The sequence below is a fragment of the Gymnoscopelus microlampas genome (genome assembly GCF_963454915.1).
Source record: "Gymnoscopelus microlampas genome assembly, chromosome: 5".
Classification (NCBI taxonomy): Eukaryota; Metazoa; Chordata; class Actinopteri; order Myctophiformes; family Myctophidae; genus Gymnoscopelus; species Gymnoscopelus microlampas.
Genome location: NC_139942.1, coordinates 7,579,452 through 7,651,540, shown reverse-complemented (window position 1 = coordinate 7,651,540; position 72,089 = coordinate 7,579,452). Strand labels below are relative to the sequence as shown.

General features: G+C 42.4%; 1 protein-coding gene across 1 annotated transcript; it reads right to left on the bottom strand.

The window, feature by feature from the left end:
- Positions 1-26,052: 26,052 nt before the first annotated feature.
- Positions 26,053-57,940, bottom strand: fastk (Fas-activated serine/threonine kinase). The gene is made up of 16 exons (XM_084057256.1): positions 57,849-57,940; positions 53,147-53,679; positions 51,723-52,044; positions 49,554-49,672; positions 47,836-48,074; positions 47,394-47,712; positions 45,201-45,388; positions 43,429-43,577; positions 42,132-42,348; positions 40,903-41,062; positions 37,278-37,369; positions 36,059-36,296; positions 32,203-32,381; positions 29,919-30,186; positions 27,114-27,228; positions 26,053-26,246 (listed from the first exon to the last, which is right to left on the bottom strand). Exons 2-16 carry the CDS (start codon positions 53,635-53,637, stop codon positions 26,160-26,162), a joined length of 3,183 nt encoding a protein of 1,060 aa, XP_083913382.1. The 5' UTR covers positions 53,638-53,679; positions 57,849-57,940; the 3' UTR covers positions 26,053-26,159.
- Between the last annotated feature and the right edge of the window lie 14,149 nt (positions 57,941-72,089).

Sequence of the window (72,089 nt, the reverse complement as noted above, 5' to 3'; positions counted from 1 at the left end):
CTCCTGAGAGCCATCATCTTTCTCTTCATCATCATGTCATAATCTTCTTATATTATGCTTGGACCCCGTTGTTTTTTTATTTATTCATGCATTTGTTTATTTGTTTATTTATTTATAGTGGGATCACCGTTTGTATCTTTTTTTGTTGGCAGTCATGACAGCCAGTTCCCACCTGATGTCATGTGTGAGTTCAGACTGCTCCACACCGTACTGAATAACTGCTAGCTTGCATAGTGTCTTCAGCGTTGGACTTAAATCTAAGACATACAGGTCATCAGGTGTGTCGTATCCTCCAAAGAGGATGATACGATCTCCCACCATGCAACAAGTCATCCAAGACGTCCCACACGGGGCTTTCCCTTTGGGCTCGATCTTCCTCCATGAGCAGGTCTGTGGATTGAATGTCCACACATCAATGAAGTTGTTGTATCCACCTAATATGTACAGCTCTCCATTGTAGGTAAAGGCTGAATGACCCCAGCGTCCTCCTGGAAAAAACTGTGCAGAAGGCGTGTTCAGCCAGCAGTTGGTCTCTGTGTCAAACACTCTGATGTTGTTGTCGTGGTCCGGATAGCCCCCAAATACAAACATCTTTGTCCCAATGATGGTGGCAGAGTGAATTGATGAAACAGGTGGTGGAGTGCCTGTGGTGTTAATTAAAGACCAGACCATTGTGGTGGTGTCCAACTTGTAGATGTCATTGCGTCCAGTCAGCTGGGTGTCTCCTCCATAGATATACATGACCTTCTTCAAAACACAGGCTGAGTGGTCGCTCCTCCCCTCTGGAACAGTACCAGAAATATTAGGTTTGGACCATCTGTGGTTGTCAACATCAAATGAATAAAGCATGTTGCAGTAAGGATATCCCCCCCAGATGTAGACAACATCTTCTACCAGAACAGCTGTGTGGCCCCAGTGTACGCAGGGAACGTCAAGGTCATGTTCTCCTCTTCCATTTGTCCATGGGGGCAACTTCCTCCATCGTAGAGACACTGTGTTGAAAATGTGGACTTCAATCTGATCACTGTAGTTCTCGTATCCTTCAAATGAGTACAGCTTGTGTCCGACTACCACAGCAGCTGGGTAGGAATGCCTATATCCTCCTTTCAGATGTACTGTCCAGTAAAACATTTCACACACCAGCACCACTTTGTGAATCAGTGCAACTAATTTACAGAAGAGGTTGTTAGAAGGCAGGGAAATTTGTTTCCAGAAGTTGCTGACTGGTGTTAAAAGGACAATTACATCTGATGTAACGTCACGTCAGCACTATGACATAATTTTGATGACAACTGGGATCTCCATGTATGGGCACAAAAGGGACACAGACAGAGATGCAAACATCATATTAATGACGTCAGGGATCTCGATGGAGCATAGGCTACTGTGCAGGGCATTCAAGGGACAGACAGACAGACAGACAGACAGACAGACAGACAGAATGACAGACAGACAGACAATAGCAATGCAGAGCATGCATGTGAAAAAAGGCTGAATTGTTATAGTTTTGTTCACACAGCACAGATACATATGCTAGTGCTACATATTGCACTGTAGTTTAATAAGATTGTTGTGATGCAATGCATTTACATTTGCATGTGACTTATGGTCCAAAGGTACAGTATGACAGGAGATATTGTCGGCCCTAAGCTATTTTCATATTTTCAAATATGATACTTTGAAAAAAATGTGGACACCCCTGCATGGCTTGGAAAAATAAGCACGCGTACACACATGAACACACACACACACACACACACACACACACACACACACACACACACGTACATCTTAAGTTATTATCCGGATCGACAACTTCTCAACCTTTCTGAGCTTGTGGAAATTCAAAGACTATACTGCGCCACAAAAGTGAAAGGGAACCTGGGGCCCTTGAAAAAGCTGTTAAAGAACCCTAGGTTTCACAAGGCATTCAGTCAGCTCTCAGTGACAGTGTCAAGCCTGAGGTGCAGAGGCAGTTGGAGCAATTCACCTGTTTGTATGGACAGAGTCACAAGTCTTCAGTGCATGTCGTCCTTGCCAATTAGCTGAGCAAAATGGCGAGGAAGGACGAGAATCTCACTTCCAAGTGTGAGGTGGACCTGGCTCGCCTTCCTCCATGCTCTGCTCTGAAGTCCCACATCCAACATACCACTGTGTTGCCTTGTACAAGAGATTGATTGATTGAATACTTTATTAACAGTTTGCAAATAGAGGTAAGACTGTACAATGACTATTAAAAGGATACCACAAATATTGTTTCCATTGTGGTCCTGTGTATTCAATTAAATATGATGAACCCGTTGTGGAAAAACCTGAAGCCGATGAGGGACAGGGATTGTTGAAGACTGATGGCGAATTGAAACCAGCGTGGTCCTGTGGTCGAGTCCAGCCTCGCTGGCTGATGTCCTGGAGAGAATAAATGAAGAAAAGGAGAGAGTCCAAAAAACGTACTAAAATGTATTATTTATGGCCCGCCAGTACAGTCAAAGTGTTTTGGAATTAACCTGGGAAAATACATTATTTATCTACAGACCTTTTCATACCTGCGGTTGCATTTGGCTACACTGCCAATTATACCATATATTGCACTGTAAATATAATAGAAATGAAGTGTATGTATGTGAAAGGCAGATTCTTTTTGTCGTTTTGTTCACAGCACTGATTAGTGGCTTACATGCGACTACACTGCCAACAAAAGGCCATTGATATGGCACTGTAGTTGAATATATGTTTTTTAAATGTGATGTATTTGTATGTGACTTTTTATGGTCCACAGGTACTCTACAATACGACAGGACATGCAGTCGGCCCTAAGGTATTTACATATTTTCAAATATGCCCCCCTTTAAAAAAGATTTACACCTCTGAGATATATAGAACCTTTTTTATTACCTAGTACCTAGTTTATTAGAAGGATAAACCCCTTTAGAGGCATCATCTCATTTTCGAGGGGGTCCTTAGCGCAAATGAACAAAGGCATACAATACACAAACAATACAACAAAACACATCCATGCAGACAGACAAGACAAGAGCTCTTCCACCCCACCAGTTCAACCCCAAAGTAGCAAAATTCATATGGAGACATACCCATGAACACAAGAAAACCATGATAAAGTACAAACCGGTACAGACATGCACATGCAGTAACATGCAGCAACATGCTCAAGCAGGGTACAAACATTAACATTGGGATACAACAGTATATACATGCACATGCGCCTTAGAAAATGAATATCGATACATGCGATACAGGTTTGTAATAACAATTGCGAAGAACAATTAGAAGCATGATTAGAAGCATGAACAGGGTGTCAGAAGGCAGAATGACAATAGATGATTTAAACACATTAAGGGAGGTGATAGATCTAATGATAGATAGAGGAAGGGGAGGTTTGTCAGAGTTTGACTCTGAGAAGTTCTTTGAGTGATTAATCTGATGATAGAGAACCATTCACTTGACTGTTTATCAGGAATGGGAAAGATCACACCAAGCAGAGTTCTATTATGGTTGACTCTTGTATTAGAAAATAAAGCTTGATTAAGAACTCATCACCATCTGTCTGGACACCTTATTTTTGCTCAGTTATCTATATATTGGTATCTCTTAATTGGTAATGTGATATTGTAATGGTGGCACTGATTTGCACACCAGCATGCCACACTCCACAGGCGCTTGAGCTCTTTAGGAATAGTTTCATCTTGTGTTCCTCAAAACGTAGGTCTAGAAGACACCTTGTTTGTTCAGTCAATAGCAATATTGGCTGAGATACAGTAGTGAAAATATAGTGTTCGATAATGGCGGCACTAATTTGCATTAAAATGGTACATGGGACATTTTGACAGTGCAAAGTACTCAAATGTTTTACTTAGGTAAAAGTATCAAAACTGCTATGTAGAAATACTCTGTTACAAGTAAAAGTCCGGAATTCAAAATTTACTTGAGTAAAAGTACAAAAGTATCTCAATGGGGAGTTTGTGGATTTAAAGATATTTTTGAAGAACTGATACAACGCCCGACACACTCGAGTCGAGTATAGCTGTTGCACCCGTTGTACCAGTTGTCAGAGTATAGGTTACTGTGCAGGGCATTCAAGGGACAGATAGACAGACGTCCCACTCGAAACATCATTTCCTCTGCGATAGCGTACACACACCAAGTTGATCGGTCAGACAGGTCAATTAACCTGGGAAGATAGGCAATTCTTCAGTAGAATTTGTAAGGATTCCTAACTGCTTGTTCCTTGTGTTGTTTTCATTCTCAATTTTATCACATTTCATTTAGATTCTTGTAGAGAGACACTTTTTTCACACATGGTTGCATTTGGCTACACTATACCATTTGAACAAAAGACAATTTATTGGTATAATATAATAGCAATGCAGAGCATGCGTGCGAAAAAAGTCTGAATTGTTATAGTTTTGTTCACACAGCACAGATACATTATGCTAGTGCTACATATTGCACTGTAGTTTAATAAGATTGTTGTGATGTGATGCATTTATATGTGACTTTGTTATGGTCCAAAGGTACAGTATGACAGGAGATACTGTCAGCCCTAAGCTATTTAAAAAAAAAGAGGGTATTCTGTCTGTCTGACTCTCTAGTCTTAATGTGGTGAATGCATCCATCCATCCATCCATCCATCCATCCATCCATCCATCCATCCATCCAGCCATCTTCATCCACTTATCCAGAGGGTCATGGAGGTAACTGTTCCAGCAGAGAAGTCTTCCCACATCAGCCACTTACCTCTGGGTATAATCTCTACTGGTCCTTGGTCTACACATGACACTGTGAACCACATTATGTTTTGTTTTGTTTTTACATTTTTATCCCACAATTTTTGTAACCCATTTCTTCACCCAGTGCCTAAGCTGTAATCCTGGGCGCTACTCTCCCTCTGCCAGCCCACCTTATGTTTTTATGTTTCTTTTTCATTTGCATTTTCTCCTGAGAGCCATCATCTTTCTCTTCATCATCTTTCTCTTAATCATCATGTCATAATCTTCTTATATTATGCTTGGACCCCGTTGTTTATTTATTTAATCATGCACTTGTTTATTTGTTTATTTATTTATAGTGGGATCACCGTTTGTATCTTTTTTTGTTGGCAGTCATGACTGCCAGTTCCCACCTGATGTCATGTGTGAGTTCAGACTGCTCCACACCGTACTGAATAACTGCTAGCTTGCATAGTGTCTTCAGCGTTGGACTTAAATCTAAGATATACAGGTCATCAGGTGTGAGGTATCCACCAAAGAGGATGATACGATCTCGCACCATGCAACAAGCCATCGAAGACATCCTACACGGGGCTTTCTTATTGGGCTCAACCTTCCTCCATGAGAATGTCTTTGGATTGAATTTCCACACATCACTGAAGAACTGGTTTGACATGTGTCCACCCAATATGTACAGCTCTTTTGTAGGTAAAGGCTGAATGACCCCAGCGTCCTTCTGGAAGAAGCTGTGCAGAAGGCGTGTTCAGCCAGCAGTTGGTCTCTGTGTCAAACACTCTGATGTTGTTGTCGTGGTCCGGATAGCCCCCAAATACAAACATCTTTGTCCCAATGATGGTGGCAGAGTGACGTGATGAAACAGGTGGTGGAGTGCCTGTGGTGTTAATTAAAACCAGACCATTGTGGTGGTGTCCAACTTGTACATGTCATTAGTGTATCCAGTCAGCTGGGTGTCTCCTCCATAGATATACATGACCTTCTTCAAGACACAGGCTGAGTGGTGGCGCCTCCCCTCTGGAACAGTACCAGAAATATTAGGTTTGGACCATCTGTGGTTGTCAACATCAAATGAATAAAGCACGTTGCAGTAAGGATATCCCCCCCAGATGTAGACAACATCTTCTACCAGAACAGCTTTGTGGCCCCAGTGTACGCAGGGAACCTCAAGGTCATGTTCTCCTCTTCCATTTGTCCATGGGGGCAACTTCCTCCATCGTAGAGACACTGTGTTGAAAATGTGGACTTCAATCTGACCACTGTTGTTCTCGTATCCTTCAAATGAGTACAGCTTGTGTCCGACTACCACCAGGAATGCCTAAGTCCTCCCTTCAGATGTACTGTCCAGTAAAACATTTCACACACACCAGCACCACTTTGTGAATCAGTGCAACTAATTCACAGAAGAGGTGGTTAGAAGGTAAGGCAATTTGTCTCCAGAAGTTGCTGAATGGTGTTGTGTTGGAAAATACAATAACAACATTTAAAAGGACAATTACATCTGATGTAACGTCACGTCAGCACTATGACATCATTTTGATGACATCTGGGATCTCCATATATGGGCACAAAAGGGACACAGACAGACATACAGATGTCATATTAATGACGTTAGGGCATTCAAGGGACGGACAGACAGACAGATAGACAGACAGACAGACAGACAGACAGACAGACACACAGACAGACAGACAGACAGACAGACAGACAGACAGACATATAATAGCAATGCAGAGCATGCATGTGAAAAAAAGTCTGAATTGTTGTCTCCGCCAGGCCGAAAGGCATGGCGAGAGAGTATGTTTTCCACCCTGTCCGTGTGTCCGTGTGTGTGTGTGTGTGTGTGTGTCCGTCCGTCTGTGACCAGCTAATCTCCGGCACCGTTGTCTTGATTGCAGCGAAACTGTGCACACACACTCCCTGGATGCCAATTCAGAACCTTTGCCCCATTTTTTTCCAATGGGCCTTTTATAGCGCCACCAGGAGGCCGATTTGTGTAAAACCTATTTTTTGACGGTACTCCTACATATTTTGTCCAAAAATCACGCAAATCGGTACACAGTATCTCTATAGTCATTAAACGAAACAGCTCTTTCAGATTTCTCATATTCCATCCTGATTGGCTAAAAATGTCTTCCAAAGTTTGCAGGAGTGCTCCGTTTTGAACAAAATGCCACAAATCATGAACACAGCATGCAATTTCCGTGAAATTTTGCACGCTCATACCCATTAGGCCGAGGAAGAACTACCATTTGAAAATTTTCAAATCAGCCTCATGGTGGTGCTATAACAGGCCGATTCGTGTTTTTACCTATAACTGCACCGATCTGTGTATAACTTTGTATGCTTACTCCCTAGAGGTCAAGGAAAAACCTTTGCCCTTCATTTTTCACATCTGCCTTCTATAGCGCCACCAGTTATGTAAAACACATTATTTTATACTTCTCCTTCCAATTTTATCCAAATTTCACGCAAATCGGTACACATGATCTCTATAGTCATGTGATCATGACAGATGTGTTTGATTTTTCATATTCCATACTGATTGGCTAAGATTGACATCTAAAGTTTGCATTATTGGCTTGTTTTGAACAAAATTCCGCAAATCATGAACACACCGTCCAATTGCGCTCAAACTTTGCACGCACATTCACACTATGTTGAGGAACAAATGCCACCCTTTTAACATTGGCCTGTTATAGCGCCACCAATAGGTCTAATTTAGTGAAACACATGTTTTTTAACAAAATGCCTCAAATCATGAATGCAGTCAGTGTCCGATTGTCGTGCAAGGCCTAAGAAGAAATGGCACCCTTTTCACGTTGGGCTATTATAGCGCCACCAGGAGGCCACAATAGCTTACCTGACCTGGCGGAGACCTGTGCTCCGAGGAGCACTTTTTCTAGTATTGAACATAATTTCTTAACTTTACTTTTTTCCAAATGTCTACCCTCCATTGCTCCTGATGTAACATTGATAATTTATGTTTGACCATATTTATGTTACAATGAAGGTTGTTCATAAAATATACATTTAAATCAGAAAGTGAAAATATTGAAGAGACCTCTCTTATCCATGGATGATTACATCTTCTATCACAATTAAATATACTTTTTGTGAGCCTATCTTCTGGCAGTTGGGTAAGGCGGTTCCAGTTATACTTGTGCACCCGAGAAAACACCTTAAAGCTCTACTCTGAATATTTTTACATTCGGTGGCCTCCTCATATGGTCCACAGGTACTCTACAATACGACAAGACAAGACATGCAGTCGGCCCTAAGGTATTTACATATTTTCAAATATGCCCCCCTTTGAAAAAGATTTACACCCCTGAGATATATAGAACCTTTTTTATTACCTAGTACCTAGTTTATTAGAAGGATAAACCCCTTTAGAGGCATCATCTCATTTTCGAGGGGGTCCTTAGCGCAAATGAACAAGGCATACAATACACAAAATATACAACAAAATATATCCATGCAGACAGATAAGACAAGAGCTCTTCCACCCGACCAGTTCAACCCCAAAGTAGCAAAATTCATACGGAGACATACTAATGAACACAAGGAAACCATGATAAAGTACAAACCGGTACAGACATGCACATGCAGTAACATGCAGCAACATGCTCAAGCAGGGTACAAACATTAACATTGGGATACAAGAGTATATACATGCAAATGCACCTTAGAAAATGAATATCGATACATACGATACAGGTTTGTAATAACAATTGCCCAGAACAATTAGAAGCATGATTAGAAGCATGAACAGGGTGTTAGAAGGTGAATGAAAATAGATTATCTAAACACATTAAGGGAGGTGATAGATCTAATGATAGATAGAGGAAGGGGAGGTTTGTCAGAGTTTGACTCTGAGAAGTTCTTTGAGTGATTAATCTGATGATAGAGAACCATTCACTTGACTGTTTATCAGGAATGGGAAAGATCACACAAAGCAGAGTTCTATTATGGTTGACTCTTGTATTAGAAAATAAAGCTTGATTAAGAACTCATCACCATCTGTCTGGACACCTTATTTTTGCTCAGTTATCTATATATTGGCATCTCTTAATTGGTAATGTGATATTGTAATGTGGCACTGATTGGCACACCAGCATGCCACACTCCACAGGTGCCTGAGCTCTTTAGGAATAGTTTCATCTTGTGTTCCTCAAAACGCAGGTCTAGAAGACACCTTGTTTGTTCAGTCAATAGCAATATTGGCTGAGATACAGTAGTGAAAATATAGTGTTCGATAATGGCGGCACTAATTTGCATTAAAATGGTACATGGGACATTTTGACAGTGCAAAGTACTCAAATGTTTTACTTAGGTAAAAGTATCAAAACTGCTATGTAGAAATACTATGTTACAAGTAAAAGTCCGGAATTCAAAATTTACTTGAGTAAAAGTACAAAAGTATCTCAATGGGGAGTTTGTGGATTTAAAGATATTTTTGAAGAACTGATACAACGCCCGACACACTCGAGTCGAGTATAGCTGTTGCACCCGTTGTACCAGTTGTCAGAGTATAGGTTACTGTGCAGGGCATTCAAGGGACAGATAGACAGACGTCCCACTCGAAACATCATTTCCTCTGCGATAGCGTACACACACCAAGTTGATCGGTCAGACAGGTCAATTAACCTGGGAAGATAGGCAATTCTTCAGTAGAATTTGTAAGGATTCCTAACTGCTTGTTCCTTGTGTTGTTTTCATTCTCAATTTTATCACATTTCATTTAGATTCTTGTAGAGAGACACTTTTTCCACACATGGTTGCATTTGGCTACACTATACCATTTGAACAAAAGACAATTTATTGGTATAATATAATAGCAATGCAGAGCATGCATGTGAAAAAAGTCTGAATTGTTATAGTTTTGTTCACACAGCACAGATACATTATGCTAGTGCTACATATTGCACTGTAGTTTAATAAGATTGTTGTGATGCGATGCATTTATATGTGACTTTGTTATGGTCCAAAGGTACAGTATGACAGGAGATACTGTCAGCCCTAAGCTATTTTCAAATATGATACTTTGGAAAAAAAAAGAGGGTATTTTGTCTGTCTGACTCTCTAGTCTTAATGTGGTGAATCCATCCATCCATCCATCCATCCAGCTTGCCATCTTGATGCACTTATCCAGAGGGTCATGGAGGTAACTGTTCCAGCAGAGAACCTGTCTTCCCACATCAGCCACTTACCTCTGGGTATAATCTCTACTGGTCCTTGGTCTACACATGACACTGTGAACCACATTATGTTTTGTTTTGTCTTTACATTTTTATCCCACAATTTTTTGTAACCCATTTCTTCACCCAGTGCCTAAGCTGTAATGCTGGCTGCTACTCTCCCTCTGCCTTATGTTTTTATGTTTCTTTTTCATCTGCATTTTCTCCTGAGAGCCATCATCTTTCTCTTTATCATCTTTCTCTTAATCATCATGTCATAATATTCTTATATTATGCTTGGACCCCGTTGTTTATTTATTTATTCATGCATTTGTTTATTTGTTTATGTATTCATGGTGGGATCACCGTTTGTATCTTTTTTTGTTGGCAGTCATGACAGCCAGTTCCCACCTGATGTCATGTGTGAGTTCAGACTGCTCCACACCGTACTGAATAACTGTTAGCTTGCATAGTGTCTTCAGCGTTGGACTTAAATCTAAGATATACAGGTAATCAGGTATGAGGTGTCCACCAAAGAGGATGATACGATCTCGCACCATGCAACAAGCCATCGAAGACATCCTACACGGGGCTTTCCTATTGGGCTCAACCTTCCTCCATGAGAATGTCTTTGGATTGAATTTCCACACATCATTGAAGAACTGGTTTGACATGTGTCCACCCAATATGTACAGCTCTCCATTGTAGGTAAAGGCTGAATGACCCCAGCGTCCTTCTGGAACATGCTGTGCAGAAGGCGTGTTCAGCCAGCAGTTGGTCTCTGTGTCAAACACTCTGATGTTGTTGTCGTGGACCGGACAGCCCCCAAATACAAACATCTTTGTCCCAATGATGGTGGCAGAGTGATGTGTTGAAACAGATGGTGGAGTGCCAGTGGTGTTAATTAAAGACCAGACCATTGTGGTGGTGTCCAACTTGTAGATGTCATTAGTGTATCCAGTCAGCTGGGTGTCTCCTCCATAGATATACATGACCTTCTTCAAAACACAGGCTGAATGGTTGTACCTCCCCTCTGGAACAGTACCAGAAATATTAGGTTGGGACCATCTGTGGTTGTCAACATCAAATGAATAAAGCACGTTGCAGTAAGGATATCCCCCCCAGATGTAGACAACATCTTCTACCAGAACAGCTGTGTGGCCCCAGCGTATGCAGGGAACGTCAAGGTCATGTTCTCCTCTTCCATCTGTCCATGGGGGCAACTTCCTCCATCGTAGAGACACTGTGTTGAAAACATGGACTTCAATCTGACCACTGTTGTTCTTGTTACTGCATCCTTCAAATGAGTACAGCTTGTGTCCGACTACCACAGCAGCTGGGTAGGAATGCCTATATCCTCCTTTCAGATGTACTGTCCAGTAAAACATTTCACACACCAGCACCACTTTGTGAATCAGTGCAACTAATTTACAGATGAGGTTGTTAGAAGGCAGGGAAATTTGTTTCCAGAAGTTGCTGACTGGTGTTAAAAGGACAATTACATCTGATGTAACGTCACGTCAGCACTATGACATAATTTTGATGACAACTGGGATCTCCATGTATGGGCACAAAAGGGACACAGACAGAGATGCAAACATCATATTAATGACGTCAGGGATCTCGATGGAGCATAGGCTACTGTGCAGGGCATTCAAGGGACAGACAGACAGACAGACAGACAGACAGAAAATAGCAATGCAGAGCATGCATGTGAAAAAAGGCTGAATTGTTATAGTTTTGTTCACACAGCACAGATACATATGCTAGTGCTACATATTGCACTGTAGTTTAATAAGATTGTTGTGATGCGATGCATTTACATTTGCATGTGACTTATGGTCCAAAGGTACAGTATGACAGGAGATATTGTCGGCCCTAAGCTATTTTCATATTTTCAAATATGATACTTTGAAAAAAATGTGGACACCCCTGCATGGCTTGGAAAATAAGCACGCATAATAATAAGCACGCGTACACACATGAACACACACACACACACACACACACACACACACACACACACACATGTACATCTTAAGTTATTATCCGGATCGACAACTTCTCAACCTTTCTGAGCTTGTGGAAATTCAAAGACTATACTGCGCCACAAAAGTGAAAGGGAACCTGGGGCCCTTGAAAAAGCTGTTAAAGAACCCTAGGTTTCACAAGGCATTCAGTCAGCTCTCAGTGACAGTGTCAAGCCTGAGGTGCAGAGGCAGTTGGAGCAATTCACCTGTTTGTATGGACAGAGTCACAAGTCTTCAGTGCATGTCGTCCTTGCCAATTAGCTGAGCAAAATGGCGAGGAAGGACGAGAATCTCACTTCCAAGTCTGAGGTGGACCTGGCTCGCCTTCCTCCATGCTCTGCTCTGAAGTCCCACATCCAACATACCACTGTGTTGCCTTGTACAAGAGATTGATTGATTGATTGATTGATTGAATACTTTATTAACAGTTTGCAAATAGAGGTAAGACTGTACAATGACTATTAAAAGGATACCACAAATATTGTTTCCATTGTGGTCCTGTGTATTCAATTAAATATGATGAACCCGTTGTGGAAAAACCTGAAGCCGATGAGGGACAGGGATGGTTGAAGACTGATGGCGAATTGAAACCAGCGTGGTCCTGTGGTCGAGTCCAGCCTCGCTGGCTGATGTCCTCGACACTGGAGAGAATAAATGAAGAAAAGGAGAGAGTCCAAAAAACGTACTAAAATGTATTATTTATGGCCGGCCAGTACAGTCAAAGTGTTTTGGAATTAACCTGGGAAAATACATTATTTATCTACAGACCTTTTCATACCTGCGGTTGCATTTGGCTACACTGCCAATTATACCATATATTGCACTGTAAATATAATAGAAATGAAGTGTATGTATGTGAAAGGCAGATTCTTTTTGTCGTTTTGTTCACAGCACTGATTAGTGGCTTACATGCGACTACACTGCCAACAAAAGGCCATTGATATGGCACTGTAGTTGAATATATGTTTTTTAAATGTGATGTATTTGTATGTGACTTTTTATGGTCCACAGGTACTCTACAATACGACAGGACATGCAGTCGGCCCTAAGGTATTTACATATTTTCAAATATGCCCCCCTTTAAAAAAGATTTACACCTCTGAGATATATAGAACCTTTTTTATTACCTAGTACCTAGTTTATTAGAAGGATAAACCCCTTTAGAGGCATCATCTCATTTTCGAGGGGGTCCTTAGCGCAAATGAACAAGGCATACAATACACAAACAATACAACAAAACACATCCATGCAGACAGACAAGACAAGAGCTCTTCCACCCCACCAGTTCAACCCCAAAGTAGCAAAATTCATATGGAGACATACCCATGAACACAAGGAAACCATGATAAAGTACAAACCGGTACAGACATGCACATGCAGTAACATGCAGCAACATGCTCAAGCAGGGTACAAACATTAACATTGGGATACAACAGTATATACATGCACATGCGCCTTAGAAAATGAATATCGATACATCCGATACAGGTTTGTAATAACAATTGCCAAGAACAATTAGAAGCATGATTAGAAGCATGAACAGGGTGTTAGAAGGCAGAATGACAATAGATGATTTAAACACATTAAGGGAGGTGATAGATCTAATGATAGATAGAGGAAGGGGAGGTTTGTCAGAGTTTGACTCTGAGAAGTTCTTTGAGTGATTAATCTGATGATAGAGAACCATTCACTTGACTGTTTATCAGGACTGGGAAAGATCACACCAAGCAGAGTTCTATTATGGTTGACTCTTGTATTAGAAAATAAAGCTTGGGAGACTGAGCATGCGCCAGAGGAGCTAGGACGCAGTTGAGAAGGCTCCCGGTCCTACTTATAAGAATTTGTGATTTAAGTGATTTAATAAGTGCCCTTACTCCTCTTTTCACTGAACTAAATTAGTATTCATCTGTGATACAGTAAATAAGGGCTCCTTTTTCTTCGAAAATGTCTGGAAAAGGCAACAAACAGCCGGCTACCACGCCGGCACCAACCACACGTGCTAGCGCCCTGGAGAAGCTGCAAATGTTTGCAGCAAACTCCCCAACAAAGGCGAGTGCAAAACCCGCAGAAGATACAACCACTGTGTCTATCTCTATGGAACAATTATCTGCAGAGCTGACAAAACAGAGGATCTTGTACAAGGAGGACATCTCCTGTCTGATTCAAGACGCCATAAAACCACTAAAAGCTTCACTGGAGGTACTCCAGACAACGGTGGGCTCATTTCAAACCCGTCTCACCGCAGTGGAGACTGCAGCTGGACTCAACACCGACCGTATAGTGGCAGTGGAGTCCATTGTCGAATCGCTCCAAGCCCAGAACCGAGCCCTTTTGGACCGAATTGACGAGCTCGAGAATAGGTCACGCCGCCCGAATTTACGTATTCTAAATATTCCTGAAGGTACCGAAGAAGGTAAAGATACGCTCAAGTTCATGTCAGAGATGCTGATGAAGATGATGGGTCCAGACGTGTTCCCTACCCCGCCCGAATTGGAGAGATGCCACCGAACCCCGACCCACAAAACAACTGAAAGAAAATATCCTCGCCCAATGCTGGCCTGCTTCTCCAGATTCCAGCAGAAGGAGGCCGCACTTCGTTGGGCCAGGACCCATGAGCTGAAGTTCGAAGGAGCCACCATAAGGATCTACCAAGATCTAAGCCCAGCACTGGCTAAGAAGCGGGCTGAATTTAAAAAAGTAAAAGAAGCCTTATACAATAATAATGTCCGGTTCCGAATGCTGTACCCATGCCGCCTGCGTGTGGAACATCTGGATGAAGTTCATATCTTCACCACACCTGCCGAAACCCAGGAGTTCTATGATAAGTACTTCTGAATTGTTTGCCTCAAGACCCTGACAACCCCCTGATTCCTCTCATCTCTCCGCTTTTTTTTCTAATCCTTTTTTCTTTCCCCCCCCCCTCTCTGGCCCATTGACCCAGCTGCTCTGAGATATAAAGCAGCCTGTTTAGCTGTATATATTTTTATTCATTTATCTTTTGGACCAGAGACACCGGCGTTTTGAAGCCCCCTCTCTTTCTTTTTTTTTTTATTACACATGAACTGACCCAACAGAGCGGACGCCCTGTCTGCTCGGACAGTGATTAATTAGATCCTGTACTGACCAAGTTTAGTCATTTTTTGTTATTTTCTGTGAACTAATGACACGGACGTAATAACCCCTTTACTTTATACCCATACCGAAACGAACTGTGCATACGTCCGCCTGTCCGAGCGGTGGGTTTTATTTATTTATATTTATTTATATTGCGGGGGAGCGGGGGGGACTACGGGCATTCATTCTTTTTTCTTTTCTTTTCTTTTTTTTTTTTTTGGTACACGCTGAAACATTATTTTTCCCTGTTCCCTTCTGACCCATGAACGATGAATATTGTTTTTTGTTTCTTGACATCAAAGTGTAAAAACACAGAATGCGGACTCTTCTTTTCCTCTCTCTCGTTCTCTTTCTTTCTTTCTCTCTCTCTTTCTCTCTCTCTTTTTCTCTCTCTTTCTCTCTCTCTATGAATTGCGGACAATATCTTTATTATAATACACAGTGTCATTCCGGTTTGATCTGTGAATATCCTGTTTCTGATTATTTTTTTACTAACATCAACCTTGCTATCTTTATTATTTTACTCATGTCTGATCTGTGGAAACTGTATCATTATTAGTAGCCTGCTAAATTACAACAATTATTATTTTATTTACCCTTTGATCTGAACCGAACTGCATACACAATGATATTCTGGTTTGACCCGTGAATACTCTCCCTCTGATTGCTTTTTTCACTAATACAATCATTGATATTTCTATTATTTCCACCATTGTTACTTTTATCACTTTTATTATCAGACATGTATTCACTACTTGCTATATAATTCGTTCTGAATCACAGCCGCATCCCCCTAAACTTGGATAGGTGCCAGATCCTTCGTTCTTCTATTTACTCTAATTATATATTTCGATCAAGCACCTCTCTCTGAATAGAAAGGATAAACGGACCCTGTGAATCGCGGATAATATCTTTATCATAATATATAGTGATACTCTGGTTTGATCTGTGGATATCTTCCCCTTGATTATTATTTTTGTATAAACATTGACTTTGCAATTTTTATTATTCAATCCTTGCCCGATCTGTGGAAACCGTATTTTTATTAGCCTACTAAATTACTACAGTTATTACTACTACTATTTTACTTACATCTTGCCTTGAACCGAACTGTATACACAATGATATTCTCACTTGATCTGTGGATATTTTCCCTCCGATTATTATTTTTTAATATCACTGTAATCTCTATTTTTTTTTGTCATTGTTATTCCTATCACTTTTATTATTTTATTACCAGACATTTAATTACTATTCTTTCCTGTTGTTCCGAACTGTATTTTTACACAGCGATACCTACGACTGATCTGTGGAAATCTTATCATCATCAGCCTGTTAAATTACTAAAGTTATAATTACCACAATTTAATTTACCTTTCTCCTCGAACCGAATAGTACTCAGTACCATCCCGGTTTGATTTGCAGATATCTTTCCTTTAATTATTATCTACATAATTATCGCATTGCTATCTCTAGTTTTTTTTAATTTTTTATTATGTTACTATTTTCTTTTGCTTTAGACGGTATTTTTCCACAGTTAATATCTCTGTCTGATCGGTGGAAACCTTCCCTTTGATTATTGACAGATGAACGAGCTTTGAACTAAGGGTCCGTTCCGTTCTTCTCTCTCTCTTTTTCCGTCTCTCACTCTGTCTTTCTCTCTCTCTGCGTCTCTCCCTTCCTCCCCCCTCCCTCTCTCTCGCTCTCTCTCTCTTTCTTTGGCTCGGTGTCTCTCGCCCTTTCTCTCTCTCTCTCTCTGTTTTGCTTTCTCTCTCCCTCTCTCTAATGGATTGACTAACGCTGAACTCTAGGTACTTATTTTTGCCTTAAGTTGTGCCCTGGACTACAGGACATGATGCTTTGAATTGTGGATGAGGTATATACACCATCACTGTGAACTGAACTCTGGAATGAGTCATATAGTTCTGTGTTTTGTTTTTGTTTTTGCCTGTGTTTTATTTATTCATGTAATGATTAATTTTGGACTGGGAGTGGGATGAGTAAACTCGAGGCACTTTCTTTTTATTTAATTATTCTCTTTCTTTCTATTTTCAACAGATATCTTAGGGTACTTTCTTTTGCCTTGTATAGCGGACTTTTTTCCTTCCTCTCCCATCTCTCCTCTCCTCAATTTTGCGATCAGCCGTAATATTACTATTACTTATATTTCTATTGCCCTGTACTGAAGACCTGGTTGCACTGAACTTTTGTCACTTATTATGTTCTTTCTTTTCTCTTTTATTTTTATTTTTTTTGATTCTTGAATTAAAGACACCAGGCCGAAATGATCTCCACTTCTCTTTTCTTTGCATCTCTAACTTAAGACACCAGGCTGTATTGAACTATGGTAGACGCCTTGACAAGCTGAAGGTTTATTACCTTTTACTTACCTCTGCATTTGAATCCAGGTCTCATCATCTATCTGTATTGTAGGTATTGTAAGTCCCGTTTTATTTTTCCACCAGTATCAGAACTCTATGCTCCAGTCCCTTTCCTATCATCTTATCACGCCCTTAATAGAAAAATATACACATTAGCCAATAGACATAAGGTAACTTTTTTTTTTTTTTTTTTTCTCTTTTTTTTTTTTTTTTTTTTTTTTTCTCCTTTTAAATAACGGTTGTTGCTATACATTTTTTTTTTTATTATTTTTTTTAAATCATATCTCCTTACCTTTTATTAAAATTCTAGTACTCTACTTCAGTAACTACTTATGTTATGCTCCCATAATCACATTTGGCTACTCAACAGGCATACAATTTATTTATTTTCCTTAACACAATCACAATCAAGTTCAACAATCAATCTACATCTCAACACCGGGGGCCTTTTCTCTGAGCCCTCTCTGTACTCGTTAGGCGTAAAGCTAGAAAGTCGCAAGTACCCCTCTTAGGAGGATGACTCCTTTTGGAGTCTGCATCGCTGTTCCCATTGCCCGGAGATGGGGACAACTTAGGTGCAACTGGGGTGGGAGGGCAGGGTGGGTTGCGGGCACCGGGCTATATCTCTGTAGTCAACAGTTGTTTACATGTTTTTTTATTTCGTTTTACTTTTTGTTCTTTTTGTCTCCCCTCCCCTCCCCCTCTTTCCTTTCCTCCCCTCCCCACCCCTCCCTTTATTGGGGCGATTCAGTCAGTCGCATAGACATCTTTTCCACCATCTCTCATTTGTATGACTGGCTAGATGGCTAACACAATAACACAAACCCCAGATAAGGGCCACGGAATCAGGTTTCTGAGTTGGAATGTTAAGGGCATGAATAGCCCAGTCAAACGCTCAAAGATTCTCTCTCACCTAAAACGCTTAAACGCTGATGTTATATTTCTACAGGAAACACACCTACGGGACAAAGATCAAGCTAAACTCAGGTGTCCATGGGTAGGCGATACTTTTCAATCGTCTTTCAATGTCAAGGCAAGGGGGGTAGCCATTTTATTTAATAAAAGAGTCCAATTCACCCCATCCAAGACCATAGCCGATAGAAACGGTAGATACCTGATTATTGCAGGCACTCTATGTCACAAACCGGTCCTATTGGTAAATGTCTATGCTCCAAACTTTGACAACCCAGACTTTACAAATAAGCTATTCAGCTCCCTCCCTCTCTTAGACACCCACCTCCTGATTCTAGGTGGCGATTTGAACTGTGCTATCCACCCGGCTTTGGACCGTTCGAACCCCCGCACTCTGTCTCAGTCCTGTATGTCCAGGTCAATCTCAGAATTCATGTTTAGGAACGGTTGCGTCGATCCCTGGAGATTCTGTCACCCCCAAGCCAAGGAGTTTTCTTTCTTTTCAAATGTCCATCAATCCTATTCCCGTATTGACTATTTTTTTGTTGACGGCTCCCTCATTCCTAAAGTTCTTTCTTCCCAGTACCACCCAATTGTTATTTCAGACCATGCCCCTCTAAGTCTGGACATCCAACTTTTAGACCAAATTCGTTCCCCATCACCATGGAGACTTAACCCTCTGTTGCTATCTGACGATGCCTTCAATACCTTTATCTCTTCATCAATTGACGACTTCCTGGTTACTAATCAAACCGATTCCACCTCCCCCTCATTGATATGGGAGACATTCAAAGCTTATATCCGTGGCCAAATAATATCTTACTCTGCCTTCCTAAACAAAAATCGCAAGGCCAAGTTGCAAGAACTAGCAAGAAAAATCCAGGATCTTGACCTTCAAAACGCAATAAAACCCACTTCAACTCTGCAGAAACAACGGATCGACTTGCAGGCAGAGTTCGATCGCACTGCTACGGCAGACGCGGAGCGGCTCTTATTAAAGTCACGCTCCAATTATTACGAACACGGCGACAAACCGACCAGACTACTAGCCCACCAATTGAAACAACAAGCTTCCTCCCGATCGATTCCGACCATCAAGGACTCCACAGGTAATCTTACCTCCGACCCAAATACCATTAACTCAATTTTCAAGACCTACTACACCTCACTTTACGAATCAGAATCACCGTCAGATACCACAGATATGTTTAACTTCCTTGGGACTCTAACGGTTCCGTCTATCGACCTTACTACGGCTGACCACCTTGACACCCCTTTAACTTTGGTAGAAATTATAGCCTCAATAAAAACGATGCAAAATAACAAATCTCCTGGTCCCGACGGATTTTCTGTTGAGTTCTTTAAAAAAATTGTCAACAAACTAGCCCCTTTACTTATTTCTGTCTTTAATGAGTCCCTACAATCTGGCATATTGCCACAAACCTTAACTCAGACATCCATAGCTCTTTTATTAAAAAAAGACAAAGATCCCACATCCTGTGCTTCCTACCGACCCCTGTCCTTGCTGAACGTAGACGTAAAAATCTTGGCCAAAGCCTTAGCAACCCGTCTGGAAACGATCCTTCCGACCATCATATCGGAGGAGCAGAACGGTTTTATTAAGGGACGTCAATTGTTCTTTAATGTCCGCACACTCTTTAATGTTATGTACTCTGAACATTCCTCCTCAACAGCAGAAGTAGTCATCTCTCTCGACGCAGAGAAGGCCTTCGACCGAGTCGAATGGGAATATCTTTTTGCAGTGCTCCACAAATTTGGACTCGGAGACAGATTTATATCCTGGATCAAGCTTCTGTATACCTCCCCCCAAGCTAGTGTTCACACCAATGACACCTACTCCGACTACTTCACACTATCTCGTGGTTGTAAACAGGGATGTCCTCTATCTCCCTTGCTTTTCGCCGTGGCCATTGAACCCCTGTCAATAGCATTAAGATCACTGCCGTCATTTTGCGGAGTCCGCCGTGCTGGCGTTGAGCTCAAATTATCTCTGTATGCGGACGATTTGCTTTTATACATATCAGACCCACTTATTAACATCCCGCCGATCCTGTCTCTCCTGGATACATACAGCTCCTTTTCAGGCTACAAAATAAACGTTCTTAAAAGTGAATGTTACCCCATAAACCCACCCGCTCTGTTACTCACACAACCCGAGATCCCCTTCAAACTCAGCCCATCAGGGTTTAGGTACTTGGGGGTCAACACAACCCGAACCTTAACCTCTCTCTACACTGCTAACTATGCCCCTTTACTCACCCAACTCAAAGCAGACTTACAAAGGTGGAAGTCACTGCCCTTATCACTAATAGGCAGAATCAACGTGGTCAAAATGAACGTCTTGCCCAGATTTCTTTTTTTGTTCCAGTGTATCCCTTTGTTTCTCCCCAAACATTTTTTTAAATCTGTGGATCAAATCATTACTAATTTTCTGTGGAATGGAAAGACACCCAGAGTGAGGAAATCCCTATTGCAACAATTCAAATTTAATGGCGGCCTTGTTTTACCCAATATTATGCTCTATTACTGGTCAGCTCAAATCCAAAAACTCTCCTACTGGCTTTACTCCCCAGAGACTCTATGGTGTAGGTTGGAGGCGCTGCCAAGCTCCTCACCTTCCCCTATGGCTCTCCTTTCCTCCACTTTACCAATACTCCTCTCCAAATTCACATCCAACCCTGTTACACGCTCCACACTTAAGATTTGGTTTCAATTCAGGCGCCATTTTAAATTTATTTCACCCTCCTCTTTGATGCCCTTAGCGAGGAACCACCTATTTCCCCCATCTCTCGAAGACGTCACTTATATTGCCTGGCAGAATAAGGGAATCAAATGTTTCAGAGATCTCTTTAAAGATGGTACATTTTACAGCTTCGCAGATTTATCCTCAGACTTCAATTTACCCACATCGCATCTGTTCCGCTACTTTCAAATTCGACATTGCGTCTCCTCCCTCTTTCCATCCTATCCTTCTTCCCCTCCCATTCAGAATTGGGAAGACCTGTTGATACTGAAACCCAACCAGATATCCCTCATATCTACTATATATGAGAAATTAATGTCCTTTGACCACCAACCGGCGGTCAAAGTTCGCGCAGCTTGGGAGCAGGAACTCGGTGTAGCCTTCACCAATCAGTGCTGGAACGACGCCTTGGAGAGGATAAGATCAAGCACTCCATGTGCAAGACTAGAACTCATACAGTTCAAAGTACTTCATAGAGTTCACTATTCCAGATCCCGTCTATCTGAGATATACCCATCTATTATAGACCAATGTGAAAGATGTCATGCTTCCCCATGCAACCTGAGCCACATGTTTTTTCTTTGTCCTATACTTAACAAATTCTGGAACGATTATTTTGCCACCTTGTCAAAGGTTCTTAGCTTTGAAATACAGATAAATCCTCTCATAGCAATATTTGGGATCTCAAGCGTCCCCCTCCAGGCAAACTCTACACAACTAGACATAATAGCCTTTACATCCCTCCTGGCAAGACGGCGCATATTATTGCAGTGGAAATCCCCCAAGGCCCCTTCCATCTCTATGTGGCTAAGGGACGTCATGTCTTTCCTTAAGCTGGAAAAGATTCGTTTCTCTGTTAAGGGCACCCCTGCTAAATTTACCCATAAGTGGAACCCCTTTATTAATTATTTCAATTCCTTACAGACACTACCTTCTGACTGAACCCCCCCCCCCTCCTCTCCCACCCCCTCACACCTTATCTTCTTTTTTTTTTTTTTTTTCTTTATTATCATTATTTTTTCTATTTTTTTTTTTCTTTATTTTTTTTTCTGTATAGCTGTATTACTCATACTTTATTATTAATATCAATATCATTTTATTTTTCCTATTACTGAATTATTTACCTGTTCTGTTTTACTGTACCTCAACAATGTTATTGACATTCTAAAATGTAAACCTTGCAAATGCTCTATTACTACTATTATTATTGTATTTTTTTTATTTTTATTTTTTATTTTTTTCCATATACACAGAGATAAACGGGGGAAAAAAAAAAAAGGGGAATACAACTGTATGTATGTACTTACAACCATGTACTGTAACCAATTTCCCGTAATAAAAATATTAAACAAAAAAAAAAGAAAATAAAGCTTGATTAAGAACTCATCACCATCTGTCTGGACACCTTATTTTTGCTCAGTTATCTATATATTGGTATCTCTTAATTGGTAATGTGATATTGTAATGGTGGCACTGATTTGCACACCAGCATGCCACACTCCACAGGCGCCTGAGCTCTTTAAGAATAGTTTCATCTTGTGTTCCTCAAAACTTAGGTCTAGAAGACACCTTGTTTGTTCAGTCAATAGCAATATTGGCTGAGATACAGAAGTGAAAATATAGTGTTCGATAATGGCGGCACTAATTTGCATTAAAATGGTACATGGGACATTTTGACAGTGGAAAAAGTACTCAAATGTTTTACTTCGGTAAAAGTATCAACACTTAAAAGTCCGGAATTCAAAATTTACTTTAGTAACAAAAGTATTGGTATCAAAATGTACTTAAAGTACCAAAAGTAAAAGTACTAAAATGCTTGAAAATAGCAGATCTACAAGCTCACAGCGCGTCGCGACTTCCCACTACTAGACTATGGCCATCACAATAACACCGCAGGAAATTCTATTACCACTGTACAACATTCAACCACAAACAAAACAACACATACATTATGTAGGCTTTGCTTTTTAATTGTTTTATTATATAGACATTTCCTTTCATATATCTTTTTTTTTATTATATAATATAAACAAGCTTTCCCACCCATCCTGACAGCCTCCAATTCCCAGTAACAATAAATAAACCTGTTTAATTCGTAATAAACCTGTTTAATTAATAATTAATAACAGCTGTTTGACACGCCCACAATTCCTTTGGCAAACAGGTTACCGTGGCAACAATCAACGTCTGACCGTACTACAACACCCAGCATCCACCCAACCTGTTTATTTCACACAGAACTACAATACCCAGGATCCACCCGACCAAACTACAATTCCTATAGCATCCACCCAACCTGTCTATTTCTCTGAATTATTTGTTGCACTTCTTATCCTGTTGATTTGATTTTTTAGATAAAATGTCTGTTTGTCTGTCTGTCCTACAGTGACATTAAAAGTTTTGTTGGTAGAGAAGCAGATTTATTTTATAATATCTTCATCATCCTCAACCTGTTTTATAAAACACACACACACACACACGAACGCACGCACGCACGCACACACAGACAGACACACACAGTGTGACATGGAGGTAAGTCCTCCGGGTACAAATGATTTAAGCGACTGGTTCCCTCTGTCCCTCCATAAACACATGCATTAAACCTCTGATACATAAACCATAGAAAAAAGGGATTCGATTAAGTGTTTTGCTTAGTTTCTATCTCGTGTCCAGCGGCATACGCATATCTCCACCCATACATGATTACACGGTCTGATTAGCATTAGCATTCAACTAGCTTACTGCAACGGTTAAGGGCGTGCTCACAAATATGCCTCAGAAGCGGTGCAGTCAATGCATGTCAAGGCATCAGACGTGTCCATTTCCCATGTTGCCTTGCGGGGTTGTGCAGTTCGTTTGACTTGCGTTTGAATGTTGGCTCAATGAAAGAAAACTACAAGCCAACTGGCTGGCAAGTGGGGTCAACGTACAATGCTTTTTTCCTATTGGTTAACTCCAAGTTTCAGACGCGTTTAAAATGTTGCATCAAAGTGCCGCAACGGTAAGCTCCGCCCCTTACGTGAAAGTGAACGCAACGCTGACAAACATGAGGCGTATGTGTGACCACACCCTAAAAATGCAGACCACTCCCTAAAGCTGCAGACCACGGCCTAAAAATACAGACCATGCCCTAAAGTTGCAGACCACAGTCCACCCCGCTTATTTTTTTTACCACTTAAGGGTAATTAAACCCTAGGCTGATTTTGTCGTTTTTGTAGTTTAAGGTTGAGGTTAAAAACTACAGCAGATTAAAAACATGGCGGGCTAGTAGTCAACACAGCTGCAGCTAATCAAATTAATAATGGGTGTGCCAATGTGCAAGCATTGACAGCAGCCAGTCACCCTATCTAATACCTAATCTACCACAGCCATTATTAATGTGATTGGCTGCAGCTGTGTTGCTTCCATCACTGTGTACTATAAGGTCAGCCTTATGCAGCCAGCGATGTTTTTACCCTGCTGTGGTTGTTTAACCTTAACTGGAAAACAAACTACAAACTCAACCTTGGTTTTCATCGCCCTTGAAGCCCTATTACACTCTTTCACACGATGAATAGTGAAAATAGCAGATCTAGAAGCTCAGGTGTCACTGCTATTTTCGCTTAAAAATAAAATAAAAAAATATGTAGAAAATCTTTGAACATCTTGGCCTATAAAGACATGGGATACAGGGATACCACCAGGTGTAAAGTGGTTCAGATGAGTTTAACTCGTTCAACCAGGTACAAATAATGCTTTATATTCAACCCAGGTTACAAAGACTACAGCTTAAAGGAGCACTTCACCCATTTTCAACCTTATCTTCTAATGAGCATTAGTGAGGATCAATTATTCTAAGAAAAGGTTGAAAAGTGCTCCTTTAAATGATTATGCTTTCATTATTTTAATGAATAAAGGGTTATTTTAGCCAATGTGTACATTAGAGAATGTTAATATAACTAGTACATCTGCAGTGGGTTGGAGGTCTTGCAACTTAAAACATAAAAAAAAGAATTAAATAAATTAAATAAAATTAAAACTTCTATTCTATTCCTAATACAATCTCTTCACTTACTGGAGGTGGTGTTACCACATAAACCAACATCACGGGTACAAAAATGAACCATTGTGTGAAGCTAGCATTAGCGCTAGTGCTGTTTAACCTGGGTTGATGCTCCTCTACTCTCCTATTGGATTATTTAAAGACGCAAACAGTACCTTTTTAAGTGAACAGAGTGTTGTTTTTTTCTTTTAGTTAAAACAAAAAGTGTAAAGCTCTATCTTGTGATAGTAATCATTGATATAGAATGTTTGTTCAGTCAGTAACAGAGGTCTAAGGTGTCTCCGTTTCCACAGCTCTTTAGTAAACAGAAAATGCATTTTCAGCCAATTTCAGCCAATCAGGAGACAGAACTCCACAAAGACAGCTTGTGTTCCAGTTCCAATTTTGCCTGCTCATTATGTCAAACCTTTCTATTTCACTTGTTTATCCTGCATATAGAATAAGTTATCTCTCCTGATTAGATATTTTCTCCTGAAAATGTATGTTCTGTTTACTCAAGAGCTGGAGAGACTATAACAATGAATGCTATCACGATATTGTCACTTAACACTTATTTTAACAAAATAATATCACTTACACCACCTTTAACCAAAGTGTATGGGAGAGTATGTTAATACAATATAACTAGTACACCTGTGGTGGTTGGATTTGGTCTTCTATTAAAACATATACAGTAGAACTGTTTAAAAGAGGTATTGCACGAAGGTCCTCAGCCTTAAACAGGCTTTCTCTTACAGCTCAATGGTAAAGGTTTTGGGTTCAAATCCCGGGTACGTGGGTAGGACATGAAAGACAGGGGTTGCAGCTTTAGGACCTATTCAAAAACTTTTCAAAAACAGCCGATCTACAAGCTCACAACTCAACGCACGTTTTTTCCCCCGAAAATCTCGCCCCCAAACAACGCCCCAAAATATGGACTCCAGACATCCAATCACTGCCCTCCTACACTACACACACACACACACACACACACACACACACACACAGTGTTCTGTTGTCATAACGGAACGTCCAGGAGTTTTTTGTGAAGATATTGTTTGACTTCCTCGATCCCGTTCAGCTTTTCCAGCTCGTGGTACGGCAACTGTAGAGACACAAAAACAATTCTGTTATTATCAATACAATAGGCTCTATGCACAGCAGCCATATTATCACTTCCTTCACAGGTGTTACCAATGATACTAATGAAGGCTCTGTTCCATTTAGTGTAGCACAGTGGTTTCCATGACCCCCATAACTCTGAGAGTGTACAAATGGAACCAAATGGACCCTTACGGGTCCATTTGGTTCCATTTGTACACTCTCAGAGTTACACACCCATAAGGGGCCATTTGGAAGCCCATGAGGGTCCCTGGACCCCAACTGTAGACCCACTGGTGTAACAGAGTGTTTCCAGTGAGCCAACATGCACAACAACAGCACCCTGACTCTGTTTGAGCAGAATGGAACAGAGCCTTCATTAGTATCATTGGTAACACCTGTGAATGTCTTCATAATATGGCTGCTGTGAATAGAGCCTATTGGTGGGCTGTGGACAGTTCAGAAACCCTCCTACCAATTACATCATCGGTAGGCAGGTTTGGTCATTTCAATTCAATTTTTTGTATAAATGCGAGAACAATGGCTTCTATTATAGCATGCTAACTATCCAGGAAGAGAAAGCCTGCAGTTTCTATTAGCTTGGAATCCTCACCAATGATGTCACTGGTAGGCGGGTTTTGTGTATTGTGTCGTACTGTATTGTGTTGTGTTCCTGCACAATGCTGTATCCTAGCAGCGTGAGGTGTGTTGTATTGTGTTGTGTAGTCGTGTTGCTGTATTATTGTGTATTAACTGCTCTACGATGTATCCTAGCCGTGTGAAGTGTGTTGTGAAGTTGTGCATTACCTGCACTATGCTGTATCCTAGCAGTGTGGAGGTGTGTTGCGTATAGTGTACTGTTGTGTGTTACCTGCACTATGCTGTATCCTAGCAGTGTGAGGTGTCGGTCTCTCATGGCTCTGGATCCCACCAACACATCCGAGTTGTGACAGTAATGCCACTTGTCATTAACAGACATTATCACCCTGAAAAACACACTTGAGATTTGAATGATAGGGAAACACTAGCTACTGTACATAGTGATTTGAGTGATTCTCAAAGTGCAGTCAAGGGGCCCTTGGGCAAAATATGTTAATTTAGCATCATTTTAACCCTATATCGGCTATTTGACATTAGCCAATCTAAAACGTCAAAATGCATCACGATGTGATGCATTTTGAGCTTGTAGATCAGCTACTAATCCATTAAGACCTGGAACCAGGGTTTCTGTTATAGCCGGTATATACCGGCCATTGACCGGTAAAATTTTTAATTGGCCGGTAAATATAAACACCACCGGCCACCGTGGCCGGTTGGGAAAATGCTGTTATTAGGCTACTTTATTATTTAAGCCTATTATTAATGTTATTATTTGCATAAAGTAGTTGGCTACAACCATTACAATCATAATCTTTAAAGTTTTTATCATGATCTGACTGTGTGGTTTAATTCCGACAACCTGCTCGGCTGCTGCTGTGCGCTGCAGTTATAGAATAGCCTATTCGTTGTACGATGGTGTCGCGCGTTGAAAATATCAGAGCTACAAGCTCACAGCACGTCGCAACGCGCCGCTTTGTGAACTTGTATGTCTGCTATTTTTGATACGACACAACACCGCTAAGTAGGGGTGTGCCGATATATCGTCCCGCGATATATCGCGATACGTTTTCGCGACGATATGTATCGTTTTGGAAAAAAAAAATATCGTTTTTGAAAAAAAAAACGTCCCCGAAGTGAAAAGAGTGACAACATGTTTTTTTTTCGGGTCAGGTGTCATACTATTTGGATTAAAAACGGCTATTGTAGCTGAAAAGCTACAAGTTTGCATGTCTGAATAATGCAAAAACAGAATTATTTGTTTGCATTTTCTTTTTTTCTCCTCCATATATTTTCATAATAAAAAAAGTGCGTATCGTATCGTATCGAAATCGTATCGAAGTTGTGAGCCAAATATCGTATCGTATCGTTTGGTGAAATTAGTGTATCGGCACACCCCTACCGCTAAGAGACACAGCTGTGTCTCCTCCTGATCAGTGCTGAGTGAGTAGGGTGGTTCGCTCGGGTGTTGATAAACAGAACCGGGATTTTCCGAGGTGATAGAATCTGAACCAAGCCGAACCCAATTGTCGATAAAGGGACCCGTCCCGTCCCGAACACGTGTGGGTCGTGGATATTATGCAAGCACAGTTACTGCAATGGATAAAGTGGTGAAAGTTGGTGAAAGCAACTAAAGGCAAGTAATCAACCTCGCGCAAGGCCACATATATCATGACATATATAATTAACGTTAACAAAACAAAACAAAACATACTTTTGCATATCAAGGTTGAATGAGAATCGATGTAAAGCCCAAAATATATATTAATTTGTTTATACTGTGCGACGGAGTTGCGCAGGGAAACCACAGCCTGCAGGGTTATTAGGACTCGCACCAAAACACCCTCGCCCCCATTTTTCAGGCGGACCAGCGGTTCTTGTATTCTTGTATTTGTTTTACTGAGGATAGAGGTAGAAATAGGTTTAGGATTAGGTATAGTTTTACTGAGGTTAAGATCAGGAATAAGGTTAGGGTTAGGCATAGTTTACTGATATGTTTAGGAATACCACATGCGAATACCACCGGATTTTCCCCGGGGCTACTGTGTTTTGGGGCGAGCGTTTTGGTATTCGTCTGCTGCGTGTTCAGCAGCGCAGCTCTAACGTAACGAGGTGTAATGAGCCCAATCAGTTGTTGGGTGCATGTATGCAGTGCAAACACGCATGTGACGTTAATTATAATATGGCCGGTAAATTTATTCTTTGGCCGGTAAAATATAATCCTGCCGGCCATGGTGGCCGGCCCCAAAAATGCCTAGCGGAAACCCTGCCTGGAATGCATCTGTGTCACTTTAGATTTCTTTGACTATTCAAAAATAACAGATATACAAGCTCATAGCGCGGCACCAAGTGCCGCGCTATGAGCTTGTAGATCTGCTATTTTTGAAAAATCGTAAAAAATATATATATATAATTTTTTTTTTTAAATCTGTTAGGATTTAGAAAACATTTTAAGAATCGGACTCAGGCCTTAACACACTGAGTGCCAATCACGTAGACCTACGCGAACCTATTTAAAGCCGCCACGTGCCAATCGCGTAGACCTACGCGAAGTGGTCTTTTTTTTTTTTTTTTTTTTAAAGTTCACATTGCATTGTAGGCCTCGTTCGACATGACACATTTCATTGTAGCACCACCGGAAACGGAATTATCCGGGATCCGGTTTTGCCGATCCCATCGGCCTCCGTTCTAAAGCGGACACAAAAAACGCCATTTTCTCTTTGTAGTTTTTCTCGTCGCTGATCGCTGTCTAACACAAACCGTTGTAACTACAAGATGGCGGCTCCGTTTTGCATGGGGTTTTCACTGGGTCGACGCAGTCGGATCTCCGCTGTGTTTACAAACAGTTTAGAGCTCAATCTTAAGGATTTTAACGAGGTCTATGGCGACGTGAAGAAAACAAAAAAACAACAATAAAACGCTGGCACTGGTGAGTACATTACGAGATTAAACGCTGGCATGGAATGTGTTAATGTGGGGGTCCTTGACATGAAAATGTTTTTGAGCCACTAAGCAAATTTACAGTCCTGGTGGGATGGAAAATCAAAAACATAACAAGCCGCAATATCGGCTCACTGACCTTTTGACCTGCCTGGGGTCGGCCGCGGTACCGTCGGACTCCCCCCGCTCGGCAGGGTGGGGTCCCGACGGCGAGGAGGGCGAGGGGCCCACGTCGGCCCCCTCGGGGTAGACCACGCCCTGGTCGTAGAACCCCGGCAGGTCCTGAGCCCCGATCATCCCCGACCCCGCCACCCCGTCGTCCTCCAGGATCTTGCCGATGGAGAACTGGAAGAGGGAGTCGCTGGGCGGATGTCCCGGGCCTCCCGCTGCTCCCGCGCCCCCAAGTCCTGTCACGATTATTACGCCATTAGCCCAATCGCGATTATTTGACGATCACCGTTATCGTTTTCCATTGTTAAAAAATGTTGGTGTATTTTCAAACATTTTCCAAAAATAGCAGATCTACAAGCTTGTAGATCAGCTATTTACGCTATTTTTTAAAGGTAGGGTAAGTGATATTTTTTGGTTAAAACAAAAGGTTTTGTATTAAAAAGGTTAAAGCTCTATATTCTGATAGTAACATTGCTATAGAGTGTTTGTTCAGTAACAGGGGTCTCCATGTCTCTCAAGCTCTTTAACAAACAGAAAATAAATGTTTAGGTAGGTGACAACATTTCAGCCAATCAGGGTATCAGTACCCATGTATCCCCCAATCAGTACCCATTTATCAGCTTTATTTTTTATAGCGTTCCAGTTCCAATATGTTCAGCTCATTTCTTTGTGTCATCACTTCCAATTTCACTTGTTTAATCTGTATCCTGACTGAGGATAAAATTGGTTTCCTGACCTAACACGCATTTTCTGTTTATTAAAGAGCTGGAGAGACATGGAGACTCCTGTTACTGAACAAACACTCTATAGCAATGAGTGTAATACTATCACAATATAGAGCTATTTATCACTTATTTTAACCAAAGAAAATCACTTACCCTACCTTTAAGTATTCTTTTTTTAGCGGTGCCAACCGCTCTAAGCTTGACTTTGTCCGTATGTCCGTGGAAGCACGGGATGAGCACGGGATTTCAAAAAGCTATAACTCCAGTTTGCAGCATGCCACCAAGTCCAAATATGGTATGTGGACTTAGACCACCAATAGAGACGAGCATGAATTGCTGAAGTTATCAAAGAGGGGTCCAGGGACCCCCAAGCACGGGATGAGCACGGGATTTTAAACAGCTATAACTCCAGTTTGCAGCATGCCACCAAGTCCAAATATGGTATGTGGACTTAGACCACCAATAGGGACGAGCATGAATTGCTGAAGTTAGCAAAGAGGGGTCCAGGGACCCCCAGCGTATGTTATGTTTGTCCGTCCGTGGAAGCACGGGATGAGCACGGGATTTCAAACAGCTATAACTCAAGTTTGCAGCATGCCACCAAGTCCAAATATGGCATATGGACTTAGACCACCAATCGGGATGAGCATGAATTGCTGAAGTTATCAAAGAGGAGTCCAGGGACCCCCAGCGTATGTTATGTCCGTCCGTCCGTGGAAGCACGGGATGAGCACGGGATTTCAAACAGCTATAACTCCAGTTTGCAGCATGCCACCAAGTCCACATATGGTATGTGGACTTAGACCACCAATAGGGACGAGCATGAATTGCTGAAGTTATCAAAGAGGGGTCCAGGGACCCCCAAGCACGGGATGAGCACGGGATTTTAAACAGCTATAACTCCAGTTTGCAGCATGCCACCAAGTCCAAATTTGGTATGTGGACTTAGACCACCAATAGGGACGAGCATGAATTGCTGAAGCCCCGCCCCCTCTGTCTTCCCATTGGCTGGCCTTTAAACAGGCATAACTCAAGTTCACAGCATGCTAGGGAGTACAAATTTTGTACATGGACTAAAACCACCAATAGGGACGAACTGTAATTACTTAAGCCCCGCCCCCTCTGTCTGCCCATTGGCTGGGCTTTAAACAGCCATCATTCCAGTTTGCAGCATGCTACTAAGTAAAAATTTGGTAAGTGGACTCAGACCACCAATAGGGACGAACTGAAATTAGTTAAGCCCCGCCCCAAAGGCACCGCTTCCTTCACACAGGGTGTTATTTTTTTTAATAGTCAAGTATACAATTATTAAATATGTCAGTAATTCCTTTGTATATTTATGTTATTTGTCATATGGCCCTGTGGAATTTTTGGATTACGAAGCCCGAACAGAAGGCCGAACAGAAATGCAATTTTTATTCATAACGTTCCAACAAGACAAACACAATTAAATCGTTAATGGCAATTATTTGAGCGACAATTAATCGTCAAGTAAAAAACATGTCATAATGGTCGACAGGCCCTTACCTGCGCCTCCCGCCACTCCTCCCTGCATCAGGCCGTCAGAGGGAGGGCTGCTCAGGGTGGAACTGTCCTGGCTCTCCACCGACGGGTCTTTGTTCAGACCGGAGTAGTAGTCTGAGCCGTGAGGGGACACGTAGTAGGAGCTGTAGTCCAGAACCCCCCCTCCGGCACCGTTGGGGCCACTGAAACACACAGTTAATCATTCAGTGCCAATGACGTGTAACACGTAAAAACGTTTTTCAGTGTTTACGCTCTGGGAAAACGTTTTTTGAAAAAACATATGTTGCTATAATCAGTGTCTCTCAAACCTTTTCATGTCAAATTTGTTTTATGTATTTGGCCGCGGACCCCAATCTCAAAATATTTTGCTCCAGGGACCCCCCTCAGAAGCAAAGATTTGAGTAAAAAATGTTTGCTTTAACACATTTATATATATTCAAAGATTTGGACACATTTTCACTATTTCACTGAAATAGCAGATCTACTATTTTTGAATAGCCAAAGTATAAATGAATGGTTAGTGGCAGTGGTTACACAGATGCGTTCCCAGTTTTAATGGGTTAATAAGATGACCCCTAACCCAGTGGTTCTCAAGTTTTCAGGCCACAATCCACCAAAATAATCATATTTGAACTGGGGAATCCTCCACCCTGTTTCAAGGGAAAGGACGCTCAACTCGAGGACAGTCTTGAGAAGGTCTTGAATAAACTGGGTGCAGATTCTGATAATACACACATGGAGGAAACAAGTCTTATAGTCTTTTTTAATAATCAACCAAACGAACATACACGCAAACAGGCATGTCCTTCGTCAGTGTTACTGAGACACCCTGACAAGCACTTGGAATTGTAGGAGTGGAGGCATTACATTTTTGACTTGGTCCCACACATAGATACTGTGAAAATAGCCGATCTACATGCTCACAACGCCTCGCATGTAGATAGGCTATTTTCACAATTTTTGCCTCTTTCTTAGGTAATATTTGACAATTTGCCCAATGTTTGCTTATTACTTTTGATGCAGTAATGGTCAAAAGTAATTCATGTGCAGATAACCTGTAGACACTTATACTGTATGTTGGTTTGTTTACTGTTGAGTGAGAAAACAATGTTGGACATTAAGCAAGTCATCTGGGGGCCCCCCCAAAAATCATTTGGGGGACCCCCCTGGGTGTCCTGACCCACAGGTTGAGAACCATAACCACACACATAGTTAACATGAGGAGACACGTAGTACGAGCTATAGTCCAGAACACCCTGCACCTCCTTTAGAACCACGGGAACAAACACATAGTTGACAATACGGTACAAAGAGAAGTCCAACGCGCTTCAGCCTGTGAGGTAGAAGGGCTCGGTGCTCAACAGGGACAACTGAATCAGAAAGAAAGATACCTGGGCACTTCAGAAGAGACTACACAAATAAAATACTGGAGCCCTGGACCGGTCTGCACATTATGTATTATTTTGTCTTCCTCAGCGTAAGAAAAAAAAAGAAGTCGAAACGTCAGTCACCCCTGCAAAATAATAAATACAATAATAATAATGTTTATTGTCCCCAAGGGGAAAATTGTCTTCACAAGGTCTGTTCGTTATAACAACAAACGGGGCAGTTGGTTTAATGCCACGAGGGCTGAGGGGACAAAACTCCTGCTAAAACTAACCTTTTGCCACTTTAAAGTTCTGTATCTCCGACCAGATGGCATGAGGTTGACGTAGCGATACAGGGGATGATCAGTGTCATTTGTTATCGAAAGTGCTAAGCGTGTGATGGCCTTATTGTTCATATCAGCAAGTGTGGGTATGGGAAGTCCAATGATTTTGGAGGCAATACGGGTGATACTGTAAAGTTTGTTTCTGTTAGACATGGACAGTATGGTAAAAAAAAACATGCGGAACAATACAACAAAACGGGTTGAATGATGCTTTTGTACAGTAATAGCAGAAGATGAGGGGCAACAGATAATGATCTTAACTTGCGGATTACATAAAGTCTTTGCTGAAAACGTTTATGGATAGATGTAATGTGTTGATCGAACCTAAGTCTGTTGTCCAGTGTGAGTCCGAGATATGTGAAACTGTCAACCTGTTCTACTGTTTTACCATGAATGAGGAGTGGGTTGAGTCCAGACCCGTGTCGTCGCAGCAGAGCGTGCGCCGTTTGTAATATATTATATAATACGTGCGCAACAGTCGAGTGCTCTGGCATTATATCTGGGTAGTCTCTTCTGAAGTGCCCAGATATCTTTCTTTCTGACATAGTTAACAATATAACCGACCCTAAACGGCCCTTTAGACTTGACATCAGTGTGTACATGTGTGCCACTGATGGGCCCTCATTTGTGGCGTTTGAGCGTTAGCTTGTAGTTTTGCAGCTGATGTTAAGTTGGTTTTCAGGTTTCGTGTTTATTCTTAACCCATTGACTGACAAGGACGACTTATGACGACTTGTTTTCTTTTAGAGGTTTTATAAAAGATGGCGCTGTTCTCTATCACCCGAGTGATCACTTTCAGTTTCTTCTCACAAGGATCCGGAAATTAAGTCATCCGAACATCATGGATGCCTCCGCCCACTTCCTGTTTAGCTTTTTCATGGAAACAGCAGTATCTTGAGTTGGCTTTTTCCCCCTGCATTATGCGAGACATGTTATTTTCAACGTGCTGCTGCAAGAGAAGGGGCCTTTGCTGTTGGAATGATTTTTCTCTGGGCGACGCACTCCGACACCGGGTGTGTTTAGAAACGGCCGGATGAGCGACGATAATAATGGATCTAAATTTCCTGTGACCACTTACTTGAAAAGGTAAGAAAAGCGTGCATTTTTGGCGATAAATGGTATATTCACATGCTGTTAGAAGGCAAGGGCAACCCTCACGGTTGGAATATTTTTTCACTGGGCGACGCACACAGATTCCGTGTGCGTTTACAAACGGTCGGGCAATGAATATACATTTTCTGTGACCATATGAAAGTAAAAAACAAACCGAAAATTGCCGGCAGTGGGCAAACACAGCCAGACATACGTCTGGCAGTGAACGAGTTAAAGGTGCTACACCATGAATTTCATTTTTTTTAGGTTTTTAGTATTTTTTTGGGCTCCCCAGTGTCTCTTGTACCCAAAAAAAAATATTTTTTTAACATTCAGTCATTCATGCTCATTTCATGGATTTCCTGAATGGGCGTGTCTGAACAGGCCATTTCAGAATGGCAGGGCAAGTGATGTCACTTGACATCGCCCTGATTTTGCATTGATGATGGCCAGACAGAATTGCTCAGTAGCTCCCCCCTGCCCAATAGGACGTTTTGGTATTGCAGCTGAAAAAGCTTGGAATGACAGACAGTCAGATTGTGAGAAAAAATATCTGGATGTTTTTTAGGCTTACAACCTGTTTAAAACGTATTAGGGGGCAATATTTATATATAATAATCTTTTTTTTTTATTCATGGTGTAGCCCCTTTAACTCATTGAGTGCCATTCACGTGTTTCACATGTTTTACCGCTATGGTGCAACGTGCCAATCACGTGTTTCACGTGTTTTTGAAAATTAAAAAAAAAAAAAAAAAAAAAATTGTTCAGAACCCAAGATATCATTATCTGAAGATTTGCAGCTCCATCCACTCCTTGTTTAACTTATAACTGAAAAGGGCTGTATCTCGCTTCCTAAGCACTTATTTTTTTACTTAAATCGCACTGGCCAGAAATAGCCAGAAATAATTTGGGCACTCAATGAGTTCAGTATCGCACAGTAAATACATATTCACCTTTTGCAACAACAACGCATCCTCCACCTTCCTAAGACCCTTTGGCTAAGCATTCCCACCGACTGTATTCAGCAAACACTAGAGTTGTGTGACCGGAGCATACCTGAGTTTGTGGTGGTGGGAGGGGCCTCCTGGTGACTCCTCCTCCAGCGCCGACGAGGAGAACGGCGAGAACTTCTGGAAGTCAGAGGTGAGGGTCGCTACGGCAACAGGCCCCGCCCCGTCGCCTGGTTTGGAGGCAGGGAGGGGAGGGGCAGGAGCCAAACCCCCCAGAGAAAAACCCCCACTTCCTGTTCGGATGGGCAGAACCCGACCACACCCGTCCATCCATAGAACAAAATCTACACAAAGATGAAACTACTTTATAACATGTTTATAACCACATTATTAAAAAGGTGCTTTAGGTTATATTATTTAGTACAATACGTGTTAAATAGCTCTATATTGTGAGTAATCATTTCTATAGAGTGTTTGTTCAGTAACAGGGGTCTCCCTGTCTCTCCAGCTCTTTAACTATTTGACTGCCGTGGACGCGTTTCCGCATCGAATTCTGCCAAGAAGCAGCCTGCCGTGGACGAGGAAACGCGTCCTTTTTTTGGGGTGAAATTCCACCAGAAGGCGCTCTTACCTAGCCTATGGATGGTCCCTTCACAGCGAGTGAATGAGGGAAGCAGACATTACGTCATTTAAAAAAATAAAAGCTTGTTTGCTTCCTGTTTATTTCCTGCGGGGAAACGGCCATATCTCCGCTCCTTTTGCTTTATGGCAAAAACCAAGCCTCATTGAAATGGCCACAGCTGTGCAATGGATTACCGCAAGCGGATAATTTCCCCCCCAATACTACGGGAACCCTGTGCGTGTAACCAGCCGATCACCGTGAGGATGGAGGTCACAGAGAATATTCCATGATTTTTCAAAAGGTACAGTAAAAATCACCCGTTTTCGCTGGCAGCAGTGGCACACTATTACACTATAACACTATAACTGGCAGTCAAAGAGTTAATGAACAGAAAATACATTTTCAGGTTACCAATTTCATCCAATCTGGAGATTGAACTCATCCAGGATACAGGAGAAACAAGTGTAAGTTATGAAAGAAATGAATGAGGAGACAACATTGGAAATGGAACACAAGCTGATAAATGATCTTTGTGGGGTTCGCTCTTCTGACTGGAAGAAATGTGTAAACCACTTGTATTTATGTACAGAACTATGTGTAATACCTGTATAATAACCAGATTATAACACATTATTACCTGTATAATAACCAGATTATAACACATTATTACCTGTATAATAACCAGATTATAACACATCATTACCTGTATAATAACCAGGGGCCAACACTTCATCTTGTTTGTAGCTCTGCTCTCCAACCAGCTGCCTGAGGGCCTCCGCCACTAGACCCTTATAACTGACAAATATATACATCACATATTAATTACTGTAAATAACTGACAAATATATACATGTACATACAGGGATTATCATTATACACAAAGTGTTTATTCCAGCAGAATGCACCTTCCACTTGCCCGCTCGAGCCACTTAAAATGTTGCCTAAAATACAAATAAATACAAATAAACACCTAACTTGATTGAAAGTGTCTTTTGAGAAGCATCTGTGGTGCAGGTATCATTTGTGTGAAATTGTCTTGTTAATTAACGTTATAACACAGTGTTTCATGAGCCCATCTCAGTTGGATGAAAGGCAGATGACAGAGACGTCTGCTACAGTCCAGACATTTTTGGGTCGCGGACCCATTTTTATGGGTCACGAGTAAAATATCCCATTTAAATGTTCAGAAATTAAAAGAATTCTAAAAAATGTCAAAAGAACTGTCAAGGAAATTCCATCAATTGAAACAACGTTTAAGACGTAGTGAAAATAGTCTATCTACAAGCTCGCAACGTGTTGCGAGCTTGTAGATCGGCTATTTTCACTAGGTTGGGTTCTGGGGAGACATAAAATGTCTCTTTTGGGTCTTGAGTTAAAATGTGTGGGAACCACTGCTCTATAGCCTTCCTGCAGTTAAACCACTGCTCCACACTCTACAGCACACATGGGCAACATACGGCCCGCAGGCCGGATCCAGCCCGGGGACCATCTCAATACGGCCCGCGGCGTCTTCAAAGGAAAAACAAAAACGAAGCAAAACTCTATAACAGGCAGCATTATATCTCTGGCTTTCAATGAAATTAATTTAACTACATTCCAACAGAGGGCGATGACGTGCTGTTTTTTGCAACTGTGTTCCAGCAGCGGCCAGGTGTTCATTCTGCAGCCAGGTGGTCCTATCAGAGAGATGCCGGTAGCGTGCCGGAAACAGTCGATCTGTAAGCTCACAACATGGCACAGCCACAAGGGGTTGTGAGCTTGTAGATCAGCTATTTTCAGTGCACGACGCGACTTGGTTGTGTTGCGGTGATGAAAGAAACAGCGAGATGAATGCATAAAAGCGTATAGTTGACTCGGAATGTTGTGTCTTTAACAAAGAGTGGACAATCTACGTTTTTTGTCACGTGTGTAGACAAAAAGGTAATATGTTTTATATGCAACGAGTGTTCATGGATTGAAGCAAAATAAAATCTCACGACTGAAAATGTTTGTATGACCAAGTCCTAATGTGCGATTTGTGAAACAGTATGGAAATTATTTTATGGAAGATGCTTCTTAACATATTTGACCACTTAAAATGCTCTAAATCTTAAAATAATAACCGGAAATAGCCTATCTACAAGGTCTCAATGCGTAGATTGGCTATTTTCGCTGTGCAACATGCTTCCCATAGAAGACATGCTGGCTTCTATGGAATCCAAATGACTGAAATCAGTCGTGGCAACTGAGAACTTTAATCCATGAGTGTTTCTGTGTTCAAAGAATACAACATCAAGAGACATTATACGACCAGACATGCCAAATATGGCGCGAACGTGTCATCGCTAGAAAGAGAAAAAGAAGTCCTGAAACTGGCCTCCAGGTTAACTACCTAGCAGAATACTTTAACAAAGCAGTCGACCATTCAAGAAACGGCAACGAAAGTTAGCTACGTACTGTCACACAGGCTCACAAAACATAGCAAGCCGCTCTCTGATGGTGAATTTGTTAAAGACTGTATGTTGGTGGCAGGCAGCTAGCATGGTTTGCCCTGAAAAGAAAACCCAGTTCGAAAATATCAGTCTCTCTCGTCGCACAGTCACACGGCGTGTGGAATTAATTGATGAAGACTTGTCTGCTGAATTGTCAAAAAAGGCAGATGACTTCACATATTTCGCACTGGATGAGAGCACAGACATCAAAGATACTGCCCAGCTACTTATTTTTATTCAGGGGATCAGTGGCAAGTTTGAAATAGTGGAGGAATTTCTTGCCATGGAGTCTATAGCCTCCCTGCAGTTAAACCACTGCTCCACACTATAGCCTTCTTGCAGTTAAACCACTGCTCCACACTATAGCCTTCTTGCAGTTAAAGCACTGCTCCACACTATAGCCTTCTTGCAGTTAAACCACTGCTCCACACTATAGCCATCTTGCAGTTAAACCACTGCTCCACACTATAGCCTTCTTGCAGTTAAACCACTGCTCCACACTATAGCCTTCTTGCAGTTAAACCACTGCTCCACACTATAGCCTTCTTGCAGTTAAACCACTGCTCCACACTATAGCCTTCTTGCAGTTAAACCACTGCTCCACACTATAGCCTCCCTGCAGTTAAACCACTGCTCCACACTATAGCCTTCTTGCAGTTAAACCACTGCTCCAGACTCTATAGCGGGGGTCAGCAACCCACGGCTCTGAAGCCACATATTATTTTCTTCACGTCTTAATTTGTATTTATCGTTGCTGCAGTAGGCCAAACAACAAACAGACATTCTTACTTTTTCCAATATTGTAAAAATGTGTAGAATACGTTTCTGTCAACTAAAAATGCTGTCATAGCCTGCGACACATTTATTGACAAGGCACCAGACAGGTGATTTGTGTAACTAACCGGTGTTCCAAATGCAAAAAAATAAAGATAACTGAGGAAAACAGAGAATATTATAATTTAGTTTGTGGACGGAGTCGTTTGCTTTCACTGCCAATGCTGCTGGATAACCTGTATGTTTGATCTGCGAGAAGTTAATATAATCTTAATACCCCCTGCTGCCTTCATTATATTGCTCTTTTTTTCCTCTTTATTTGTTACCGTTTTATTATTATTATATTGTTGTTGTTGTTACCTATGCTGCTGCATTGTCATGTAGTTATGTTACAGTTAAGTTATGTAGTTAATCTTGTGTACCTGTACACAAGATGTAGATCACTAACAATAAAGCACAACCTTGAACCTTATAAGGCTCAAATATGTTTGCGGCTCCAGACAGATTTTGTATTTTTTGGTCCAAAATGGCTCTTTTGACATTTAAGGTTACTGACCCCTTCTCTATAGGCTCCCTGCAGTTAAAGATGACCACTGCTTCAGGGGTGATGCAACTTTGATGATGGAGAGGGCCACTATATTTCCACACTCACTCCAGAGGGCCACATTGCATATACTGTCGGGCAGACACCTCTTATCTCTGTATTTTAAAACATCGCAGTGCGACGCGTTTTCAGCTTGTAGACCTGCTATTTTTGCAATTTCTTTGTTGGAATCCAGATTTTTTAGTGTTCTTTTTCAATTGGAATCCTGAAAAGTTAGTTAATTTTTTTTAAAATTTCAAATGCATTTAGTTATACTTATGTTAACTTTATGAACTTAAATACAAATACATTGGACATAAAAAAAGACAATAGAATTTTAATTCTAGTCAATAAGCTACTAATATAGACTGAAGTAATTAAAGCGGGTCATGTTTGCGTGTTTGGAATTGTAACAGCTGAAATAAATAATACATCAGTATTCTGATATTCACCTGCCGATCCGTTAGTTTGGGAAGAAAACCGCACACTGGTTGACATACCTGTACTTCCTGTTGACCTCGTCAGCAGTGAGGGCGTGGTCAAACATCAGTACTTTGTGCTGGTCTTGCAGTCGGGGTCCGCTGTACTCCTGGTACTCCAGCTCTACGGCCGCGTCCAGCAGGGACAGGTAGCGCCGCACGATCAGAGCGTAGGGACTGTCTGCAGGAGACACAACCATACCTGTTACCCAGTGGTGGAAAAAAGTACTTTTGTAAAAGTATCAATGCTGCAATGTAGAAATGCTCTGTTACAAGTGAAAGTCCGGAATTCAAAAAAGTACCAAAGTATTGGTATCAACATGTACTTCAAGTACGAAAAGTAGAAAGTACTCATTAGGCAAAATGTCCCATTTCAAAGTTTTCAAATGTATAAAATGCATACAAATATTTTTTTAAATGGCAGATCTACAAGCTCACAATGCGTCGCATCGCATTTATATTGTAAAATCAATGTTAATGTAACTCTGAGAGTGTACGAATGCAATACAATCGTACACTCTCAGAGTCACACACCCATAAGGGTCCATTTGTTTCCTAACTATCCATCATTTAGCTGGGGACCCCCTGGAACTCCCTCAAGGAACCCTGGGGATCCCCGGTAGGACTGGTAAATTAAAGGTAGGGTAAGTGATTTTCTTTGGTTAACATAAGTGTTAAATAGCTCTATATTCTGATAGTACTCATTGCTATAGAGTGTTTGTTCAGTAAAAGGAGTCTCCTTGTCTCTCCAGCTCTTTATTAAACAGAAAATGCATTTTCGTTTCAGTTTCAGTTTCATTTCCAATTTTATCCAATCAGGACAGAGAACTCAATCAGGATATAGATTAAACAAGTGAAATTGGAAGTGATGACACTAAGAAATGAGCAGGCAAAATTGGAACTGGAACACTATAAAAATGAAGCTTAAAAATGGGTACTTTCTCCTGATTGGCTGAGATTTTGACACCTACCAGAAAATGTATTTTCTGTTTATTAAAGAGCTGGAGAGACGGGGAGACATCTGTTACTGAACAAACACTCTATAGCAATGATTACTATCAGAATATAGTGCTTTAACCTTTTAACAAAATACTTTTTGTTTTAACCCAAAAATATCACTTACCCTACCTTTAATTTTTTTAAGGCCAATATTCGAATATCATTTCTGAGCAAAGTTACCAGCCCTAGTCCCCGGACCCCACTTTGAGAACCAACGGGCCTAAGTAGCAGTGGTGATAAGTGTATTTTACTGGTAACGTTGCTTATGAAGGCGGTGCTGAAGACTCTGTGCAGCACCAGGCCAGGGAAGTGACCCAGCTGGAACAGGGACATCAGGATGTTGACGGTGGCCAGCGGGGAGCTCAGAGCCTTCAGCTCCAGAACCACCTCCAGCTTGCTGAAGAACTGGACCTGGTTGGACGGACGGTACGACATCCTGCTGAACGGAAACACCAGCTTCTGGATCACCTGCGGGGGGGGGGGGGGGGGTCAGAAAGGTCAGAGGTTAAAGGTCACATTTCAACCCTGAACGTTGCACAATACTTTTATTCTCCAAATTTTTCTCGTAAATTTGATTTCAGTAAAATGTTAGTGTAGTGTTGTCTCAAGACGTTTTACATGTCGTCGCTGTCTGGCAGAAACCAGCTAACTCCATTTTTGAGCTTTTTAATTCATTTCCATAAACCAGTGCTATTGAACACCCTTTACGTCTGTGCGTTGGTTAAAACAATTAAAAAGCATTAAAAAGCGCTTCTGACAAAACCAGCTAACTCCATTGGATCCTCAAACTGTCTGCTAAACCAGCTAACTCCACCAAAGGGGGGTGGAGTTAGCTGGTTTTGCCGACTCCAGGCTCCACCTAGCCTGGTTCCAAACCATAGACCCCGCCCATTCTCTGAGTGGACTGCTTCTTGGTCTGGTGTTGCAATGTGAGCCTAGGATATCTTCGATACCGTCCAGTATCGTCCAATGAGAGTCGGAGGTGGGTCTAACGACAAGCCAAATCGGCGAATATCTGCTAAAACAAGCTGTGCGATGGCGTCAGATGTAGGCGGATCCGTGGCTCTCTTGTGATTGGTTTAGGGAAATTCGAATCCCCTCCCCCCTGTAATCGCCGACACTGCCACAGCCAATTTCTGACTGAAGTTCCACGTAGCTTCAGGCTGATAATCAGGCTAGGCTCCACCTCCTTTTGACCTCCAACCTCATTGTGAGCTTGGAGGTCCATTCAGCTGTTCTTATCAATGATGAACAAAACCTCCTAACTCCACTTTTTGTTTTGTTTTTGTCATTTCCTGAAAAATGAAACATAACCGCAAACATTTTGGAGTTAGCTGGTAGCAAGCTAACAAGCTGTAGCAGTAATCTCACCTTGCTGTCCAGGTGCTTTTAATCACATCACATCGTATGTGTTTATGTATGTCAAGTGCGTCTGCGAGCACACGTACATTTGTATTTGTTGATGTTTAGTTCATCTTGTGAAGCACTTTGGTCAACGGTGGTTGTTTTTCTGAATGCGCTATATAAATAAAATTTGATTTGATTTACCTTGCTGTCCAGGTACTCTGCCTTCTTGACCAGGAACTCGGCGATGGTGTCCAGCAGACGCGTCTCTCTCAGCCGGTGTCTGGCGATGTACTTGGCTATGAGGGCCATGGTGTACGGAGTGATGCTGTCCGCCTTCTTAGGAAGCTCCTCTGAACGCACACAACATGGTAATGATTAGGCATGGAACCATTTATCGTAAATCGATTAAAATCGATTCAAACTGGTGACAATTGAAATTGATTTAATACAAAATGTAACGCGATGCAAAAAGCAGAGGGCGCGTAGAAGAAAATACAGGATCTTTGTAAGAGAATTGATTACAAAAAATAGTTTTCAGTCATTTGCTACTGTATTGAAAAGAGGATAAGAGAGAACACAGTATTAGAAAAAAAAAGAGAAGAACATACTGGATTTGTGTTAAGAGAAATAAAAAAAGGTAATTTTTCTGGAAAATCTGAGGATGATTCTACAAAATGTCTTCTAAATCCTGACATATGTTACAATGTCAGTGGTTCTCAAACTTTTTCATGTCAAGGACCCCCAAAATGATATGTATTCGGCCGCGGACCCCCATCTTAAAATATTTTGTTCCAGGGACCCCCCAGAAGCAAAGACTTGAGTTACAAATGTTTGCTTTAAAAAATATATTATTCAAAGATTTGCACACATTTTCTAGATTTTTCAAAAATAGCAGATATACAAGCTCATAGCGCGGCACCGTAGATCTGCTATTTTTGAATAGCCAAAGTGTAAAATAATGCTTTTTAGCCCAAATCTAAAAATGACACAGATGCGTTCCAGGTCTTAATGGGTTAAAATTGTGAGAAATGATATCGTGAACCTAGTATCGTGATTCGAATCGCATCGTGAGTTGAGTGAATCGTTACGTGCCCAGTGATGATAAAAGATTAGACCTAAAGAAAACTTGTAGATATGCTACTTTTTTGCATTTGAGTCCTGAAAAAAGCAACAGTTTTGGACATGATAGAGGTTTCCACCTGACAGAGATGATATGCAAGGGATAATGCATGGGGAGGTAGTCATTATTGAAATTTAAAGCCCGACAGGGCGATTAACCACCGAGGCGCAGCCGAGGTGGTTAATCGCCCTGAAGGGCTTTAAATTTCAATAATGACTACCTCCCCATGCATTATCCCGCTTATTACACGGCTACTTAATAAATACATAAATACATTTACCCAAAAGTAACAACAAAACGAAGTATTTCCTTGCTTACGGCAATGAAAGTATTCCATAAGTATTGGGCTGGGCGGACAAGTTCGCCTCGCAAAAACAAATGACGAAATGGAAAAAAACTCGCCCCAAAACACACTCGCCCCCCATTCTATTTACTGCCGATTTGCCTGTAATACCGCCGGATTTGCCCCGGGGCGACTGTGTTTTGGGGCGAGCGTTTTGGTATTCCCCCGTTGTTGTGCCACGATAAACAAGGAAGCGCAGTGGATCAAATAGAATGACTTCTCGGTTATTGCATCGTCTATTTCTCACTTCAAATGTTTTCAAAAACATTCTTGAGAGCAACGTTTAGTTGTAAATGACATTGTTTGTTTGTTTACATGGCTGTCATGTTGGATAAAGCATATAACCAAGCAGCACAGGTTGACATGAGCAGGTGTTCTGAGTCTCTGATTACACAGCGGTCCGTTATAGAGCTCATCGGTCATTATCCAGAAATAATGACCGATGACTGACCAATCAGAATCGAGCATTCAACCAAGCCGTGTAATAAGATAAGATAATGTATATTTTACCTGCCAGGCTGTTGATAAATCTCTCCTGTCTGTTCTGGTAGAACAGGTGGGAGCTGAAGATGAGCTCCAGGCTCTTGTTGCTGGCCTCTCTGGCGCAGGCCGCCAGCATCTCGTCCAGCAGCGCCATCTCCTGGTCGCGCACGCCGCTGACGCTGGCCAGCGTGTGTTTGACCAGACGGAGGATCTTTCTGGGGGGGAGAACACAGAGCAGAGAGTTAACCTCTCTGTGTCCACTGTGTCACATGTACTAAAATCTAGTTAACCCATTAACTCTCTCAGTGCCACACAACGAGATATCCCGAGTTTTTTCTGAATGCCCTGAGTGCCAAGAACGAAAAATCCTGAGTTTTTAAAAAACTTTTTTTTTATTTTTTTATGTTCAGAACCCAAGATATCATTATCTGAAGATTTGCAGCTCCATCCACTCCTTGTTTAACTTATAACTGAAAAAGGCTGTACTGTATCTCGCTTCCTAAGCACTTTTTTTTTTTACTTTGAAAAAAGAAATTGCTGGCACAGTATGAACATATTTTATTATTTCACTGGCACTGAGAGAGTTACGACCTGGAATGCATGTGTCATTTTTAGATTTGATTATTTTACACTTTGGCTATTCAAAAATAGCAGATCTACAAGCTCATAGCGCGGCACCGAGTGCCGCGCTATGAGCTTGTAGATCTGCTATTTGTTTTTTTTTATGTGAACATTTGTGCAAATCTTTGAATATTTTAATTTTTTAAGCGAACATTTGTAACTCAAGTCTTTGCTTCTGGGGGTCCCTGGAACAAAACATTTTGAGATGGGGGTCCGCGGCCAAATTCATATCAGTTTGAGAACCGCTGACGGTCACATTAACTAAGACTAGTTAGATCACGTCTCTGTCCACAGGTCAAAACATACAAATAAACCATTTACTAGAAAACTAGTTAGATCATCTCCTTGTCCACTGACTGGTCATAATATCAAAATAAACCATTTACTGGAAAACTAGTTAGATCATCTCCTTGTCCACTGACTGGTCATAATATCAAAATAAACCATTTACTGGAAAACTAGTTAGATCATCTCCTTGTCCACTGACTGGTCATAATATCAAAATAAACCATTTACTGGAAAACTATCTGCACATCATAATCAATGATTTATTCACCTAATTATTCACAGTCACACTATAACCAGCACATCTTATAATCGCTGTACTATTTATATTTATATTATTTATACTACTATTATTGACACAATCCTCCGTTTATTTTAAAGCGGCACTATAACTTTTTTTTATGAATACATTGTAATTTTGACCAATCTGTACGGTAGAGTATGTTAATCCAATATAACCGTGTGATCCAGTCTAGGCCACGCCTAAAAAAAAAAGAAAAGCTTCCGGGTTCCGGTTTTGCGGAGCCGCTTTGTTTCGGTTCCCCCCCGTTTGTTTCCCTATTTAAATGGAATAGAATTTCCCCCGTGGGATAACAAAGGTAGTCAGACGCTAAATAGTCTCACTAGTACACTCACATTTATATTTATTTAGCATTTTAAAAATAAGCTAAACTATGCCGCGTCAAGGATTTTATTAGGTAGGCCCAATAGGCTCTATTCACAGCAGCCATATTATCACTTCCTTCACAGGTGTTACCAATGATACTAATGAAGGCTCTGTTCCATTTAGTGTAGCACAGTGGTTTCCACGACCCCCATAACTCTGAGAGTGTACAAATGGAACCAAATGGACCCTTACGGGTCCATTTGGTTCCATTTGTACACTCTCAGAGTTACACACCTGTAAGGGGCCATTTGGAAGCCCATGAGGGTCCCTGGACCCCAACTGTAGACCCACTGGTGTAACAGAGTGTTTCAAGTGAGCCAACATGCACAATGCATCAGCACCCTGACTCTGTTTGACCATGAATGGAACAGAGCCTTCATTAGTATCATTGGTAACACCTGTGAATGTCTTCATAATATGGCTGCTGTGAATAGAGCCTATTACAATGCCCTTGATTGCGGCCAGAGTTATTTTGGGGTGAGGCTTGCGGGTTCCGGCCGCCTGGTGACGTAGGGTTACTTCCGCACCCGACCGGATCATAAACCCGAAAAAGGTATTGATCCCAGGCTAAGCAGTACTAGAGATAAAAAACAGCAGTTAAAGATGGATGTACTAAACTAGAACCAGAGCGTGTGGTTCCCCTTCACCTGTTAGCTAGCAGCTGTTCCGGATTCGGGGGAGGGGGTCCGTTGGCGCCCCCGCCGGTGGCCGCCTCCTGCGTCTGCAGCGAGCGCCACTTGAGGCGGTAGTACGAGAGCAGGAGGAAGAGCGTCTGCGGGTGGCGCTCTCGCTCCAGGTTCTTCTCCAGGCCCGCCAGGCAGGCCTCGGTCAGCGGGTGCTGGCTGCCCGGGTGCAGCTTCATGCTGGAGCTGAACACCATGCTCATGTCCTTCTGGTTGAACTGGCCCAGCCTGGACTGGGACTCGGACTCCAGCACCTCCACCACCTGAGACTCGCTGGGCAGACCTGAGGAACACGCATGGACGGAGAATAAACATTAAGCCATTGGTGGAAAAAAAAAATATTTTTAAATAATTGAAAAAGGACAATTAAATGCACTTAGTTACTTTACACACCACTGCTACTCACCCAGGGCAGCCACGGCGTACAGACAGTTGACGATGCTGAAGTTGTCGAACTTGGAGCAGTCGTTGACGATGGAGTCGCACAGCGTGTGGAAGTCTGGCTGGTCCAGGATCTGTCTTCCTTCAGCGTCCTCCATGCTGCCGCCGCTGCTGCCGTCGCCCAACGCCGCCGCCGCCGCTGCGTTCCCACTGCCGCCCAGCGCCGCGTCCGGACTGGTCCCACTGCTGCCAGCCCCCACAGCACTGGGAACAAGGCCAATGTTTACACTTATAACACGTTTAGAGCTAACGCGACCTTGATGAGTTTATGTCACTGAGCTATAACAGTATTATGACCTAGAGCATTGGTTCTCAAAGTGGGGTCCGGGGACCCCCAGGGGTCCTTGAGGGAGTTCCAGGGGGTCCCCAGCTAAATGATGGATAGTTAGGAACCAAATGGACCCTTATGGGTCTGTAACTCACTCAGAGTGTACAAATGGAACCAAACGGACCCGTTAAATTAACATTGATTTTGCAATATAAATTGGGGTCCGAGAGATAGAAATGTCATTAAATGGGGGTCCGTAGCCTAATGCATGTCAAACTGGGGGGTCCTTGAAATCAAAATGGTTGAAAATCACTGCTAGAGCCTCTTATGGGGTCCCTGGCATATCTTTTCAAATGGGGGTCCACGGGGCTAATAAGTGTCAATGTGGGGGTCCTTGACATGAAAGAGTTTGAGAACCACTGACCTAGAGGAAGTTAACAAAGTTAAATCCCTGTATATTCGTTTCAATAGGCTTCTCACAAGCACCACTTGAAGTAAATCAGACCCAGGTGTTGCAAATACTGCTAAATAAAGATGGAAGCGGCACGCTGCTGTCATAGCTAGTTGTGTATGTGTGTATGGGTGCGTCTTGAGTATGTGTCCATTCGTGCGTGTGTGTCTGCGTGTGCGTTCGCCTTCCTGTGTATGCGTGCATTTAAAAGTGGCGGGCGTGCGTGTATGTGCGGGCGTGCGTGCATGTGCGTGCATGTCCGGCTTTGTGCGCATGCGTGGTGCGGGCCAGTGTGTGTGTGTGTGTGTGGTTTTTTTTAAGTTGCGCTGCGATCAGTTGCAAATCTGTTGCAGGTGTTCGTGTTACATACAGACAGACAGACATACAACCAAACAACCAAACAAAGCTGCTTATAGAAGTGGCTGGGCACAGCTTCATAAAAAACAATTAACTATACCAGTGGTTCTCAAACATTTTTGGCTCAGGGTACCCCTGTAAATAACCTTTTCATCCACGGCACCCCTGAATCACCCCTGAATTAGAGGATACATTATATTTCATATTATGGCACGTAAATATGTAAATATTTCCCCCTAAGCTGCAGTATGTCACGACAAAAACTTGAGAGAATATCCGTTTCCATTAGGACAGATGGAAAATAACTTCTCTACCTTTAACCACTTGAACCACAGCATCCCTATTCTGGGGCAAACATTAGCCAAAAACAGCTGATCTACAAGCTCACAACACGTCGCAAGGCGACGCGTTGTGAGCTTGTAGATCTGCTTTTTTGGTGAAGAGATTTGGCATAGATTGAAAAAGAATGCATCAAGTAAAGTGCATCTCAGGTATAGAAGTTAAACTGAAGTGATATTGATAAATTCCAAATATTATTAAACTACTATGCGGCATCCCTGGGCTTGTGCCACGGCACCCACTTTGAGAAAGCCTGAACTATACTGACCTTGGACCAGGTCCCGGCGGCGGTGGCGTGCTCTGCAGCAGCTGGCCTATCTTCTGCAGGGCGATGGGGTAGTGGTTGTGGGAGATCTTGCCGGGGTTCTGGGTGAGCCAGCGCAGCACCTGATTTGATTCAATTTATTTAAACGTGATACTGCAGCAAACATGCGTTTAACAAGAATAAAAAGACTCATTGCCATTGCTGTCCTTGGTCTTGGACAAACAAAACATAAAGTAGGGCCAGGCAAAATGACTTCAAATCATTATCACACTTATTGCAAACTTTTGCCTTGATTACGATGAATGAACAATAATTCAAACTAAGTAAACATAGTGAGAACAGCCGATCTACAAGCTTGCATTACGATCTTCACTATTTCTGTACACCACCATTGTACAATGAAGTATAATACAGGGTTAAGTGGTTAATCAGACTCGTCAATAAAATTATCTATAATCGTTTTGTGTCGATGTGTTGATATATAACAAAAAATCATTATCCGCAAAGAAACTTGCTTCTCGGTTATAAGTCGGTTATTGCTTCAAAATTGTTTCAATATATTTTCGGCCCCGATATAGAGCACCGAAGTCTGCAGTAATTTACACATCCTACCTGGTTCGCGGTAGCCTGAATTTTCATTTTGTTTCACTCCATTATTCATTCTGAAAGCCCTCTCAATGCAGCAGATTGCTGAGATGGGGGCGTGGCCAAAGTTTTTTTTTTCAAAGACTCTTTGGCGATTGGTTCATACTGGATTATCCCGATCCCGATTCGTCATACAGATTTTCAACCGAGGCTGAGACCTCGTCACCAGACCAGAATCGCCTGAACATATTTTTTTAATGCCCGTGGCTAGCGATTCACGGGCTGGAGCCAGGCTAAGTTCGCGGTTTTCCACCCCCGTTCTGAATCCCCATAGACGTCTTTAATATCGCGTCAAATAAGAACTGTGTTCCAAAAATGAACAAATTATACCGGCGGTTTGACTCTTATGGATATGAAGCATCAACTGACGGTGAGAAAACGATAATGTTACTTCCGCCGAATTAGTTACATTTTCACCAGAAACAGATTGTATCAAATATGAGTGACTGACTATCATAAACGATACAGAACCTCCTCCCTGACAATATCGCAGAGACAGTTTGTTTATTTTTGGACCACAATTCTTATATGAGACTCTATTCTAAGATGACCCAATGTTATTCTCCATAGAGAAATTACCTTACGAACCAGGGGGTGAACGAGTGACGTCAGGACTTCTGTACTCACTCAATTTGACACTGTGTTATTTTAGGCCTGGGATTCTTAAATCCTGTGTTGAGGGTCACAAAAGGAAAAAAATGCACTCTGGAAACAAAATAAGTCTGCTTGAAAAGTAATACAGATTAACAGCAGCCAGTTGTACATACGGCCGATATTAACATAAAAATTTAATATCTGAAAATATTGGTATCGGTTTTTATTTATTAGTTAAACTGCCATATTGGGACTTTTTTTCATAACTTAAGTTGAATGAATTCTCTTATTTTGCACAGAGAATGCTGACATTTGGAAAGCCCAGTGGGGCATCACAATACAATTAGGCATTGTGTACATATTTCACGACAGGAGATAACGTGATGTTGTTACCTGACATTACTTTTGGTGAGAAAAGCCTGCATATATCAGTATCGGTTGATATCGGAATCGGAAATTAGGAGTTGGTCAATAAAGGCAATAAAGGCTCTAAGCACAGCAGCCATATTGGAAATAAATTGGGCCTCTTCCTTACTTCCTTCACAGGCTTTACCAATGATACTAATGAAGGCTTTGTTCCATTTAGTGTAGCACAGTGGTTCTCTAACCTTTTAATTTCAAGGACCCCCACAACTCTGAGAGTGTACATTTGTACACTCTCAGAGTTACACACCTTTTAAGGGGCCATTTGGAACCCCCTCAAGGAACCATGAGGGTCCCTGGAACACACTTTGAGACCCACTGGTATAGCAGTGTTTCCAGTGGGCCAACATGCACAATATCAGCACCCTGACTCTGTTTGACCAGAATGGAACAGAGCCTTCATTAGTATCATTGGTAACACCTGTGAAAGAAGTAAGAGGCGGCCCAATTTCTCTCCAAAATGGCTGCTGTGCATAGAGCCTGTTGGAGCATCAAAATATTACGACATACCTCGTCGGGCTGTCGCGAGCGTTCGATCAGCCGCTTCATGGTGAAGAACGTGTCGTAGCTCATCTTCTCGTGGATGAAGTTCCACGTCTTCTTCTTCTGATGATGCTGCTGCTGCTGCTGGCCGCTGTTCAGCGGGCCGCCAGCGGGGGCAGCGGTGCTTGTGCTGTAGTGGTGGTGGTGGTGATGGTGGGGGTGGGGCGGGTGGTAGTGCGGGGCGTGGTGGGGGTGGTGTGGCGGCGGGGGCGGCAGAGAGGAGAGGTGGGGGGGTTGGGGGGTGTAGTGGTGGTGATGCTGGTGGGCGTGGCCGTGGAAGTGGGCGGGCCTACGAATCAAGAAGAAGGCGCAAAGAACGTTAAAAGGTCAGACTCACTCCTAGCTCAGATTTTCTTTTTTTTATAGTGAAAACCAGCCATTTTCAACATATCAGTAACAAAAAGTAAAGAAAAAAAAAACGCGGCGCGTGGACCGTGGTCGTGGCCGCAGGCCACATGATGTACGGGGCTGACACATCCGTGCAAGCAACACAGAAGTGCGCAGCGCGTCCCCCAAGACTTCATTAAAATTCTCTGTCACCGTCATCCACACAAGTATGTTTATAAACAGGGGTGCACATAACTGGTGCGCAGGTGCGCATGCGCACCCAAAATGAATAATGCGCGGCACATCAGACGACGCGAGGCGCTTTTGCGTACCAACAGCTGGGACAGGAATTTCCAAGCTTTTATTTTTTAGCAAAAATAAAAAATAAAAGCCTGGAGATCGAGGCTAGGAATTTACTTCCTGAAGCCACACTCACACAATCACGCTAAAGCACGCGTTGGCCCCATGTACAACCATTAGGCGCAGGGGGACGCATGCTGTGATTGTGTGAGCCTCGCATCTTGACACACAGACAGGCTGCGACTCGCAGCGGCTGTTAGAGCCACTCGTCACTGATGATGAACGCACCGTAATGGTGCAAAATATGCCGTGAATCTAGCAGATAAAAGCAGCGCAGCACAGGGCACCAACCTGGGGGGGTTCACCAAACGGCGTGAGTAAAAAAAAAAATCGGCGATAATCGGCGGAATTTGGAAGCAGAGCGTCCTTTTTTCTCGCGCAGCACCCCCCCCACCCCCCACCCCCCCGTTGACAAAACTGTCCTGGTGGGCACCGTGCTGATCTGCAACCTACGAGCTTGTAGATCTGCTATTTTGAAAAGAAATCGTGAAAATGTGTGCAAATGTAGGGATGTTCGATATTATCGGCCTCCCAATATTATCGTCCGATATTAGCATAAAAATCGATATCGGAAAATATCGGTATCGGTTTTTGAATTTTTTTTTATTTTTTTTATATAATTTACAGTAGTTCTTACTGTATGGTGTGTGTGATATGAAATTTGAGCTTAAAGGGATAGACATGACTAAAAGTGCAATACATACCTTGTATGGTGGTGGGCTTCAGGCCTGCCCTGGTAGACGGGGAAGGACGCGGGCTGGGGGGGGTGATGGGGCGGCAGGTGATGATGCGGGGGGTGGTTCTCCAGAACCGACAGCCCTCCCCCTCCTCCGCCCGCCATGCCCAGCCTCCGCCCCCCCGGCTTAGCCCCGCCTCCTCCTCCTCCTCCTCCTCTGTCTCCTCCCCCTCCTCCTCCAACTCCTCCTACTGTGGTGCCGTAGAGGCGGGTGGTGTACATGCTGCCGCTGGCCAAGAGGGGGCAGCGAGGCGCAGCGACGGAGGGAGGCCGGAGGGAGAGGAGGAGGGGAGGAGGAGGAGGAGGGGAGGAGCCGGAGGAGAGGGGGAGAGGAGGGGGGGAGGAGCGGGAGGAGGGGGGGAGGAGGAGGTGAAGGAGGGAGAGGAGAGGAGGAGGAGGAGGAGGGGGCCGGCTGGACCGCAGGCTCAGGAGGCGACGGCCAGACGAGACAAACTGCATAGTACAACGCCTGGTCTGCAACCAGGAAGTAACGCGGAACACCTTAGAGAGAGAGAGACAGGAGAAGAGACAGACAGGCAGGAGAGAGACATAAGAGAGGGAGACAGACAGGAGAGAGAGAAGAGAGTGAGACTGTAAAGCAGGGTTCCCCAATGACTTTTCCCCAAGGGCCAAATTATGTCTCGGGTACGAAGCCGAGGGCCAGGGACATTGTGCCCGCGCGCCGAAATCGCGCGGGCACAATTTTTTTTCTCTAATCGAGCTAATTTGACACTGTGTTATTTTAGGCCTGGGATTCTTAAATCCTGTGTTGAGGGTCACAAAAGGAAAAAAATGCACTCTGGAAACAAAATAAGTCTGCTTGAAAAGTAATACAGATTAACAGCAGCCAGTTGTACATACTGAAAATCTAAATAAGTCCAGAATCAACAATTGACTTACAGATGTGTTTGTTGGTCTGCTTGAACAGTAATACAGATATTATTATTTAAAAAAAAAAAAAAAAAAACTTTTTTTTTTTTACATGAGTCGTCGCAGGCCGCACAGTTGCCTCTCGCGGGGCCGCAAATGGCCCGCGGGCCGCCTATTGGGGAACCCTGCTGTAAAGTTAAGGGTTAACCCATTAAGACCGGGAACGCATCTGTCATTTTAAGCTGTCTTTGGGCTATTCAAAAATAGCAGATCTACAAGCTTGTGATCTGCTATTTTCGAAAAATCGTGAAAATATAGTATATCTATTATCTGCTACTTTTTTAATAGCCAAATAAAACTGAAAGTGACAGAGATGCGTTCCCGGTCTTAAAGGGGCGTTTCAAACAAAACCACAGAATCCACTGTAGTACAGTGGATTCTGTAGTACAGTGGATTCTGTGGTTTTGTTTGAAATGCCCCTGTGACATTAGTAGCTAGCTGCATGACAGCTATAGTCTCAGAGATACGCCTGCTGAAATCTTCAGGGGTTGACAATAAGGTCTCAGAGGCACTTGCCCGTCGGTCATGTTCTCCTTGCCAAAAGGTTATGCCCACTTGCACGAAAAGTAAGTTTTCCATTATAATGATATACATGATATTGAGTAAAATGTGCGCTTGTAGTTAATGTAAATTAATGTTAAATCCAATCAATAACTGCTGGGGGCGACAATCACTTTGAAAAACCAGAATGAGTGCAACAGCTAGTTGTTAAAAAGGTAGCATTGTTCTTCATGAATAGGTAATAACATCTAATGAAGACGGAATGCACTTGCTCCGTCAGGCAACCCGAAAGCAACCTCCTCTTGCCCCAACGTTTGATTTACTTGCCACGGGCAGTCGGGCAACAACAGTTACAGTTAGTGTCAACTCCTGAATCCTTATTAGATTCATGGACCAGAACAGCAGCAACGATCGGCAGTAACTAAACTACGCCTACTGCTTTGACAACCAATCATTATCACCATCCAAATACGAAGGAGCATCCTAAAGTCTTTGCATTGGTTCTGCAATGCAGTTATTTTCTTTATATTTCTCAACTGCTCCCATCCAGTTTTTTTTTTTGTCTGATGAGGATCACAAGCTGGAAACATAACTTCTCTGCAATAGGCTATATTCACAGCAGCCATATTATGAAGACATTCACAAGTGTTACCAATGATACTAATGAAGGCTCTGTTCCATTCATGGTCAAACAGAGTCAGGGTGCTGATATTGTGCATGTTGGCTCACTGGAAACCCTCTGCTACACCAGTGGGTCTACAGTTGGGGTCCAGGGACCCTCATGGGCCACCAAATGGCCCCTTACAGGTGTGTAACTCTGAGAGTGTACAAATAGAACCAAATGGACCCGTAAGGGTCCATTTGGTTCCATTTGTACACTCTCGGAGTTATGGGGGTCGTGGAAACCACTGTGCTACACTAAATGGAACAGAGCCTTCATTAGTATCATTGGTAACACCTGTGAAGGAAGTGATAATAGAGGATATGCGCGTGACATCATCATCAAACCCGGAAGTTATGCAGGAATGCCTACTGAGTGTCAAAAAAATACTTTCTGGCCTTGACAGCCCATGCATCCAAACAGAAAAGTCATATCTGATTGCATTAAACAACATTAAACAATGTTAAACTCACTTTGCATGTTGCTTTGCCACTCGATTTGCCACTCGACGTGCCATTCACTTTAAGCATGCGCATATCCTCTATATGGCTGCTGTGCATAGAGCCTATACTGTTACAGCCCAGCACCTGCCCAATTCTGGGGATTTGATGTGCATGTGCTACGCTTTAATCCATCCAGTTTCATCCCTTACACTGAATTAAGATTATATGGTGGGCAGAGATGTCTGAGGCTCTCTCTCTACAGCATGGGTCGTCAACGGGGGGTCCTGGGACCCCTAGGGGCTAGTAGGGGGTCCTCGGGGTTACTACAGGGGACCTCCAATTCTTGATGTGGTAGGACATTTTTTGTCATGTCATGATCGTGACAGCCCTATATATGACAGCTGGAACTGGCATGGCATTGGTGACTGCATTTCCCTCATGGAATGAATAACGTTCTGTCTATCTAATAAGGAAACAACAGCAATATGTATGTATATCCCACCATGTCTGGTCTTATATCACATCATCCAAATAATATATTACCCAGCGCTACATATACAAAGGTAAATATCAGACAGACTGGTTGTATGGTATGGTATAGACTGGTATATATGTAACTCACAACAGCCTACAGATACAGTCACCATAATATAACTCATCATACTGAGTTAATGGTACCATTCCATTCCCCCTGCTGCGTAGCTCAACAGATTGAGCAAGGCTCTAACACTACTGGCATGCTTCCTCTTGTTGTGATTTGACACTTTAATAAAATTGAATTGAATTGAAATCCATAGGGGTCCTTGAGGGAGTTCCGGGGAGGCCCCAGCTAAATGATGGATAGGTAGGAACTAAATGGACCCTTATGGGTCTGTAACTCTGAGAGGGTCCATAGGGTCCATTTGGTTCCATTTGTACACTCTCAGAGTTACATTAACATTGATTTTACTATATAAATCGGGGTCCCAGAGATATAAATGCCATTAAATTGGGGTCCGTGGCCTCTAATGCATGTCAAACTGGGGGTCCTTGAAATTAAAATGTTTGAGAATCACTGCTAGAGCCATAAAAAAATCTCCTGGTAAGTTCCTGGGATATCTTTTCAAATGGGGGTCCGCGGGCTAATAAGTGTCAATTTGGGGGTCGTTGACATGAAAAAGTTTGAGAACCACTGATGTAAATGACAGGCAGGTTGTTACTGGTATGAATGTAACTCACAACAGCCTAGACATAACAGTCAACATGTCGGTGGTGAACACACACACACACACACACACACACACACACACACACACACACACACACACACACACACACACACAGGGCTACTGAGTGAGTCTGTCTGTCTGTCTGTCTGTCTGTCTGTCTGTCTCAACACTCTACCATTCATGTATATTTGAAAACAATATATCCATTTGGGGGTCCTCCTCTGCATGATAAAGGTTGAGAACCTCTGATCTGATATTAACCCCTACTATCCCCCACCTGACACAAGAGTGGTCCCCAGGTTGATCCAGGATGGTGGTCACACACAAAAACACACAAAAACAGACACACACACACACACACACACACACACACACACACACACACACACACACACAATGTTGAACCAGACAGACAGACAGCTATAGCTGTGCTAGCAGCATACTACCAGCTGACTCTGGGTCAGATTTAGGATTTAGGATCTATAGTAGTGTTCGCGTTGCATCAAATATAAACCCATGAGTGGGTTGCCACTGTGTAAACACACCTGTCTGTCTGCCTGCCTGTCTGTCTCTCTGCGAGCAGCTGTAGGCGTTGCCTCAGATCAGCTCACACAACCTTTAGCACATAGCGGCTAACCAGGCTAACCTTCACACACACTGACAGCTCGCCGCTGATCAACCCACCCGCTCGCGATGAATCGAGCGGTAACCGATCGATCGCTCGATAGATAAACGATCGATCGTGCGATCAACGTGACAGGAGATGATAACAAGAGCTGTCACAGTAACCCCAGGGTGTATAAAAGACAAATGTGTGTGTGTGATCCACACACACACACACACACACACACAGCAGGTCAGGGACAGGTAAACAACAGAGTGTGATGAACGAGTTCAGTGGGGTTAGTTAATTTGTGTTCTTTTTACCTCATAGCTCGTTCACACGCGTTGATTAAAATGTGTCACTGCTGCTGGACCTGCTGAGCCCCGGCGCGCGCCATGTTGGATCCTCCCCGGCATGCAACGGGCGGGACTCTCTCGTTTTCCAGGCGTTTCGGCTGGGTGGGCGTGGTTTTGAGGTTAGGTTGTTTAGCCAGAGCCTTGTATGATTTATTTAGCCATAGTTCCTGTGAGGTTATGTTTATGGTGAGAGTTGAATTGAATAGGCTCTATGCACAGCAGCAATATTGGGAATGAATTGGGCCCCTTCCTTACTTCCTTCGCAGGTGTTACCAATGATAGTAATTAAGGCTCTGTTCCATTTAGTGTGGCATAGTGGTTGTCTTATTTTCAAGGACCCCCATAACTCTGTGAGTTAGACACCCACCATAAGGGGCTATTTGGGAACCAAAATGGAGTGTTTCTAGTGAGCCAACATGCCTTATATCAGCACCCTGACCAGAATGGAACAGAGCCCTTCATTAGTATCATTGGTAACAACTGTGAATGAAGTAAGAAGAGACCCAGTTTATTTCCAATATGGCTGCTGTGCATAGAGCCTATTGAATATTGTATTAGGCAGAAATGTAAATAACAGCACAAGTACAGTTAAAACACTTTGTCTAAAAGGTCCGTCCAAAAAAGTCCTTGCGGTCTTGTTTCCATTGAGGTCCTTGGTATTCAATTCATAGACATATAAAGTAGCACCAACAGTTCAATATTATCGCAAAATACAGACAAAAAACACTATATGTACAGAGTCAGGGAAAAAAACAAAAAAGTCAAAGGAAGGGGGGGGGGGGTTGTCTGTCTTTGAGGTTAAGTTTAGGGTCCTGTGAGGTTAAGTTTAGGGTTAGGCATAGTTCCTGTGAGGTTAAGTTTAGGGTTAGGCATTGTTCCAGTGAGATTACGTTTAGGGTTAGGTTTAGGTTAGAGTTAGGTTAGGCAAATGGTGTGTTATAGGTTTTTTGGGAGGGTATACGATAATTATTCCATCCCACACGCACATGCTCGTGCGCGTACATACCCTACAAGCTGTTTTAAAATGTATTCTTGGATGGCATACTACGTATATAGCGCAACATGGTAGTTTTAGTGAGAAAAAAGGAGTTTTCTTTGTTTTCGTCGCATTCCTGAGCCAACAATTTGATGACCAGCAGAAAGATGCTAATGTATCCGGTCGTTTAGTTTCCTACACTGGTCATCAAATTATTGGTTTAGGAATCCATCAAAAAATCTCCATGAATTCAATGCTTCATGGGGTGTAGTTGATAGAAAATAAGTATTTTTTTTGGGGGGGTGAACTACTCCTTAGGTTAGGGTTATGGTTAGGTTTTAGGCATGGTTTCAGTGAGGTTAAGGTTAGGATTAGGGTTTAGGGATAGGCATATAACCAGCCCACGCCCACCTGGGCGAAACACCAAAGAAAGAGGGAGTCCAATGCAACGGGGGCGCTTCAGTGCCCTCTTCTTCTCCGGTTGTTTTACTTGAACTCACTGCTCACTAGTCACTACCGCTCACTACCGCGCTGGTCCAGAGCATTAGGGAGTTCTCAGCAGGGCCAGGTCAGCTTATTATATTAAAGCGACTTTGGGCTTGTTTTTCTGTAAAGTTGCTTGTAAAAATATATTGGTCGTTGCGGTTTTTTTGGGCTTGTTTCTAAATGTATATGCTTATTTTGGCTTGCTTCCAAAAAATGTATTATTGTTTAAACCAGTGCTTCTCAAATAGTTTCAAGTCACGGACCCCAAAATCAATATACACCACTGTTTGTCTACCCCATCTGAAAACGCCCCCCCCCCCCCCCCCCCGACACGCACACATGTAACATATATGCATATCAAAATAAGTAAAAAAAAAAAGAAGCAGATCTACAAGCTCACAACGCTGCAATCTATATCTATATCTCTTGTGAGCTTGTAGATCTGCTATTTTCGAATAGCCGATGCATAATACGTTTAAAAGTGCTTATGTGGCCTTTAGTCACTTAAGTCACACATTGATTGATTGATTGAATACTCTGTAAAGTATTCAATCAATCAATCAGTCGCTTCTTTTGGGCTGAATGCACGTTCATGCACGCATTGATTGATTGATTGATTGATTGATTGATTGATTGATTGATTGATTGATTGATTGATTAATTGATTGATTGATTGATTGATCTATTGATTGAATACTTTATTAAAGGTTCGCAAATAGTACAGCGGTACGATTTTACTAAGGGTTAGCCCGAACATGATAGCTTGTTCTATCCCTACGTGTACAGCACAATGTTTTACATAAAGTACAGAAACAGAGACTTTTTATTATCATTTGGTAATCTGGTAAAAGCTGATGCAATACAATATTACTCAATTGTATTTACACATTGGAAAAATACAGAGTATGAAGTCAGAGGGATTTTTTGCCTATTGTAGTCTTATGAAAATATAACAAGTAAAACAGTTTAACTCAATGTACCAGGGTTAGGGTTAGGATACTCCGGATTAGCACTATGTGGTGCCCCAGGGCGACCTCAAATTGAAGTGCCCCCCGCGCGCCCGCGCGCGAAGCGCCGAAATCGATTTTGTTAGTTTCTTTCCGGTTTTTGGTTACTTTATTTCGGTTTTAGGGTTATGGTTATGTTAAGGCTATGTTATTTAATTCTTATTTAAAAAAAAAAAAGGAAAAAAAAAAAAAAAAAAAAAGTTTTAACGGCCTATGGGTAATCCGGCCCTGCGGATACTGTGTGAATATAGTTTGAATGAGACGCCACAGTGCATGAGCAATGCCTTGCCTACAGCACACTCTAGTGGACAAATCTGCAGACACAGTCACATACAGCACTCATTTAACAATGGACCCCACTTTGAGAACCAGTGATTAATGAGTTTAATACAATAGGCTCTATGCACAGCAGCCATATTGGAAATACTGCCTTACTTCCTTCACAGGTTTTACCAATGATACTAATGAAGGCTTTGTTCCATTTCATGTAGCACAGTGGTTCTCTAACCTTTTAATGTCAAGGACCAAGCAAGTTGCTGTACTCTGTCCTCAACCCTAAGCCATCCAATCCTAGCAAAATGAGCAGGGGTTAGATGGGTTTTGTGATTGAGGCCAAGAAGTAGCCTTACTAGTTTGTTTTGGGATGTTTGGAGACTTGTTTTTAAGGCCTTGGAGGTGTTGTGATATTGTCGGGTTCTCCAAAAATATCTTTAAATCCACAAAATCCGCATTGAGATCCCTGACGTCATTAATATGATGTCTGCTTGTCTATCTGTGTCCCTTTTGTGCCCATATATGGAGATCCCAGATGTCATCCATATGATGTCATAGTGCTGACGTGACGTTACATCAGATGTAATTGTCCTTTTAAATATCGTCATTGTATTTTCCAACACAACACCAGAAACTTTTGGAAACAAATTGCCTTACCTTCTAACCACCTCTTCTGTGAATTAGTTGCACTGATTCACAAAGTGGTGCTGGTGTGTGAAATGTTTTACTGGACAGTACATCTGAAAGGAGGACTTAGGCATTCCTACCCAGCTGCTGTGGTGGTAGTCGGACACAAGCTGTACTCATTTGAAGAATACGGTAACGAGAACAGTGGTCAGATTGAAGTCCACATTTTCAACACAGTGTCTCTACGATGGAGGAAGTTGCCCCCATGGACAAATGGAAGAGGAGAACATGACCCTGAAGTTCCCTGTGTGCGCTGGGGCCACACAGCTGTTCTGGTAGAAGATACTGTCTACATCTGTGGGGGGTTTCCTTACTGCAACGTGCTTTATTCATTTGATGTTGACAACCACAGATGGTCCAAACCCAATATTTCTGGTACTGTTCCAGAGGGGAGGTGCCACCACTCAGCCTGTGTCTTGAAGAAGGTCATGTATATCTATGGAGGAGACACCCAGCTGACTGGATACACTAATGAAATCTACAAGTTGGACACCACCACAATGGTCTGGTCTTTAATTAACACCACAGGCACTCCACCACCTGTTTCATCACATCACTCTGCCACCATCATTGGGACAAAGATATTTGTATTTTGGGTCTATCCGGACCACGACAACAACATCAGAGTGTTTGACACAGAGACCAACTGCTGGCTGAACACGCCTTCTCCACAGCTTCTTCCAGAAGGACGCTGGGGTCATTCAGCCTTTACCTACAATGGAGAGCTGTACATATTGGGTGGATACAACAACTCAAACCAGAACTTCAATGATGTGTGGACATTCAATCCACAGACCTGCTCATGGAGGAAGGTTGAGCCCAAAGGGAAAGCCCTGTGTGGGATGTATTGGTTGTCTTGTTGTAAGGTGGGAGATCGTATCATCCTCTTTGGTGGATACACACCTGATGACCTGTATATCTTAGATTTAAGTCCAACGCTGAAGACACTATGCAAGCTAGCAGTTATTCAGTACGGTGTGGAGCAGTCTGAACTCACACATGACATCAGGTGGGAACTGGCTGTCATGACTGCCAACAAAAAAAGATACAAACAGTGATCCCGCTATAAATAAATAAACAAACACATGAATAAATAAATAAACAACGGGGTCCAAGCATAATTTAAGAATATTATGACATGATGATTAAGAGAAAGATGATGAAGAGAAAGATGATGGCTCTCAGGAGAAAATTCAGACGAAAAAGAAACATAAAAACATATTTGTGGGCCGGCAGAGGGAGAGTAGCGCCCAGGATTACAGCTTAGGCACTGGGTGAAGAAATGGGTTACAAAAATCTCGGGACAACATTTTAAAAACAAAAGATAATATGGTTCACAGTGACATGTTTAGACCAAGGACCAGTAGAGATTATACCCAGAGCTAGGTGGCTGATGTGGGAAGACAGATTCTCTGCTGTATGACCCTCTGGATAAGTGCATCAAGATGGCTGGATGGATGGATGGATGGATGGATGGATGGATGGATGGATGGATGGAAGGATGGGTGGGTGGGTTGATGGATGGATGGATGGATGGATTCACCATATTAAGACTAGAGAGACAGACAGACAGACAGACAGACAGACAGACAGACAGACAGACAGACAGACAAACAGACATAATACTCTCACTTGGCAGGACATAACAAGACATGACTCAGTCATGTATACCAGCATGCAGAACAGACGCTACGCAGCGCGTATGCAGAGGTGTAAAGTAACTAAGTACATTTACTCAAGTACTTTACTTAAATTTTGTCCTACTAGTCCATACCCGGTGAAGTGCACAGGCAAAAGTATTTGCAAACTTGGGGTTATACCCTATATGCATGAGACGGGGGTTATGCGCAGTGTGATCATTTGTCCCATAGCTCGCGGGGCCATCCCTATCCCCATTGGCTTAGAACAGCCAATGACCAAAAACATGTTGAGAATATGTTGTCTTTGTAGACCCGCATTGCATGCTGGTGAAAACATTATTAGACATTGCTTTAGTAGTCGTCTTACAGTTTGTTTTCAAGGTTCAAGGTTGTACTTTATTGTTACATCTCGTGTACAGGTACAGCACATAAGAGTAAAACGTATTTTGGTTCGGCTTCCCTCAGACAATGCAGCAGCATAGGTAATAACAATAGAATAAAGAAAAAACGTAAAAAGATTTAAAGAAACAGTGCAAAAAGAGCAAAAAGAATGAAAAGAGCATCATCAAATCAAATCAAATGTACATGTGCATAAAAATAAAGAAAAAACACTTGGTATGTTGTATACATCACCAGCATTTTTCTTCAGTAGCTCTATCACCTAACTTTGTGTAAACAACTTCACAGTATATTCTATATACATGCAGATAAATACAGCAGGTGCAGCAGGTGCAGTTCAGGCATAGTTATGCAAAAAAGGGATCGATGGTTGGGGATGGGGGGGGGGGATCAGCTTAGCACTTTCCTTTGCCTTGGTTCGTTCCGGTTCTTGTCAGATCGTTCATGTACCTGATAGTACGTGGAAAGAAGATTTTTTTGAAGTCTATTGCTAGTAGCTTTGAGACTGCGTAGGCGTTTTCCATGCGGCAACATCTCGAACAGTCTGCGGTCGGGATGGCTTCGATCTTTGATGATTCCTCGTGCTTTGCTGACACGGCGTTCGTCGTACAGGGCTTGGATGGGGGGCGTTCGGCTGTCCGCACAAAACTCTGAAGCTTTTATGTCTGTCTGTCTGTCTGTCTGTCTGTCTGTCTGTCTGTCTGTCTGTCTGTCTTGTGACAAATGCACATTATATTAATGATATTTATCTGTTTGATCTATGGATGTTATTATATCTGTTTGATATGTAACATCTGATTTCTACTGTTTTCTCCATACATGGGCATGCCCCCTTTGCCCTTAGGCCCCAGCCATAAAAGTCTGTCCCCCTTCCGTCCATACATGGACATGTTTTGTACCTGTTTTCTCCATACATGGGCAAAAAACAGGTTTTGCCCCCTTTGCCCTTAGGCCCCAGCCATAAAAGTCTGTCCCCCTTTCGTCCATACATGGGCATACACCGTGACGTAGTGCTGGGTCTGGCAGAACCAGGTCTCCTGGTCTTGTTATGTAACATGTTGGACACTGTGAAGTATGTGGACATTTCCTATTCACTTGAGGGGTAATGGGGCTGAGTGTGGTGGGTGATTGGAACATTGGAGCCACCCGACTTTACAAATAGAGGTGTGGCACGGGGGAGGGGAAATCAAGCAAACAACCTGTGTACTAGTGTGAACAGGTGGGAAGAGAGAAGCTCCGGAGGCGCCAGTGTTATATGGTTAAGTCACATAATTAACTGAGAGTGAACTGCAGCCAGAAGTTACGTGCTGTCGAGCCCAGCGGAGGATGGATAGAACGGCCATGTTGCGACGCTGGGGTGATGTCAGCCAGGATTTATGAATGAACCGCCGGTCGCTGAGCGGATTCCGATGGAGGATTCCATACTTTCTGTTCCGGTGGATTACAAACTTTAATGAATTGCATTTTTATGGCGCTTTTCTAAGTACTCAAACTTACTCAATGCGCTTTACAATGGTTCATTCATTGATTCAGAGAGGGGACATTGGGAGGTGGAGCGGCGAACATTCGACGCCAGCGTCCCCACTTTTCCCACTTTCACACACCAATGGTGGCAAGCTAGCGCCAACCGAATCATTGGAGGCAGTGTAGGGTTCAGTGTCTTGCCCAAGGACACTTCGACATGTGGACAGGAGGAGGAGCCGGGATTCGAACCGCCGACCCACGGATCATTGGCCGACCTGCTCTACCTCCTGAGCCACTTTAGGGGTACCCCGAACGTATTATTATTTGGAACGCGATTGCGGAAGACCGTTTACGGTTCGTTTTGGATCAAAGGACTTAATGGACATTCTCGAGGCCGCGGAGTGAAGAAGCCGTTCGGGCCATAACGTGAGAATGTTTATTGTTGTTATGTAAAGCGAGTAAACGACTGACTGCAGTTGCGTCTCTACATTATTATGTGACCTTGTTTATAGTAACGTTTGAACTTGCATTTGAGGACTTGGGAATTGTTTGGGAGGGGCTTGGGAAATAATTACTGATTGTTGATTTGTTTGTATATTTATTTTGTTTGTTAGGGACAGAGGTAGGGACAGTAGTTAAAACCAAGAAGGGTATTATTATTATTTACCATTTTGCTGTACAGTTATGATTTGTGTGGCTTTAAATATATAAAGTAACTAAGTGAACACCTGCCGATCCTGTTGTTTTTCCTGTTAGTTAATAGTTTTCCTTTCGAGGTAAAGGGCGATTGTTACTGTCTGTCTGTCTGTCTGTCTGTCTGTCTGTCTGTCTTTAGTGACGTCACAGACTGGCCTCCAACAATCACTGCCAGGGGTTTTCTAAAACAGGCTGTTGCTTCTGCCAGCATTTTTAAGCATTAAGACTAATTTTTCATGAACCACAGAATTGAGAACCCCGATGTGGGAATTGCACCATGGACTCCCATAACAGAGTACAAATGGAACCAAATGGTCCATTTGGTTCCATGTGTACATTGTCAGAGTTACAAACCTGTAAGGGTCCATTATGGTTCCATGTGTACACACTCAGTTACAAATCTGTAAGTGTCCATTATGGTTCCTAAGCATCAATCATTTAGCTGGGGACCCCCTTGGAAGACCCCCAGGAACCCCAAGACCCCACTTTGAGAACCACTTGTTATATTTTGGAATACAAAATATGCCATTTGGAGAATACAACAGCCAGTTTATACCACTGTCTGAGCAAGCTTGATGTCATAGAAGTCCACACCTGTACTGACAACCTGCTAAACGCCTCTGCAGCAAGTGCCTTATAACTGTGCCAAATCCACACATCCACCACCACATTTAGTATGAAACATGCAAGAATGCAGCCATATCTTTGAATTGCATGTATACATAGCATCACAAATGGCCAAATATTAAGCTTGTCTGAACATTCACGAGTTATGCAGTAATGTAGTTATCAGAAAGGTTAACTATGTTTTCTGCATAAGGAAACCATACTATACCTTTATGGCATTGTGCATCATTTAAATGGGCATAGTGAATTAATGAGGCTGCACAGATGCCATGAATATTAACCCCCCCCCCCCCCCCCCACCCACACACACACACACACATTTTTTTTGCTCTTACTTATAAAAGAGACTAAAATACAGGGAGAACAATGTTCAATATGTTAAAAGGATCCCATGGCTAATGAGATGTATATGCCTTAATACATTATAATTGTCCTCTATAACTAAAATGAAAAATGGAAAACACCTTAAATAGTTTATTTATTTTAGAAACAGTTTGTAACACCTGTGTCGTAAAGGTAGTGTAAGACAGTTACCTAATTACAGTGAAGGGTTAGAAGTCGGACTAGTTAGGTTCATCTACTGGAGCCAGAGGGGTAAATAATGAGACCAGATGCAAATCACCTTGAGTTGGCCGGCTCAATTTTATATTGAATTGAATGAATATGACATATAGAGACAGAAATAAAACAATGCACATAAACATTATGACAGTAAACAAGACATATGACATTCTCAAGATTTCTAATCTGAGGGTTTTTAAATGTTAGGATGCACCCAACTACTCTGACTGACGAATACCATAATGCAACTTAGTTGCAGTATTTAAACCAGTTCAGATCAGTGTCCAATGAATCACAATCAATCATTCAAAAATAATTGAATAAAAAAATATCACACTCCACATTTACAATGACCCAGACAAAATCATTTCAAACATTTTCACTGACAATAACCCATACAGCACTAAGTGGCTATAGAATAGTCTCAAAGACACAGCGTGTCTGTACCTTAGTGTGTGTGTGTGTGTGTGTGTGTGTGTGTGTGTGTATGTGTCCACTGTTAAGTCCTACAATGCTCTATGCAGGGCAGAGAGATGTGTGTGTTGGTGTTAATTGTCCAGTCCTGCACTGTTCCTCACAGGGCAGAGGGTTGTGGTGAGTATGCGTGTGTTTGTGCGTCGAATGTCCAGTTCTGCACTGCTGGCAGGGTGGAAGATAAGACAGTGTGTGTGGTTCTGTGTGTATCACCGTCCAGTACTGCACTGCTCCCTGCAGGGCAGTGTGTGTGTGTGTGTGTGTGTGTGTGTGTGTGTGTGTGTGTGTGTGTGTGTGTGTGTGTGTGTGTGTGTGTGTGTGTGTGTGTGTGTGTGTGTGTGTGTGTGTGTGTGTGTGTGAGTGATATTTTCCTACCACACTGAGGACAAGGGCTACGGCTCTGGGTCTGTCCAAGGAGAATCTAACACGGTCTGGGTTCCTCCAGTCTTCAACACGGGTAGCTCGCCATCCTTGGCCGACCAGAGTCGGGCTGCATCAAAACAGTTATATCCAAACAAATGAACCTGACCAGCATAAAGCAAGGTCAGAGGCATGTCTGTGTTAATGTCTAAAACAATACCATTACAAACAAAATGCTGCATAAGGTTTCACTTCAAATACTTATTGGCGATAAATACATTCAACCTTTCAAATTGACATTAATGTAACAATTACAATTCAGTTCAATAATATTTCAAACAAAACAAAGCCTACTCTGACAACTGGTACAACGGGTGCAACGGCTACTCGACTCGAGGGTGTGGGGTGCTGTACCCGGTGTGAGGCCGGTCGGATCAGCAGTTCTCCAAAAATATCTTTAAATCCACAATGATGTCATATTATAATATATTATATTATTATATGAGTAAATGTACTCAGTTACTTTCCACTGCTGCTTTTCTTATGTTTTGTATTATATAATGTTGCTGCACAGTCTGGAGTCGCTGTTCATACACATGTGTCAAATAAATCTTTTGAATCTTGAGTCCTTTGTGGCGTCATTTAAAAATAACTCCATTTAAAAGTAACTACATGTAAAAGGTACTAGGTACTACATTTAAAAGTAACAACATGTTATTCCAAAACACTTTGACTGTACTTGCGGGCCATGAATAATACATTTTAGTACAGACTCTGGACATGTCTGCTCTATCTCCTCTTCATTATGCTCTCCAGTGTCGAGGACATCAGCCAGCGAGGCTGGACTCGACCGCAGGACCATGCTGGTTTCAATCAATACTCCATCAGTCTTCAACCATCCCTGTCCCTCATCGTATTCAGTTTTTCCACAACAGGTTCATCGTATTTAACAGTTTTTCAAGGGCCCCAGGTTCCCTTTCACTTTTGTGGCACAGTATAGTCTTTTCCTATTGGAATATCCTCAAGCTCAGAAAGGTTGAGAAGTTGTCGATCCGGATAACAACTTAAAGGGGAACTTTGGACCACGGGTTTCTTACCTTTTCTATGATGTTATGATATCCTAGGATGAATGGTACAGTAAAAAAAATGTCATAACTCCATCCCGGGTCCGCCACAGCTAAAAACACACGCCAATAGGCCTTGCGCTAAATCGTATATTTTGATGTTTTTGGTGAGATCTGACGTTCATAGTGAAAGAACACTATGCAATGTGATTGCCTTGAATTGCCCCACCGGAAGTCTCGCTCCGGTTTAGCTGTGGCAGACCCGGCATGGAGTTAGGACATTTTTCTACTGTGCCATTAATCCTAGGACAGACTAGAATACTCTCAGAATACTCTCACTAGGCAGGACATAAAAATATTAGACATTGCTCTTTCTGCATTAGTAGTCATCTTACAGTTTGTTTTGACCTTGGATACTTGCAGGTTTATTTATTTCCTTTTTAAAAAAAATATGAATATGAATATCAGTTCATGGGTCATTTATTTTCTCTCCCTCGCTAAATTCCCTGCACTAAGTAGCCTATACTCTGACAACTGGTACGAGTGAAACAGCTATACTCGACTCGAGGGTGTCGGGTGATTTATCAGTTCAACAAAAATATCTTTAAATCCAAAAACTCCCCATCGAGATCCCTGACGTCATTAATATGATGTCTGCATGTCTGTCTGTGTCCCTCTTGTGCCCATATATAGAGATCCCAGATGTCATCAATGTGATGTCATAGTGATGTCATGTTACATCAGATGTAATTGTCCTTTTAAATGTTGTTATTGTATTTTCCAACACAACACCAGTCAGGAACTTTTGGAGAGAAATTGCCCTACCTTCTAAAGACTTCTCTTTTAATTAGTTGCTCTGATTCACAGTGGTGCTGGTGTGTGAAATGTTTCGCTGGACGATACATCTGAAAGGAAGACATAGGCATTCCTACCCAGCCGCTGTAGTAGTCGGACACAAGCTGTACTCATTTGAAGGATATGATTACAAGAACAACAGTGATCAGATTGAAGTCCACATTTTCAACTCAGTATCTTTACGATGGAGGAAGTTGCCCCCATGGACAGATGGAAGAGGAGAACATGACCTTGAGGTTCCCTGCGTGCGCTGGGGCCACACAGCTGTTCTGGTAGAAGATATTGTCTACATCTGTGGGGGGTTTCCTTACTGCAACGTGCTTTATTCATTTGATGTTGACAACCACAGATGTTCCAAACCCAATATGTCTGGTACTGTTCCAGAGGAGAGGGAGAACCACTCAGCCTGTGTCTTGAAGAAGGTCATGTATTATCTATGGAGGAATCGGATACACCCAGCTGACTGGATACACTAATGACATGTACAAGTTGGACACCACCACAATGGTCTGGTCTTTAATTAGGACCACAGGGACTCCACCACCTGTTTCAGTACGTCACTCTGCCACCATCATTGGGACAAAGATGTTTGTATTTGGGGGCTATCCGGACCAGGACAACAACATCAGAGTGTTTGACACACAGACCAACTGCTGGCTGAACACGCCTTCTGCACAGCTTCTTCCAGAAGGACGCTGGGCTCATTCAGCCTTTACCTACAATGGAGAGCTGTACATATTGGGTGGATACAACAACTCAAGCCAGCCCCTCAATGATGTGTGGAAATTCAATCCAAAGAACATCTCATGGAGGAAGGTTGAGCCCAAAGGGAAAGCCCCGTGTGGCATGTCTTGCATGGCTTGTTGCATGATGGGAGATCGTATTATCCTCTTTGGAGGATACGAGTCATATGACACACCTGATTACCTGTATATCTTAGATTTAAGTCCAACGCTGAAGACACTATGCAAGCTAGCAGTTAATCAGTACGGTGTGGAGCAGTCTGAACTCACACATGACATCAGGTGGGAACTGGCTGTCATGACTGCCAAGAAAAAAAGATACAAACGGTGATCCCACTATAAATAAATAAACAAATAAACAAATAAATGCATGAATAAATAAATAAACAACGGGGTCCAAGCATAATATAAGAAGATTATGACATGATGATTAAGAGAAAGATGATGAAGAGAAAGATGATGGCTCTCAGGAGAAAATGCAGATGAAAAAGAAACATAAAAACATAAGGCAGAGGGAGAGTAGCAGCCAGGATTACAGCTTAGGCACTGGGTGAAGAAATGGGTTGCAAAAATCGTAGGATAACCTTTTTAAAACTAGAAAATGTGCTCCTCGGAGCACAAGTCTCCACCAGCAAATATTGGAATTTATTCCAAGATTGGAACTTTGATGATAGTGTGTACGTCAGATGGCACATTGACTGCATTACCGTGGATTGCCTTTTGTCTGCCTCTTGGCAAGCCAACAAGTTTCATGAAGGCAATACGTTGACTTACCAACCTTTCCTCTAACGGGTGAAAATCCTGCAGTTCTCGGGGTATGGCGTCCAGTAATAAGTTGTTAGCCCAAGCCTGTGGAGGGAGTTTCCCCATTTTAATGGAGCGATGACATGTACAGTATCTATTGTTGCTGTGTACGTTGCAGGTTTTAATGTTCACAGGAGAAACAGACATAATTGGGTCCACTTTCTGGGGGGGTGGGGACACATCGAAAATCCAACGAAAACATACTCTCCACCATCTTCGGCCTGGCGGAGACAACAAAACAAAACATATATATGGTTCACAGTGTCATGTGTAGACCAAGGACCAGTAGAGATTATACCCAGAGGTAAGTGGCTGATGTGGGAAGACCGATTCTCTGCTGGAACTGTTACCTCTATGACCCTCTGGATAAGTGGATGAAGATGGATGGATGGATGGATGGGTGCAGTGGCGTGCACAGACATTTTGAGGGGCAGGTGCTCAAGTAAATTATACTTTTTTTTGTTTACTTGGTCTGCTCTTTTTTCCCTCTACACCTATACCTCTTTGCCAAAAATAGCCGATCTACAAGCCCACAACGCCTCGCAGCGTGAGGCGCTGTGGGCTTGTAGATCTGCTATTTTTGGCTAAAGTTCTCCTCAGAAAAGGGATGCTAGGTTTCAAGTGGTTATGGTAAAAAGAAAAATCATATCACATTAAGATTTAGCGGACCCCCTGTAGTAACTCCGAGGACCCCCGAGGGGTCCCGGACCCCCTGTTGAAGACCCCTGCTATAAACTGACTTTTCTTTTTTCAAAAGGGCACTTCTGGTCAAGAGGGCAAAGGGCAGGTGCTCTAGCACCACCTAGAGTCTATCTGTGCACGTCCCTGGATGGGTGGATGGGTGGATGGATGGATTCACCACATTAAGACTAGACAGACAGACAGACAGACAGACAGACAGACAGACAGACAGACAGACAGACAGACAGAATACTCTCACTTGGCAGGACATAAAAACATTATTAGACTTTGCTTTTCCACATTAGATGTCATCTTACAGTTTGTTTTCACCTTGGATGCTTGCAGGTTTATTTATTTCCCTTTTTTAAATCTGATTAAAGATTCTTGATGAATATCAGTTCATGGGTCTTC

Coding starts and splice junctions, on each gene's coding strand:
- fastk (XM_084057256.1), bottom strand. CDS start 53,637: ATGCAGTTTGTCTCGTCTGGCCGTCGCCTCCTGAGCCTGCGGTCCAGC. Junction 49,673..51,722: donor GCTCGCGACAGCCCGACGAG/GTATGTCGTAAT, acceptor GAATCAAATCAG/GTGCTGCGCTGGCTCACCCA. Junction 37,370..40,902: donor GAGGTCAACAGGAAGTACAG/GTATGTCAACCA, acceptor TATATTTGTCAG/TTATAAGGGTCTAGTGGCGG.